We start from the raw sequence: 72,089 nt of genomic DNA on the forward strand, positions 1-72,089 counted from the left end.
TGTGGCATCTGAGGCCTTGTCTACACTACAAGACTATTTCGAATCAACTTAGTTCGAATTTGTGGATTCGACCTTATGAAGTCGAATTTGTGTATCCACACTAAATACACTAATTCGAATTTCTGAGTCCACATTCACGGGGCCAGCGTCGACTTTGGAAGCGGTGCACTGTGGGAAGCTATCCCACAGTTCCCGCAGTCCCCGCTGCCCATTGGAATGCTGGGTAGAGCTCACAATGCCTGCTGGGGGAAAAATGTGTCGAGGGTGGTTTTGGGTAACTGTCATCATTCAACCGTCACTCACAAACGCCCTCCCTCCCTGAAAGCGCCGGCGGGAAATCTGTTCGCGCACTTTTCTGGTCAGTGACAGCGCGGACGCCACAGCACTGCGAGCATGGAGCCCGCTGCGATCATCGCTGCACTTATGGCCGTTGTCAACTCCTCGCACCTTATCGTCCACCTCTGCAACAGTCAGCTGCTGAGAAATCGGGCGAGGAGGCTCCGGCAGCGCGGTGAGGAGAGTGGCGCAGACCTCTCAGAAAGCAGGGTACGCCGGGCAGTGGAGATCATGGTGGCAATGGGTCACGTTCATGGTGTGGAACGGAGATTCTGGGCCCAGGAAACAAGCACGGACTGGTGGGACCGCATAGTGCTGCAGGTCTGGGATGACACAGAGTGGCTGCGAAACTTCAGGATGCGTAAGGGCACTTTCCTTGAACTGTGTGACTTGCTGTCCCCTGCCCTGAAGCGCCAGGACACCCGGATGCGAGCAGCCCTGAGTGTGCAGAAGCGAGTGGCCATAGCCCTCTGGAAACTTGCCACGTCAGACAGCTACCGGTCAGTAGCGAACCACTTTGGCGTGGGCAAATCTACCGTGGGGGTTGCTGTGATGCAAGTAGCCCACGCAATCGTTGAGCAACTGCTCTCAAAGGTGGTGACCCTGGGAAACGTCCAGGTTGTCATAGACGGCTTCGCCGCGATGGGATTCCCAAACTGCGGTGGGGCTATAGATGGGACTCACATCCCTATCCTGGCACCGGCCCACCAGGCCAGCCATTACATTAACCGAAAGGGCTACTTTTCCATGGTGCTGCAAGGACTGGTGGACCATAGGGGACGTTTTACCAACATCAACGTCGGGTGGGCGGGCAAGGTTCATGACGCGCGTGTGTTCAGGAGCTCTGGTCTCTTTAGACTCCTCCAGGCAGGTACTTTCTTCCCGGACCACAAAATAACGGTTGGGGATGTGCAGATGCCTACAGTGATCCTCGGGGACCCAGCCTACCCGCTAATGCCCTGGCTCATGAAGCCCTATACAGGCGCCCTGGACAGAGAGAAGGAACTCTTCAACTACCGGCTGAGCAAGTGCAGAATGGTGGTGGAGTGTGCTTTCGGACGTCTCAAGGGGAGATGGCGGAGCTTACTCACTCGCTCGGACATCAGCGAAAAGAATATCCCCATAGTTATTGCTGCATGCTGTGTGCTGCACAATCTGTGTGAGAGCAAGGGCGAGGCCTTTTTGTCCGGATGGGAGGTTGAGGCAAATCGCCTGGCTGCAGTTTACGCTCAGCCAGACACCCGTGCCGAGAGAATATCCCAGCGGGAAGCGCTCTGTATCCGGGAGGCTTTGAAAGCAAGTTTCCTCGGAGATCAGGGTAACCTATGACTCTCCACTTGCTTTCAAGAGAAACTGACCCTGGGCCTGTGTCAGTTTGTGTCGATTTGGATCTGCGGCTACATGCCACGTTCTCCAAGTTTCCCCCACTTCCAAAGCACATTTTTAAGCAAATTAATTGTTACACTCATTATTAATAAATCTTTCTTTTACTTTGCATTTCTGTTCTGGTGTTGAGACATGGACGCATACTGTGCTGGGCACGGTGTGCACTGACGTACAGACCGCTTCCTCCATAGAGGACTGACATCCTCCTGCTCCTACATAGGTCCCAGGGGTGGGGGACGGATGACAGTGGTTCTGCATGAAGGGGAGGGTTTGCAGGAAGGGGCGAGTGGTGCCTTCTTTGCATAGGGGTTTGGATGACGGCAGTGGGCTGCGGGTTTCTGCGTGGGAAGGGGTGATGGGTGTGGGAGAAGGGTGACTATCTGTCCGTGGATGAGGGCTCTTGTTGGGGCTCAGGGCAGCGGATAGGCTCGTGGATCCGTTGCAAGTGCATCGTAAGGGCAGCCTGCCTTCACAGTAATGGCGTGGCAGGCGCTAGGACCCTGGACAAGCATACACATTACGAAATGATCAGGGGCAGCATACACAACACAGAATGACCCTGGTGCCTACTGACTGCAGTGTGTGTGTGCCCCGCAGTTGATCCTTTCCCCAAGTCTGTACCCTGGTACTGTAGGCTATACCGTGCAAGTATGAAACCCCTGTCCAACCCATACACCGAAAAATCCTCTGACAGGAAAGACATGACGGAAACAGTGATTAACAGCAAACATCTTTTATTAATCTAATAAACAGTGGGGGGATGAACCTTGGATTTGGGACTGGCTGAGCCTATAAGGGAAGCACTTCTACAAATTTCTAACGTGAGAAGTGCGGGGTACACGGCCGCTCTGCTCTGGTTCAGTGACAGTTCTCACGGCCTCTACCACCCCTCCGTCTTGTACTTTTGGGTGAGGGGGGGCCAGGACTTCTTGGCTGGGGAGGGCGATTGCAGAGACACTGCAGGGGGGCCCTGTCCTCCAGCCTGCGGTCCTGCAGGACATCAACAAGGCGACGAAGCGTGTCCGTTTGTTCCTTCATGAGACCAAGCAGCGTTTGGGTGGTCTGCTGGTCTTCCTGCCGCCACCTATCCTCACGTTCCATGAGTGTGCGATGCTGCTCACATAGGGTCTCCCTCCAGTGTTTCTGCTCTGCAGCCTCTGCTCGGGAGCAGGCCATCAGTTCAGCGAACATGTCGTCCCTAGTCTTCTTCTTTCGCCGTCTAATCATTGCCAGTCTCTGCGGGGGATGCCGGGGCAGTCCGGGAAGGAGCCGAAGCTGTGTGATGGGGAAAGTTAGTGATTTCCTTGTACAGATACATTCTGGCGAACAGTGAACACCGTCTAGTCAATTTCTATGAAGAAGACCGTACCGGACAACAAGTGTCACGTGGTCTCCAGAGAAGCACAACATTTTGGCCTACGCTCTGATTGGCTGCGCCATTGAACAGGAGAGCGGAGAAGTCGGGAGAGATAGCAGAATCCCTCTAGCAGAGAGTCCTGGTAAGCCTTACAGTACATTATGCTTATCAGTTAACGGATAGCTGTGCCGTCGTGCTAAAGGCAATCTGGAAATCAGATACTATGACCCTTTTGCAGCCACTCCCGACACTGCAGGGGAAAGATCAATGTATGCTTTTCCTGTGTGGCCTACAGCACGTGGCTGCTAAGCGCGGGGCTTTGTTATGCAAAGTATAAGTAAACCATTAAGAACAGTAACTATTCGCTAATTGCCCTAATTAGATGCAGCACTTCAGTAACGAGATTACCCTGAGGCGTGTCTCTCGAGTGCAGAAAGAAAGGATGTTAAGGGAAGCACTTCACCGACCGGGACCCTACGCGGCCATGCTGGTAGAGGCGATGGTTCCCCTGTATCTGAGGATGTCGTGGCGTGGAAGAGTGAGCTTCACCGGAGGACCAAATAAGGCACCTCTTCCTCGAAACCTCCTGCGGAGGGTATTTGAGGAACTGTTTGAAGCATTTGTGGAATTGTCCATGGAGGACTATTGTTCCATCCCAATCTGTGTAGACCTACTGTTCGTTTAGTTTCCCTTTAAAAACTTTTAGATATAGTATTTATAGATAGAATTTATATTTTTGGTATACATGTTTTCGAGCAAATAAATATTTTCTTGTTTATACGACTTACCGCCTGATCCTTCCCCTGACTCTGAGTCCGGGTTCACGGCCGGTGAGGGTTGGTAGGGGATCTCTGTGAGGGTGATGAAGAGATCCTGGCTGTCAGGGAAAGCGGCATTGTGTTCGCTGTTGCCTGCGCCTTCCTCCACGGACCCTTCGTCGTCTTGCCCATCGGCGAACATCGAGTAGGAACTGTCCTGGCTCACTATGCCATCCACTGAGTCCACGGTCACTGGTGGGACAGTGGTGGCAGACCCACCGAGAATGGCATGCAGTGCCTCGTAGAAGCGGCATGTCTGGGGCTGTGCTCCGGAGCGTCCGTTTGCCGCTCTGACTTTTTGATAGCCTTGCCTCAGGTCCTTGACTTTCACGCGGCACTGCATCGCATCCCGGCTGTATCCTTTCTGTGTCATGGCTTGGGAGACCTTCTCGAAGGTCTTTGCAGTACGCTTGTTGGAGCGCAGCTCCGACAGCACAGACTCCTCGCCCCACACAGCGATCAGATCCTGGACTTCCCGGTCTGTCCATGCTGGGGATCTCTTTCTATTCTTGCATTGGGCTGACTCCTCTGCTGGAGAACTCTGCATCGTTGCAGGTGCCGCGGAGCTCGCCCCGATGTCAAAGCAAGAAATGAGATTCTAACTGTCCAGACAGGAAAAGGATTTCAAATTTTCCCGGGTCATTTCCTGTGTGGCTGCTCAGAACATCCAAGCTCGGACTGCTGTCCAGAGCGTCAACAGAGTGGTGCAGTGTGGGATAGCTCCCGGAGCTACTAAGTTCGATTTGCATCCACACCTAGCCTAATTCGAGCTAGCAAGTGCGAATTTAGCGTTACTCCACCTGTCGGGGTGGAGTACCAAATTCGAACTAAGGAGCCCCCTAGTTCGAATTAAATGGCTTCCTGGTGTGGACGGTTGAGCGATTAGTTCGAATTAACGCTGCTAAATTCGATTTAAGATCCTAGTGTAGACCAGGCCTTATAGACTAACAGACGTATTGGACATGCATCTGACGAAAGCTCATGCGCCAATACATCTGTTAGTCTATAAAGGTGCCACAGGACCCTTTGCCGCTTTTACAGATAGGAAAAGTTACTCAGAGAAGATTGGGGGGGCGGGGAAAGCAGTCTTGGCCATTGCGGACTTCTTCTAGATATTGTGGCAAATTGCCGGCACTATTATATTATCCTTTCTGCTCTACTCCCACACTGTCTGATTGAAGCAGGGGTTTTTATCATGTGACTGACTGCAGGTGCTCTAATTGGCTTCAGGTGCTCTAATTAATCTATAGCAAACTTTCTTCCCCTTACAGGGAATAAGGCTCCCTTCTAACCCTCTCCTGCTGCCCTCTGGCCATGCTGTATCACAATAGTCAGATAGCAAGGATCCAAGAGGGCTCCTAGATTGCAAACATTACTATCCAAAAGCAGCCATGTACCCTCAATTGAAGAGGTAGATATCAAATTCACAATTTCCTCTAGCTGCTTCTAACATCAGTCAGAATTTCTTCAGTCTTATCAGAAATTAGTTGTAAGCAGATGGCAGTCATCTAAACTATAATTTCAGGTAAACTGGAAATGACTGAACTGTAGTACCCGAGTCGGAGAAAAGAGAAAAAAAAACAACACACTGTCCTGTTTCCCTTTATGACCTCATATACATATTAGACAGGGCAGGTGGCAGAATGGATTCTTCCAGAACACAGATTTTCTGTCATGAGACCTGTCACCCAGTGCTACCTTCCAGATCTTTTCCAAGGAAAAGATAACCAAGTATAGAGTTTTACTTGGTTAACATTAACAGGTCAACAATACCTCATGGTTGACAGATATAAAGAGGATTAACAGATCTAAGAGGATTAGTGTGGACACATCACCTTTATCCATCACTAAAATGAGACAATAGACCATTACAATCAGCCATACCATACCCATACTCCTTGGCCTACCCAGGTCTAAAACCAGAATGAGAACGGTCAGAGAAATCAGGACTTTGCCAGAACTGCCACAAAACTTTCCTAAAAATTTTAACCATAAAAATAAAGATAATTGGTGAGCTTGTCCATATCAGAATATGGTTTGCATAGCACAAACCTAACAGTCATTAATTTAAGAGATGCTGACCCTGTTTTTCTGAAGGAAAGCATCAATCTCCCTGGAAGTTCCAGTGTTCTTTGGTTTGTAAAATGTAGATAGGAGGCATGGTTCCAAGTCACAGGTCACAACCAAAAGCTACTGGATTATTTTCAGACATTGTACAATTAACAGAACTTGAACCAACAACTCACTACTGAGAATTAGGAAGAAGTAGGTTATACAAATGCAGAAACAATTAAGAACCCTTTCACCAAAACCCATGGTGAAAATCTGTCTCCTTTGACTTGTCATGACTTCCAGTAGCCAAGATGTCACCCAGTTTCTAGAATTTAGATTAGTGAGATGTAAAATGAACATCTTGGTTATTTGGGAGACCACCTGATTATATACATTACACACACACACACACACCTCTCGTTCAGGAATTCCTCCTGCAGCCTTTTGGAGACAGAAATGTTTTGATCTGAGGGAAGTTGGTTTATGACTCAGTCCAATCCACACTGAAGTCAATAGGCCCCGAAATAAGATATTCTGAATTTACTCTTAAAGATATGTTGGTGATCCAGAGCCAAACTTCAAAGCTGGCCACTCTCTTTGCAGCTTAGGTCTATCTCAACTCTTATTAGAGCAATGACTGAGCTCTTGAGTTATGCAGGTTGTGAATAATTGCACTATTGTACCAAGCTATTAAGACTCCTTATACCCTATTTTCTGTCTGCATCACAGCCCACATACTCATCATACTTTTACTCTGTGCATATAATATAGATCCCAGGCTGATACCCCAGTGGAACAAATGTGTCTTTAAAGCTGTCCTAAAGCAGCAGCTGGAGATTCCCCCAGCATTGGGATTCCCCTAATGGTCTAGGGGGTCAACAAGCATGTTGACAAGGGGGAATCCAGTGGATATGGTGTACTTGGATTTTCAGAAAGTCTTTGACAAGGTCCCTCACCAAAGGCTCTTAAACAAAGTAAGCTGTCATGGAATAAGAGGGAAGGTCCTCTCATGGACTGGTAACTGGTTAAGAGATAGGAAACAAAGGGTAGGAATAAATGGTCAGTTTTCAAAATGGAGAGAGGTAACTAGTGGTGTCCCCCAGGGGTCTGTACTGGGACCAGTCCTATTCAACATATTCATAAATTATCTGGAAAAAGGTGGCAAAATGTGCAGATGATACAACACTACTCAAGATAGTTAAGTTCCAGGCAGACTGCGAAAAGCTACAAAAGGATCTCAGAACTTGGTGACTGGGCAACAAAATGTCAGATTAAATTAAATGTTGATAAATGCAAGTACTGCACTTTGGAAAACAATCCCGACTTTACATATAAAATGATGGGGTCTAAATTGGCAGTTACCACTCAAGATAGATCCTGGAGTCATTGTGTATAGTTCTCTGAAAACATCCACTCAATGCGCAGGAGCAGTCAAAAAAGCAACCAGAATGTTGTGAATCATTAAGAAAGGGATAGATAAGAAGACAGAAAATATATTGCTTCTATATAAATCTGTGGTACACCCACATCTTGAATACTGCATGCAGATGTCGTTGCCCCATCTCAGAAAAAATATTAGAATTGGGAAAGGTTCAGAAAAGGGCAACAAAAATGATTAGGGGTATGGAACAGCTTCCATATGAGGAGAGATTGAAAAGTCTGAGTCTTATTAGCTTAGAAAAGAGACAGCTAAGGAGAGATATGATAGAGGTCTATAAAATCATGACTGGTGTAGAGATCTTAAATATCACTTCCTTATTTACTCCTTCTCATAACACAAGAACTAGGGGACACCAAATGCAATTAATAGGCAGCAGGTTTAAACAAACAAACAAAAGGAAGTATTTTTTCCACACAACGCACAGTTTGTGGAACTCTTTACCAGAGGATGTGGCAAAGGCCAGGACTATAACACGTTCAAAAAAAGAACTAGATAAGTTCATGGAGGATAGGTCCATCAATGGCTATTAGCCAGGATGCACAGGGATGGTGTCCCTAGCCTCTGTTTGCCAGAAGCTGGGAATGGGAGAGAGGAGACGGATCACTTGATGATTACCTGTTCTGTTCCTGCCCTCTGAGGCACCTGGCATTGGCCACCGTTGGAAGACAGGATACTGGGCTAGATGGACCTTGGCTCTGACTCAGTATGGCTGTTCTTATGTTGCTTCCTGATTCCTCCTCTCCACAATGTTCAAATGTTTACATACATCTGAAAATAAGTCTGTGTAAAAAATGGGAGAGTTTACATTTGTTGTGGTTTGCCTTATGGAGAAGGATTAGGGTTGTTTGACAGCCTGCATGCTTGGCTGCTCAGCAAAGAAATTTAAATTAACAGGGAGTCATATCCTCTCATTGATAAAACAAACAATATGGAGCAACATCTTTCCAAGACACTGATCTTCCTCCAATCATGGAGATTGTCAAGATGTAATATAACTCATGACAGCAACATTTTATGATGGTAGGGATGTTATTATATAAACCAATTCATGTCTTCATAATCTCATTTATTAGGATACAGAATCTAGAGAAGAATTGCCTTCAGTTTATTTCCTGAAGACTATTAGTCAGCTATTGATCATTTTCATAAAGCACATGTATTTTGAGTTTAAAAATTGTTTTTCAAAATTTCACTAATATGGCAAATAGACCCTTAAAGCTTCTGTTGACATGGGATGTGATGGGAGTGACATTTGTCTTTTCTGAGCCTTATCAAGACATCAGAGAGAAGCCATCTTGGGCAAAGTACAGAGAGAAGCCTTATCAAGACATCAGAGAGAAATACTGTACACACGTGATTCTATGTGCTTATAAAAAGATGGACAATTCAATAACACCTCTTTCCGTGGCAAACTCACTTGTGCGCTAGTGGATTGTTTCACAGGTGTAAACTGTGTGAGCAGATTAACTTCCTTTGCACCATATCATTGAGAGAGACTATAAACAATGCAGCTTTGCGATACAAAGTGCTACAAATGGGAAATGAACACATAAGGGAGGAAAGTTTCATTTTACAAACATTTCTTCCAACCTGAAGCTATAATAGATGTGAAGTATCAGAGGGGTAGCCGTGTTAGTCTGGATCTGTAAAAGCAGCAAAGAATCCTGTGGCACCTTATAGACTAACAGACGTTTTGGAGCATGAGCTTTCGTGGGTGAATACCCACTTCGTCGGATGCAAGTTAAATAAATGTGAAGGTTATGTGACTGTGTATGAGGTTTTTAATCTACACATCATATTTTAGTATTGGTTTGTGACAGAAATACACCAACATTGATGGAGTGATGATGTGGCAGTAATTATGAGCAGGGTTACCACAAAGGTTTCATAATAAATGATGAAATAAAGGTTAAGAATACTTTTGTATAGCACCCCCACTTCTTCCCTGCCAAAATGCTAGGGCTAGCTGCTGTGCAGCAGAATAAAAACAGGTCTCATAATAAAAAACACAATGAAGTATCATATTAGGGTTATAAATAACTTGTCTGTATAAAAAGGAATGTCTTTAATTTTAGACAGTCTTTCTTCCAATTTTGTTCCATCTTGGGCAAAGTACAGTTTTATTGGAACAACCTTGTGCAGCAAACACACCTTTGCTCTGCTGTTTTACTGAAGCATTTATGATTCGTTTGCATTGGAGGGGGCAGGGAAAAGGTAAGAGCCATTTAGTCTTTAGATTACACTGCTCAAAAGATAAATCTTGAAGTCACGTCAATAAAATAATTCTATGAATTATTGTCAGAAGAGCCGCTAAATAAAAATCAACTGAAGGTGATGGAGGGAGAAAGGGTGTCCTCACACTTCCCACTGCAAGGGCCAGGCACTTGGATTTTGAGACCCACAAAGCACAGTGGCTGCAAACAATACATTATTTAATTCTTTAAATTAAAACGTGAATTCTGCCATTTCCCACCCCAAAATTCATCCTGATCCTAAAGAAAGTTAAAATCCAATACATTATTTTTGTTCCTCTTTATGCTGTACAGGTCAGTCCACCTGCTTTGTATGTCCACAGAGGATTCCACTCCTCCTCTATCATCACTCCTCCCTAAACAAACACTTCAGAGACCTGAAGAGGAGCTTTGTGTAGCTTAAAAGCATCTCTTGCACCAACAGAAGTTGGTCCAATAAAAGATTACCTCACCCACCTTGTGAGTAATATTCTGGGACCAACTGTGGCTACAACACAGAGTCACTTTTGAAATACATGCATGTAATTTTCTTCTGCTTTTCTTATAGTCAGCCATGCACAAGCAGTGCTTCTCTGGGGAGAAGGGCTAGGTGTCTGGCTGATCAAAACAAGAACCCATGCAGACAAACACCTAGTCTATCTTTATACATACTCCTGGTGTCCATTTCCTTAAGTACCTCAGAACAGCAAAACAAGAAATGGACTTCAGTTGGCTCTATCACAGGCCAAAACCCAGTGCTACAAGCATCGGGCACAATAGAGATTATTCATTCCCAGTGCAGATTTCTCTCATCATCCTCTCAGTGCAGTCTCCTCCCCGTCACAATTACCACTGGCCAGTCTGTCCCTACTGCTGTATTAGCTTTACTGGGATTGCTTGTGTGATCACCATGTGAATACAGCTTTGCAGGATCAGGTCCATAAATTGGAACCTGATAATAAAATGAGGAAAAACTAAACATAGGCTTTTGTACCTTGGAACGACGCCCATCTTAAACACTTGCTGAGCTGTACCATTTTCAGACTGAACCTTTCACCTTCACTGTGTTAAATAAACCAATATGGCATCTGTTGGGCAGTGTTGAGATACCAAAAGGAAAAGTAGCTGTGCAGCTTGTATGCGGATATGATGTGGAATGATATGAAGCATATTTGTAGGATACTTAGTTTATAAGGCATTAGGATCACAGAAGCTAATGATGGAACAGACCAACCAGATCACTGAGTCCATTCCCTCACAAGCGCAGGATATCATCATGATCCTCTTAAAACAGGGAAAAAAATGAAATCTGAGCCTTTTACTCCCTTCATATTTGTGTTGCATTCAGTTTCCAGCAATAAATCCCTCAAGGTCAGCTGCGTTATTTCATAACCCCTTATTATGGAGATTGGAACTAGCCAAAGGCGAAGGTAAGGAATCTCAACAGCACTAAGGCAAGAAAGACAAGCATGCTGGACACTAGAATGATCACAGAAAAATATTTTTGTTAACGAAAAGCAAAATGTTTAGCTTTACAGTGGGGCAGGCTAACCATGGGATGGTCAGGCCATTGCCTAGAGCCCCCAGAATGTGCTGAAACTGTACTCTGCCTAATATTGCCACACAGAGTAATAGCCCATCAAAGGTCAGATATTATGCCATGACAAATAAAGGCTCCTGAACCTCTGGGAAACCAGGGCCTTCTATTTCTTCAATTTCAAAATACATTTTTCCTATTAAATTATTGTGCTGATTTCGAGTGCCTTGGCGGAGGATGGAGCATCATTTATAGTTAAAGCTCCTCAGCTGGTCTCAACTCAGGTATCTGAATTTAAGTCACATTACCCCAGCTGAGAATTTTGCACTGCCTCCCCCTCCAACCTTCCCCCCCGCCCCCCCCAAAAAAACAAACAACAACCCACACACAATTTAATGTTGGAGGCTAACTCACATTTGATCCCATCACCACCATGGGCACTTTGAAAGGAGGCAAATGCAGAAGTATTTAGAGTTGGGAAAGGCCCGCTAGATCACAGAGACCCCATTATCCTACAAGTAGATCAGTGTTTCCCAAGCTTGGGACACCGCTTGTGTAGGGAAAGCCCCCGGCGGGCCGGGCCGGTTTGTTTACCTGCCGCGTCCGCAGGTTCTGCCGATCGTAGCTCCCACTGGCCAGGGTTTGCTGCTCCAGGCCAATGGAAGCTGCTGGAAGCGGCGGCCAGCATGTCCCTTGGCCCACACCACTTCCAGCAGCTCCCATTGGCCTGGAGCAGCGAACCGTGGCCAGTGGGAGCTACGATCGGCTGAACCTGCAGAGGGGGCAGGTAAACAAAGTGGCCCGGCCCGCCGGGGGCTTTTCCTGAACAAGCGGTGTCCCAAGTTTGGGAAACATGGAAGTAAAGGATACAGTCCCCTGATACAGGACATAGCAGATATCAAATTGATGCTACGTTTAGGGCTATATCCGATTTGCCTCTGAAAGAACTGACTCTTGCTGAAGTCAAGGGGAGTTTTGCCTAAGTGAAGAGTGCAGGAGTTAGCCCCTGATTTTAGCCAGAAGGCTAATCAGGACAAAAGCTGCCAAACTGATTTAAAAGCAGTGGTAAAAGCCTGTGTAGTGGAAACAGTGGGCTGCTTTTCAAAGGAAAATCAGGTGTATTTGTTTTACTGAAATACATGGGTTTGCACCAATCAAAAACAGACGTTTGTTAAAAAGATAATGCAGTGGCTAGGATTCTCAAGGGCAGAAGACACAAGGAGGCAAAATATTCAGGTGCTTGCACCTGAATCAATCTAACCCCCTTTAATCTGCTCTAAACAACCCCTTCCATTTGTTTTCTTTAGCTATTACACCCCCACCCCCAAAGTTGCAGCTCCCTCCTGCTCACAAAGCAAGAGCATTAACAATTTTTCAGCTATGTAGCATATTCATATTTCAAGATACTTTTCCTTGATCTGCTATTAACTTGATATGGGCCCAGGCCATGAAATTTAGATCCAAAACCAGGCTTACTTTTATAGCCTGCAGATGTGCAGATCCAAGATACTGGCATGGCTTTTCAGAGGGCTGGCTGTGGATTTGAACTTCAAAGTTTATGGGTGCTCAGACAGTAGGTATTGCCATGGGGCGGTCTCTGGCATAACTAGTTATGTGTACAATCTTATTGGTCAAAACTCCACAATGAGAAGCAGCATTGAGGTGATGCTGCTTCAAACAGGGTTGCCCTATACTAATGTAGCAACTGTCAGCAGAATTAGTACAAGGTCAGGGTCTATTCCTTTCAGGAAAGGACTCTTCCTACACACCCATATGCAAAACAAACACTCTTAAATACATATAGTCCAGTGTATTGCCATTTGCTGGCGTCATGAAGACTGGCAAAAATTGCCATGGCAGCAAGTGTAAGCGTGAACTGAGAGACCAAGTCAAACTCCTAGTACGAGGACAACTTCAAGATTACCTCTCAGCCTGCTAGGTCTCCCTTCCCATGCGGGGTAGGGAAATCGGAACAATTTTGGAAGAATTTCTGAAAATGCAAGAGGGCAGCAGAACTAACTGCAATAATCAGCACCACAGAATTATTTTTGTTACTTAACAAGCTTATATACAATCTCTATTTTTGTGCAAATGAGACTTGTTTCAGAAACCAAAAGTGGTCCATGTGGTAGAACCCTCATTGTAATGCTTTATTTAATTATATATAGAATCATAGAAATGCAAAACAATGACACCTGAAATTAACTTTCCTTTTTCTAATTATTTCCATCTCAAATTTTAACATTCATTACATTTGGGATGAAAGATAAACTTCATTAAAAACACGAAACATTGGCCATATCCAGCAACTACTACTAGAGAGATAAGGACAAATCCTGGTTCTTTTGTGTGCATGCAAGACCCAAAGCAACAGGAAATCCTGAATGTCCACTGTACTGAGTGGGAGAATAAAGGTGGCTGAGGGGAGTCTCTAGAGAAGGATTTCACAAATGCTGATGTGCCAACAAGAGCTGCTCCATGAGGACTCACTATTCTAGAGCACAGAAGGTCAGGAAAAGGTGGGGAAAGGGCCAGCGTATCTACATCCAGCACAGATCCACTACACGGGGCTGTGGTTAAGGCTTCTACAGATAAGGGTCTAGTAGCCAGCTGGGTCTGGGGACTTGAATTGTATCTTCAAGTTAAGAGGGAGGATTCTGTCACCCCAACATCTGCTTGATTTCCTCATGCAAAGTCCCACTAACACCAGTACTTAGCAGCACAAATCCAAAGTTTTCTAATCTCACTGTACTGTGCAAAGCAGTGAGGGATTTTTTTATTCCCCAGGCTCAACATTCAGAGCAAGCTTGCTGCTGTGATCTTTAGCAAATATGGTTTTGCTTGCACAGTAATTCTATTCAAAAATCACATATTTCCCTTCAAACACATGTACTAAGGAGTTACAGCTCAGGCATATCTCATTTGTGCTGACACTAGCACTGGCAGAGTACAATGTGCATTCATGCAAAACGCCCAGATTTTAATATCAGGCCTGTCTTATTCATCCAAAGTTTATATATGTTCCCCTTTCATTTCTTTACTGACTACATGGGAAACATGCCATAGTCTCCCCTTCCCCCCCAGGTGGTTCAGGGAACAAAATAACACTCACAACAGACTCCAGGTCAGCCAAAGCAACATCAGATGTTAGTCCAAGAGCACAGCACCTAGCAAGTGAAGAGGCAGACACCCATAGCACTGCACAGACCCTAACAAGGCCTCACTGAGTTCTTATATAGCTAGCATGGGTAGTCTCATGAGGGTAAGCTATATTCATTCAGCTAAAAGCACTGCACAGGCTGCATGAGTTCCTTACAGTCTAGGGGCTAGGGCACTAGACTAGGACTTGGGAAGCCAGGATTCAGTTCTCTGCTCTACCACAGACTTTCTATGTGATCTTGGGCAAGTCACTTAACCTATCTGCATTGCAGACCCCATCTGTAAAACAAGACAATTGCCCTTCCCTACCACACCTTAAAGATAGTGAGGTGCTTAGATACTACAATGACGGGGTTTGTATAAGTACCATAGACAAACACACTGGCTTTAATCCATTTAAATTGAATGAGAATTTGATTTCATTGGTCTACTTGCATAAATAAGGTGAACTGGGCTTGGATCCAAAATAGAATAATAGACCATGTATAATGCTTTAAATTATGAAGACAAAAACAAGTTACCTGTATTGGAAATGGCCACATTTAAAAAATACAGGAACATTCTATACAATTTGTGCCTGATCCTGTTCTGAAGTTCCTATCTGACACTTTGTTCCTATTTGCACAAATCTTTCTCTCTTCCCTTGCCGTTTTTATTAATGAAGTGATGACCAGCCATTCTATTTTTATGTTTGATTTATTATTCTTATCTTAAATGATACCCACTACCTGGACTCCAATAAAAAGAAGCTGCCATTTCCTTCTATTGAGGAACCTGACAGATGGAAGGGCAGAATGTCAGGAAATGGCTTTCCTCAGTGCTGTGGATTTACAGATTTACATGACCCTTTAATCTTCAAGAAATTCATGAAAGAAAGTATCCCACACTTGGGAAAAAAACAAAACAAAAAACAAAACAAAACAAAACACATTTGGATAAGAAAGAAAGAAAGAAAGAAAAGATTTAAATTCTACAACAAATGCTCTTCCATTTTCTCAGAAGCATACACAGGTCAGTACAGCATTTTGAAGGCTCTATCTTGTGAGGTGCTCAGCACTCTCAATTCCCCCTGTACTTTAGTAGTTGAGGGACCACAACACTTTGCAGGATTAATGTGTATATGTGCTTTCAATCCATTACTTAAAAAAAATTAGCTACCAGTCATCCATGGTAGCTGGCCCTCCCCATATACATACGTTCAGAGATTCCACAAATCTACTTATTAGAATCCTCTGACTTCAAAACAAAAGGCTATATACCATATGACCGGGGATTGTAGATAACATTAAAGGATATACTGGGAGAGGGAAGCAGGTTGGTGACCAGACATTCACAGCCAGATTTTTTAAAAACCCACAACCAGGGCCAGATTTTCAGTTAGACTATTTTGGTGCAGGTTTTCCATAGAGTGTCCTCTGGGTAACGAGTCTGATTGAAATGCCCACACTTAGTGGCTTCGCTTTCAGTAAATTTGATATTAGTCCTCTACTTCACTTTATAACTGCATGAATGACTCTCACATGCCATATGACCCATGAACACGGGAAACAATAAAGATTATGGACCAGATCCTCAGCTGCTATAGATTGGCAACGCTACCCTGAAGTCAATAGATCTATACACCAAAATATCTAGCTTTCCACATGGAAGAGTTAACAGGAAAGACTGTTAAAAAATAATATTCCATGACGTCAGTTATGTTTATGACATGCCCTTTAGTTACCCCTACCAGTATCATTGTGTGCACTTTAGTACAACAAAATAGTGCACACATCAAAGCAAATAATGACTTCATTAATTAGCCAATAAATGTGCTATCAGAGAACTTAAGCAGCTTTTTCTCTTACAGTTCACCTTACATAAAAAAAAATACTGTGTGCTGTCTCAGTTCTTCTGGTGAATTTTTGGAACAATACATATTCTTCCACCTACATTCTTTTAATCATCTGTTAACTATTTATTAAGAGAAACATGTTGTCCTTTCCCTCAGTCGTTGTATTAATTAAGAGAAACAGACTATACATGTATAGAACTATAAATCCAAACATATCACTGCTCAGCCAATGAATCCCTCCCCACGTTTGTTTCATAAGGAGGATTGAGGAGGACTTCTCTACTTCTTTCTTGAGAAACTCCAAGACCATCAAGAAGCAATTTAAATGTTCATACAACAGTTGCTATTCAGGAGAAGGAGAGGGCACCGAGGAAGAAAAGAGATCTTGAGAGACGCCAGCCCAGATTCTCCCCAATGCTGTAGCTACCTGGTGCCAAGCTGCCTGCTGATACTGGACTTACATTTGGTATAGTTGGCCACAGAAGGATCACCCCAGTGTAATACATACATACATACATACACACATACATAATAATAACTAGCTCTTATGTAGTACTTTTCAGAATGTAGGAGGATCCTGTGGCACTGAAGAAGATAGCTGCTCCTACACACCTTCTCACTGAGGGAGTGTGAAACAGAGGAAAGGTGGCATGGCCAGGGATTTTGTGTACTCTGGCAATCCATGGCTCCATGTTAGCCTTTTGGGGCTTTGAAAGGCAGCACAAGTTAAAGCAGACCTCAGGCTGCCCTAACTTATGCTGGGGACTGATGTTGCACAGCATCAGCTCAGGACTGGGGAAGCACAAAGGTGTCTTTAAAGGCTTTGCTTTATTCTCAGCTATCGCTGAGAAGCTGGGCCTCAGTGGCTGCAATTATGACGTACTTTTGGACTGATGCTGCTATCAGTTACACCACAGGCATCTCCACTGAGGTCCTTGGAGTTACACCTATACAGACCTGGGGCAATCAGATCAGAATTAGGCCCATTACATCTTTCTTGGATTTTTTAAAAAGTACACGATTGAGCTTCCCGAATTCTGTAGTTCATTGTTCATCCTGAGCTAGACTGTGCCTGTTAGCCACAGCCCAGCACTGGGGACAGGGCTCTTGGCGGGGTAGTATTGCCAACCCCACACATTCAAATATCATGAGTCAAACCCTCCCCGCCCCCCCCCCCAGTCACGAGATCAATTTAAAACATTTTTTTAACAATAAATGCTGGGGGGTTGTTCTACTGAAAGCCTCCTTTCTGACATGGCCAAAAGGTCCTCTTCCCAGCCCCATCTTAGGATGTAGCTATGCTCAGCTGCTCAGAAGTTGTTGGTCACATGCCTGTCTGAGTGGGCCAATCCATCCCAGGCAACAAGCACCCTCTTGGGATAGACTAGGATGGAGGGAGAACAATAAGGGGAGAGAGGAGAAGAGGCATGGGGAGGACTTTTTTTTTAAAACAAACCTTTTCAACTATAGATAATGTTGGAGGGAAACTAGATGAAGGAGGCCCTCTTACCAGCTCCATCTAGAAAAGAGGGAAAGAACAAAAGATCAAGGCCCAAAGGAGGCTGTAAAGACAGCATAACTGATTACCTAGGGATTTCCCACACACAGGGAAATCCCAGAGTAGCATAGAGTTGGCATACCCAGTCCTCTACTACCCCCAATCAGAACCTCAGTATAGGGGTTTAGGGCAAAGAGGGTGTGGCCAGAATGCCTCTGCACTCCAGGGAGCCATGGCTGCCAGAAAAAGCAGGGCACAACTTAGAGCAGTGTCAGGGGAGGGGACATAAAGTGTAGCTCATTCAAACCCTTAGATCTGGCCCCAAATGTCTTTTCACCTTGCTTTTGCCTAGTTTTTTCCTTACTTTTACAAATTCTGTAAGGTGTTCAGCCAACGGAAAGAGAGAGAGAGAGAGAGAGAGAGAGAGATGCTATTTTAAAACACATAGAAGACAACCAGATGGTAGCAAAGAACCGTACTTATGCATGTCTTTAAAGTTAGGCACATGCTTAAGTACTTTGCGGAACTGGAGTCTGATAGAGGTACATAGTACAGTGGGTTTATATATACACAAGGACATCAGTTTTATCTATAATCCAAAAGGCATAATTTCTATCTCTTCCCAAAGGTTCAGTGCTAACTCAGATAAAAGAGTGCCACCTACTGAATCACCATAACTATTTCCTTAAGTACATAGGGTTTCCTTTTTTTCCCATCCAACTGCTGACAAGGCTAAAAGATACTTAACTCATGAGATCTGATGAACTCATAGGCCAAAGTGGCATTGCTACATTCCACATATTCCTTTACCTTATCTTCCCACAAAATGAAAATCCCTCAGCTGTATACAACTAATTTGCTGAAGAGATACATTTTAAATAAATAATAATTCTTTGCATTTCTGTACCCTCTTTCATCTGTGGGTCTCAAAGCATTTCACAATTAAGGGCTCAATTTTGTCTTTTTAGGCACAATCTGTGTTGGGGGCAACATGGAGCCATAATTTTCACAGGGGCGTAAAATGTACCGGGATGTAGACAGAATGCTCTATAAGTGCCGCAACAATAAAGCGACCAGGTAACTATATTTTCCATGGTGGCAAAACTCTCTTTTCTTTAGAGCTGGTTGAATTTTTTTCAGTCAATATGTATTTGATGAAAAATGACTCTTTTCTGGAAACGAACGTTTCTGTTTCTTTCCAAAATGTCTGGGGTGGGGGGTTTCAGCAAAAAACACAAATTGAAAACTAGGAAATTTCCACCGCTTATTTATTTATTTTGTCATTTTTTCATGGCCGACACTTACTTGTCTGACAATAAGACATTTTCTGACCAGCTCTACTTTCCTTTCCTGCTGCTTCATTGAGCTGCTTTAGGTCATCACAATACAGATATACCCATTTTTTCCATTCTGTTAGTCCAATAATGTATTCTGTTGTTTGAACGCCATCCTCCCCTGTTCTTCCTTCACGCTAGGAAGAAGCAGGATTAGCATCCTCAGGAGGTGCTGAGTATATACGGTACGTTTCCTTTTCCAGTAGAACTATGTTGGTTCTCCTTTAAGTTGGCCGTTTTTGCTGAAGAATGGCCAAACTTCCTCTGTGCATTTCACGAGGCTTATCCCAATGAGTATGGTTTGGTCTAGGCAGCTACTTGAGGTGATATCAATTCCAAAGGTGTCAAACATATTAACTCCTTGCTCTTGTAGCTAGTGCAGTCTTTAAATTGACCCATCTTATTTCTTCTGGTGACTTATTGAGCACTACCCTAGCCTACCATCATTTAGGGCTAGGGTTCATCTCCTTAAAAGTCTCTATATAAATCAGACTTCACTTCTTCTGCTAACTCACCAGGAGTTTTGCTCTTGGCTGCAGTGGGAGCAGCAGCGGTCCCAATATAATCTGGATAATGAAAGACCCTGTTGTAAAATTGCATGAATGGAAAAGGCAATGTAAAAATTTCTCTGAATTTCCTGAACTTTGTCTGATTAAAATCACCAGACTTAACCTTGTGTCAGCATAGCTTTCCCTGCCAATAACAAGTAATAAATGATTAGTGCACAATGCTCAGTCCATCATTTTAGTTGCTTTGAATAGGAAAAGCATTTCCCAAATAAATGTTCTACTGCATTGTTTTGCACACAATGGGGCAAAATATGAATATCTTCCAGCTTCAGTTTTAAAATGTTTACATTGGTTTGTCCCAAAAATGCTAATCCTTTGTTTATATCGTGTGTGGGTTCTTAATATGTTTGACCCTGTCATGCAGCCTTACGCTAGCAATCTTCTCTCGTGTGTGTTTCCACTGAAGTCAATGCAACTACCTGCATGAGAAAGAACTACTCGCAGGAGTAGGGACTGAAGGATCAGGACTATTTTATATTACCACAGTGGTCATATCAGCTACAGTACAGCAGATGTGAGCATCCATGGACTTCCTCGTTGCCTTAATCAGCTACAGAGAAATAATAATATGGCCGTGTCTTGTTTACAGTGTGAGATGGGTGGGAGCTGCACTCTAAGTTTCTTCCCTTTTGGCGAAAACTGATCACTAAGGGCTTAGAGAAAGACAAGATGTTTTTCCTGAATTTCCTGCTTTTACAAAGCTTTCATTTAGTCCTGTGAATTTCTTGTGATGATTAATTTGAAACCATTAGTGCCTATCACCATTCTGAGGAGAGCCCAGGGTTGAGTAATAGGGCTGAAGCTATAATTTTAAAGACACCACTGGCCTGATTCCATCTAACACTCGGTTATGCTTAACATTCCTTTGAAAGAAGCCACATTTTAAAGTTTTTAAGAAGTTATCAAAAGTACAATTTGTCCAAACCGTTCTGTCTGTAGGTGGAGTGTGATCTGAAAACTTGTTGGAATCAATGAATAATCAACGTGAAGTAAGTGATACTTTAAAGCTTCAAGGAGACAAAAGAGTAAACTTTATTTCCAGAACTCCATGGTTGAAGTCCTCAACTTGACCCGAAAAAACACAACTTTAGCAAATCAAAGCATATGGAAATTATAGGATGGCATTTCATTTATAAGATGTAAAAATGGCTCTCTAGGGGGCTGCATATCAGGCTACATGAAATGTTTCCTTATTCTACCTGTTAAAAACAAAAAATGAATTGTAAAATATTTCACTTATTCAGTAAGTAAAACAAAGCATAACTGTTTTCGTCCACAGTCTACGGAAGATGCTAAGGTCAGTTCTAGCCACCTTCTGGTCTTGGTATATATTCCTACAACCCTTCTTGACATGAATAATCCTTACTCAAGGCTCATTGATTTCAATAGTATTACTCACCTGTAAAGGGTTACAGAAATAGACCCTTGCTTTATAATTCTACTGTTTACTGTACATAAACCCTTATTTTATATAAAGTCACAAATTGGCAAGGTGGCAGCTGCATTTACCAGCTTAACCAAGATTTGGTCATTGAAAATCTACACCTTAAAGACCAAACTACAAAGCTTCAACTCAAATGTTATCTCCATCTTAACATATCTGTATGAAAATGGAAATCTACCAATGGTACAGACATATGACTAAATGCCTTTGAAACCAAATACCTCAGAACACTAGATATTAAATTGAATGAATGTATAACAAATGCCAAGATATGCCAGTGAGTTCAACAACTTCTTATCTCTAACCTTTTACAGAAAAGAAGCTGGAAACATCTGGGATGTGTGTTAAGAATGAAGCCAGAGCAGGCATGCCATTGGGTAGCTGGAGGAACACGCAAAAGAGGCTGACCAAAAATTCCCTCCATCAAACACTACTCAGAGAGGGACTTAATACAGAGGACATGCAAAAAGTGGCCGAGGGCAGACAGAGATGGTGGAGCCTTGTTTGAATCCTAAACAAGGTTGGTGGAGTAGAAAAGATTCAGATTCAGAAACCTTTCTTAAAGGAATTAATCATGCTCCCCTTTAAGTAAAATGGGACAAATACAGACACTGTGAGAAAGGAACAGAGAAGAGGAAGAGCAGAAAAGTGTAATTAAAACTCTCTCTCTCTCTCTCTCGCTCTGGGACAGATTCTCCATCCTGATCGTGTGGGGCCAGCGGACACAGAGAGCCACTTTCAGCTCCCTGACCCTCAGCCACCAGCCCCAGTTCAAGAGAAAGCTGCACTGGAGCAGCTTTAATTTACACCACTGGCATATGGTCAGGCAAGGCTGAGGTGTAGCAGAGCTTTATGCTGCCAAACCCCTTCCTTCCCTGCCCCCACCATGTCTCCGGAACACTCCCAGCACACCTCTTCCCAACCCTAATGCCAAGGCTAGTGCAGGGCACTGGTGCAAGAGGTAACAGAGCCTCCTCTGCCAGATTTGTGCCAATGGAGAGGTCCCCTACACAGTGGGAATTCTCTGCTGGTTCTCTCTGGCTGGTGTAAGGCCATTTTGTATTGCTTATGGACTAGAGCCTACAGCACCCTCTCCCATTGACGTCAGTGCTGTAGGACTGGGCCCTAAGTAAACAGGCAAGCAGGGGTCAAATTTTGCTTGCTTTTGTGGGGCATACCATTGACTATAACAAGATTACTCCTGTGAACAAAGCAAGTAGGATGTGGCCCTGCCTCTGGATTTTGACACCCTAGCACAGCCTACCCGTTCTGAAGATTTTTGTTTTCAGAATGATAGAATATCAGGGTTGGAAGAGACCTCAGGAGGTCATCTAGTCCAACCCCCTCCTCAAAGCAGGACCAAATCCCCAGAGAGATTTATGTCCGAGATCCCTAAATGGCCCCCTCAAAGATTGAACTGACAACCCTGGGTTTAGCAGGACAGTGCTCAAATCACCAGAGCTCCCAGTTGCTCCATATCCCTCCGGGCATTTTTCACAGCTTGCTCTTATATGGCACCTTTCATCCAGTAACATCCACATGCCTAACGGGCACTAATTAAGCCTCACAGCAGTGCCCTGGAGCAGGTGAGGGATACAGATGTATTTGTTCACCCACCACTGAAATACATGCAACACATGACCTGTTTAACAGTACACAGCAACAGTTCACACCCATTTTGGAGAGGATGCAGGACATTTTAGGTAGGCAAACCCTGAAGTTCAGCCAGGACACTAGGCCAACCAGTATTTTTTATAAAATCACCAGAATTCAGGACCTCAGTTTTAGGTCCCATCTGAGAGATTCATAGAGTTTAAGGCCACAAGAGACCATTAGCTCTAGTCTGACCTACAGTATATCACAGCCATTAGATTTCACCTAGTTACCCATGGATTGAGCCTAATAACTGGTGTTTGACTGAAGCATGGTTTTGTTTGGCTAAAGCAGATCTTCCAGAAAGGCATCCAGTTTTGATCTGAAGACATCAAAAGAGGGAGAATCCATGACTCCCCTTTGTAGTTTGTTCCAATGATTAATTGCCCTCATTAATTTGTGCCTTATTTCTAATTTCAATTTGTCTGGCTTCAGCTTCCAGCCATTTGTTCTTATTAATCCTTTCTCCACTAGATTAAGCAGCCCTTTAATACCCAGTATTTTCTCCCTGTGAAGGTGCTTACACGCTATAATCAAGTCACCGTTCAGTTTTCTTCTTGCTAAAGAGATTGAGCGCTCTTCTCACTATATGGCATTTTCCAGCCCTCAAATAATTTTTGTAGTTCTATTCCCTATCCAATTTTTCAGCTGCCTTTTTCAAACATGAACACCAGAACTGGATTCCAGTATCTGTCTCACCAATGTTGTATACAGAGGTAAACCCACCTTCTGTGTTTATACAGTCAAGGATTGCATTAGCCCTTTTCGCCACAGCATCATACTTGCAGTTCATCCTCAGTTGCTTGCCCACTATGATTCCTAGACCCTTTTCAGAGTTGCTGCTTTCCAGGATTCAGTCCCCCACTCTCCATATTACCACACACTTAATGCGTTTCAGTTGTCACTATGTGTCTTTAAGGAAGGTCAATCAGCCATACTATGATAATTTACATTTATATTGTACCTTTAACCTTCATGGATTACAAAGCACTTTATAAATATATACGTGGGAGGGGTTGCAACTGCTTTGGAGGATAAAATTAAAATTCAAAATCAACTGGACAAACTAGAGAAATGGTCTGAAATAAATAGGATGAAATTTAATAAGGACAAATGCAAAGTACTCTAATTAGGAAGAAGCAATCAGTTGCACACATACAAATAGGAAATGACTGCCTAGGAAGGAGTCCTATAGAGAGGGGTCTGGGGGGTCATAGTGGATCACAGGCTGAATATGAGTCAGCAGTGTAATACCGTCGCAAACATCATTTCTAGGATGTAATAGCAGGAGTGTTGTAAGTAAGACACGAGAAGTAATTCTGTTGCTCTACTCCACGCTGATTAGGCCTCAACTGGAGTATTGTGTCCAGTTCTGGGTGCCACATTTCAGGAAAGATGTGGATAAATTGGAGAAAGTCCAGAGAAGAGCATCAAAAATGATTAAAGGTTTAGAAAATATGACCTCTGAGGAAAGATTGAAAAAACTGGTTTGTTTAGTCTTGAGAAGAGACTGAGAGGGGACATGTTAACAGTTTGCAGATACATAAAAGATTGTTCTGCTGGCCATCTTCTTCCCTTAGTTACACCAGTGCCAACACCTAGCCGATAACAGAGAGGTGCAGGTGCAACTGAGGGAAGAATTTGGCCCCCAGTTTGTTATCCATTCTGTTGCTGATGTGCGAGCCAGAATAAATAGCTTTTAATACCAGCTCTCATTCCTATAGTTGTGCTGACTCTGCAGTACCAACAGGGGTAAAAGTAGTAAACATTTATTTTGTCACAAGACGGTTGGGCTGACAAGGCATACACGCAGGGCGTGGCTCTAGGGTATCAGGACGTGCCATTTTACACAGTCACTTTTCTGAATAAAACCATACTATTGTGTTAATACAAAACCTGGTTTGTATTGTCTCACCCTAAAGACAGACAGACACACACACACACACACACACACACGAGTAAACTACATGGTACTCTGTTCTATCTACCTATCTCGGAAGGAGAAAGGGATGAGTTCATGCAACTGTTGCTCCAGGGAATCAAAATGTTTCATAAATGATGCTTTTTCCACTGAGGAATAAAGGGAGACATACCCATTTATGATGTTGTGACAGCATTTCAACCAATAAAGAGTTCACGTTAAAAACCCTCTTCTCCATATGCAATTCCCTTTGCTTTCTCAATCCTGAATCCTACGAGACAGCCCTTTCTGCTTACTTAGAACTTGTATAGTGCTTTCACTATCAACTCATTGTACCAATGTTAACTGAGCCCTGGTCTACACTAAGGTCGGGGGTCGAACTAGGGTACGCGAATTCAGCTACGTGAATAACGTAGCTGAATTCGAACTACCCTAGTTCGACTTACTTACCCGTCCAGACGCCGCGGAAGCGAACTCCGCGGCTCCAAGGTCGACTCCGGCAACTCCTCCTGCCGCGGTGGAGTACCGGAGTTCGAACTAGCGCTTCCGGGGTTCGAACTATCGCGTCTAGATCAGACGCGATAGTTCGAACTACGAGCAGTCGAACTCGCCGCGTCGACCCAGCAGGTAAGTGTAAACGTGGCCTAATTCATTCATCAATCCTCACAGCATCCCTGTGAGCTAGGAAGAGAAACTTTATTAACCCCATTTTATGTGCCATGGAAAAACAGAGGTGCAGATTTTCAGCTGGTGCAAACTAGCATAGCTTCATTGATGTCAGTGGAGTTATGCCAATTCAGGCCAAATGAAAATCTGGGCCAGCGGCTGAGACTTATCTAAGATTGTACAGCGTATTGATAGCATAGCTACGACTACCATTCAGGAGCTTCTGCTTCCCTGTCCCACACTACTGCTAATATTACAGGAAGTCATATGAAATATTAGCTCTTTCTTTCATCAGCAATTTTTGGGCCCAATCCTATAGTCTTCATACTCCTGAAACTCCAGGTGACGTCACTAGGATTTTTAGGTGTGCAAGGGAGAATCAGACCACTTATGGAAAGAATGTCATCACTATCTTGAGATGTGATATAAGCAACAGAGTAATATTAAAAACTTGAGGAGGGGGGCAGGTGTTCAATCTTACACATTTTTCATCAGGTATATGTCCCTGTTTTTATATGCTACTAGGTAATACGGTGATAGGAGCTATAGAAAATTTATATATTATATACATAAGATACATAGACAGAACGATTAGACAGCTAGATTAAACAGCTAAATATGAAGACATCATTGTGTTCTTCAAACACTGCAGCTGTGTCATACACATTTCTATAACTTTAAATACCGCTAAATATTTTGTAATATACCAGAGTGATACAAAGGAGAAGTCTCATTGTACAGAAAAAAAACAATACCCTTTTATTTGTAAAGCACTGATGAAAGAACAACTTTCCAAATGACATCCCATTTAAAAAACAATGTAAACCAACCTAACTACGGGTCAGTCACACTATACAGATTGCATCCTACATCTTAAAGATGCCTCAATATCTTATGGAGTATTTACATATGTATCAGTTAGGTAGTAACGTTTCATTGCAATTTGTATCTTTCCAGCACATACTTATTCAATGGCAAAACACTGGGGAGGCGTTTGCTTTTCTGCACAAAACTTAAGAGCAAATGGATAAGGGTGTTTTTCCTGAGAGAAGGTTTGTTCTCGAAAACTGTGTTTTAACCACTGGAAATACAGAAAGTGGGATGTTTTTGCTGCAATAAAAAAAAAAGCATAAGGATGCCTAGTTAACTTTTTTCTTTTAAATTATTTACGTACCATTAAGTTAAAATGTTTACATTCATTCATTCATATAAAAACTGTTGTTAAATCTTATGCAAATGATTTAACACTGATTGCTGCAACGCAAATTGCACTTCTTTTTTTAAAAAAATTATTTTATATATGGAAGAAAAATATCTGATTGCTACCCTGTTTACAAATTCTGACTGACTATATAGAGTACAGTCACAAAATATGAACTTTCATAAACCTCAGTCACAGTGTACATTAAAAGTTATAATGCAGTCTTGCAAAGTGAGTAAATATTTTAAAACAAAAGATCTCATTAACCGACTCGACCTTGAGAGACTTGTACCAAACATTGTGATTTCCTCCATGGGTGTACTTGAACTCTGATGCAGAAAAATGACAGAGTAATGCAGGCATACTGGATACAGACAGTGCTAACAAGAGAACTGACCTGTAAGAGGGCATCAAAGGTTTAGTTCAAGATGTGTGCATTGGCACAAGCAATACGCACATTAGCGCTTTCTTAAATTTATCTCACTATCCCTTATCATCAAATGCTTCCCTTATCTCCCTCCCAAAAGATGACTACACCAATCAAATTCTTTGGAGAGGTGAGAGAGTGAAAACAAACATACAATCAAAAAGGCAGCATTGCTGGATTTCTTGAAGATGTATTTCTGGAACCTAACAAAAGCTCTAGGGTGCTCTTTTTGGCTGTATTCGTTTTACCCTGGGAGAGATTCACTTTCCCTTGTTTTTCTTGCATAGATGAGGAGCTGGATGCTAAGGCAGAACCTCTTTGGAAAAAACACCTCTATCATTAAGGCACAAAAACAACATCAGAGGAATGTTCTAGCCAGCGCTCTCCCTGCTGCTCAGACTGCCTGATAAAACAGAACAAAACAAAAACAAGTGTGGACGTCTAAAGGCTGCAGCCCAGTGCAGGTATCCAGCTTCATCTTCTCTGAATCATGCTAAAGCTAGGGCACACCAGGAATCCTGTCTCACCGATGCTGTAACTTCAGCTGTGGAGGTCAGGCTGACTCCTGTATACAGCCCTTCTTGACCTGAATACTTGAGTGTGCTGCCTTCAGGGCTGGTGCTCTCTCCTTGGCCAGACATCACTGAAGAACCCGCCTGGAGAACAGGAAATAAAACGTAAGTGTGCTTTAACTCAGACCTATCAATTAAACAAATCGGGAGTCTGGAGAGCTGAAAAGAATTTGCCTTTGTGAAAAACGGAGCCAAAGCTCCATGAAAGCCACTAGAAGTAAGTGTTCTGTGTGCAATGCTTCTAAAGCCAAGAATGCTGCAGAAATGTTGTTGTCCACTGGGTGCGCCAGACTCCAAGCAGAGCCAGTTTGCGTGGGCCTTGTATGAAGGATCAGGATTTGACCCCATTCTGCCACTCTTGTACCTCAAACCCTCTGATTGAAAAAAAAACCCATCTGGACAGCCAGCACATTCTCCCCAGTATATAATGGACCATTCTGTTGGCATCATCCCGCCTCAAAAGCTATCAGTATTTGGGAATATTACATGATTATCTTTCAAAAGATGGAAATAATCTACCAGAAAAAGGGAGAGCTGGACAAGCCGAAAGAAATGGAAATTAGTATGATTAGATTGTAATGTGCTAGTGCGTGGGTGTGCGTGTACCAGTGCCCCCTACTGGATGGAATCACGGGTCAAGATTTTCAAAAGTGGCTAGTGATTTTGGGTGCCTACATTTTTGGGTACCTAGCTTCAGACAACTTAAGTGGCCTGACTTTCACAAAGTGGGTTTTCAGAACTTTCTGAAAATCAGACTCATTTTAGATGCCTCAGAAAGTGAGCACCCAAAAATAGATGTAGCCAAAATAATTAGTCACGTCTCACAGTCTTGGCCAGAACCACTCAAATGTATGACGTCATCCCCATACTGCTGACAGCTAACACAGATTCACTTTTATCTCAAGTGGCAGAGGTCTATGCTTTCGAACCAAGAGGGTCTTAGCTCCATCCTTGCTGTTACCATAAAGTTTGGATTGGTTATGGTGAGCTTGAATCATGAAGTTGTCAGTGGGTATGGATTTGTTACATCTACTGCAACCTACAAAGACCTAAATCAGTGAGACAAACCACAGGGAAGGTTTGGTGGATGTGACTCTGAAATCTAATAATAGTTAGTCCATTTATTTTAACAGAGAAATGGAGAGTTGCAAAGATAAAAACAATCCACTTTTTCCATGCGGCCTAGGAGATCTGCTGAAAAGGAAAACTTCAGTGCCAGACAGAAAGAGGCAACATTTCACCTAATAAAGGAAATGTTTAAGAGCTGAGTTCATGAGAAATTAACTCTTGGATAAATTGACTTTAAAATCTTAATTTACTTGTAAATGGATACTTGTTGGACCAAATTCCTATAAAAGGGAATATCTGACAGTGTGACTGCGGAAATAGCCTGCCCATTATTTAAGTGGAAAGTACACATATTTAATCCAATCATTTCACACAAAAGGAAAACCTTCCTCAGGCCCATCTCTCCGATCTTCACCTGGAGCGGCGCCAAACCAGCAGTTCTCATATATAAAAAGCAGAGACTAGCCTAAATGTTTATAGAAATCTGCACTTTTGTTCAAGTGCAGCTTCCCAAAATGCTTTGTGGGTCTTCATGGTGATAGATGGCAAGATCCACCAGTAGAGACAAATTTGTCCCAGGTTAAATTTATTTTTCCATTGAAAGAGGTATTTGTGGTCAGCTGATATTTTCTGCCTGTGGTAAACTGGGGTCCAGTTTCCCCCTCAGCTGAGCTCATGAAAGTTAGTGAGGGTCCATCGGTATAACCTGAAGAAGAATTGTCTCTGGAAGTACTTCAGAAGGTATCCATTAATAAAAAATAATTCAGAATATCTGACTTTGACCACCAACCAGTTATATAGGTAACACAAGAAAGTATGCTTATTTCTCCTGCCATCTTTATGTTTTATTTATTACATATTATACTGCTATTCAGTAAAACAAAATTATATGACTGTTATAAATATTTATAGGGTGATATAAATGTTATCTGATCAAAAACAGTGCACTTTACGATGCAGCTTTATTGCTACTCCTGAAATTGAGTTCATTCTTAAAAGGTCCATTTACCCTGCATCATTCAAACGTTTCACAATGTTTTATTTACAACAGAATCCCGTGCCCCTCTGAAAAGACATTTTACGGATAATTTGCAGAGCTGATCAGACACCCAAAATTCTGTTCAGTGGAAAATTCCAACATTTCAAAATCAAAACAAAAAACTGCAAATTTTGAAATTTTCTGTGAACTGAAATTTTTTTTAAAGTCATTTCAGGTCAATCAAAATATTTCATTTTGATTAAATCAAAATGTTTCATTTTCTTTAAAAAACTGTAATATATGATAATTTTTTAAGCAAAACATCATTTCAAACCATAAAGCTTCCATTTCAGATGTTAAAACTAAATGTTTGGACATTATTAACATGTTTCCTCACAATTCTTTTTCTAACCAAAACGTCATTGAAATTGACACATTCCCTCGAAAAGTTTCAACCTCAAAGAAACGCCATTTTCCGATGGAAAAAATGTTTTGTATGAAAATTTTCCATCAGCTCTAATAATTTGTTTGAATGCTGTACTTCCTTTTCACATAATAATAATAATACCACATTGCAAATCCCACTGATTTCAATAGGACTTTTAGGTGTGCAAGGAATTAATGATAGCAACCATGGCTGCTCCTATCCTTACTTCAATTGTTGTTGCAGTGTTGGGGTAGCCATGTTGCTCCCAGGATATTAGAGAGACAAGGTGACTGAGGGAAATAACCTTTTATTGGATCAAAATCTGTTGGTGAAAGAGACTAGCTTTTAAGCTTACACACTACTTACCTGAAGAAAAGTTCTATGAAAGCTTGTCTCTCTCACCAACAGAAGTTGGTCCAATAAAAGATATTACCTCACCCACCTGGTCATTCTTACTTCAAGTCTCTTGTGGTAGCAGATAGCTTATGTTATTGGTTATGGGATATAACTAATTTGACTGAACCCAGTCAAAATCCGTATTGTAATCTTTGCGAGTTTTGCTTAAATAAAAAACTGAGTAAGTCTGGCAAGATTTGGATCACAGAGTGTCAAGGGGGAAGCTCAGTGGTTTGAGCATTAGCCTGCTAAACTCAGGGTTGTGAGTTCAATCTTTGAGGGGGCCACTTAGGGATCTGGGGCAAAATCAGTACTTGGTCCTGCTAGTGAAGGCAGGGGGCTGGACTCAATGACCTTTCAAGGTCCCTTCCAGTTCTAGGAGATTGGTATATCTCCACTTATTAACTTTCACCTGTAGGTTGGTAATTCAAATCCAGTTCTGTCATTAGTGATCAAAGTTTACTAACTGATGCCTGGTCAGTGGTCCATCTGAAAAGAGTTTGATGCTCTCATTCCAATTTGAAGTCAACATCACAAAAAGCAACCAGTCTAACTGGCCTCTTTACTTGTACTCTCAACAGAATGTTAAATGGCCTGGAGACTTAGCTAGCACAGGGTGGAAGCCCACTGCCCAGACAAATAAGTTCAATATATAAAATTTAAAAGACAGATAATGTTTTCCTTTGGTGGTGTGCTGTCACATCCATGGGTGTCTCCTCTCCTTCCCCAGGACTTTCCATTTATTTGTCCTGCTCTAATGGTCTTAGAGCAGCCTACCTTTTGGGAAGAGGCTTTTATATCTGTAATATATAACATGGGTTCCTCTTTAACCAGAAAGACATTTTTAAAAATACATTGACCCTCCCTGGGAGGAAAGAGTTTAAACTACAGAAAAACAATATTTTCAAATTTGAACAAGTTTTGCAAAGACTGTGTACACTAGAAATTAGTGTGAAAGGTTCCCATTCACCTATCCCTGCTGCTATTATTCCTTCGGGTAAACAGCTCACCTGCTTTTTCCTTGTCTGGAAAAAGTAATTCACTCTTTCCCTGATTCAATTCTACAAGGGTGGAGCAGAGAGATCTGTTTTGTGTTCCCATTTGTGGCTTATCTGTTAACGCTCCCTCAGATACCGAGAATGCGGAGGCACTTCCGGCTTGAAGGCTGCATATCAGTGCCTGGCCCAGACTGGGTCCAGCTCCTAAAATGAGCCAGCACAAAGTGAGGGAGGAGAAAAGATGTGTGAGGAGGGGGATGGGCAGGGCAGTTTAGTTTAAAACCACTCCTAGTTAATGGAATGACAAAATCAACTGGGGAGTTCCCAAAATGAGACATGGAAAATAATCTTTAGCCGGTGAAATGGCCATGGCTGAATCATTAGGTTACACAGGTCTGCTCATGATTAAACATCTCTGCTATTAGTCCCCTAACTTCTACAAAGAAAATGTATTATTGTGAATTATTTGAACCCATTTCTTTGCTGGTATAGATGGGCATAGTAGTGCAATTGAAATCAATGGTGCTATTCCAATTCACACCAACTGAGGAGCTGGCCCCTATTAATAAAATGTTAACAGCTTAAACTTGCATTGCTGTAGTCTGATGATAATATTGATAATCAACTGAACTGCAACTTCTTGAAGAAAATTGAATGAGGTTTGTTAGGAAGAACTGGGAAGCTTTCAAAAGCATAGTCCTGCCTTACAAATAGAAAATGACAACCAGATTGGAATCTCCAGGGATGTTTGAAGTGCCCAATCCTTTTCCCATTCACATTGATGGGAGTTTGCCATTGACTTCAAAGGAACCAGGATCAGGCCCCAAAACATGTTCTCTGGATCCGGGCCTGAGTTTCTGAGGATTCCATAATCAGAGAGAAGCCACAGGTAGGATTCACAAGGGGGACTAAGGCACCTAGCTAAATCCAAGATTTAGATTCTCAAAACCCATGTCAGCTGCTACCTAACCCTGTTGGTGCCTAAATTCCCCCAGCTGCCTACATTTCCACTGGTAACGTTCCCTAGGGTCTAACTTTCTGCAGGTGGGCATGCACAGAGCCACCTTGTTCCTGACCACACCGAGCGGCTCAGCTCAGTGCCTAACTCACACCTACGCTCCAGCAGCTGTCTACTTATCTCACTGCAGGGCTCGATCTGGTAGAGATGCTCAGAGGCCATTTTAGAGCTCATGTACCAGATTGGACCCCACAGACAACACACATGGGGGTGCCACCACACTTATACTGAAGGATCCAGTGTCAGAGGCAGTGGCGGCTCCAGGCACCAGCATGCCAAGCACGTGCTTGGGGCGGCAAGCCACGGGGGGCACTCTGCCGGTCACCACGAGGGCGGCAGGCAGGTTGCCTTCGGCGGCATGCCTGTGGAGGGTCCGCTGGTCCCGCGGCTTCAGCGGACCTCCCACAGACATGCCGCTGAATCCACAGGACCGGGGACCTCCCGCAGGCAAGCCGCCGAAGGCAGCCTGCCTGCCGTGCTTGGGGAGGCAAAATACCTAGAACCGCCCCTGGTCAGAGGACTCACCCAGAATGTGGGAGACCTGGTTCAAATGCCCCCACTGCCTGATGTAGACCAGGGATTTGAAACCAGGTCTTTCATCTCCTATATGAATGCCCTAACCATTGGGCTATGAGGTATTCCATTGAAGCTGTTTCCCTGTGTATAAAATAACTAAGTATTCTTTGGGCTAGCAGGAGAAAGATTGACTCCATAAACCATAGGTTTTCAAACTGTGGGGTGTGCCCCCCCGGGGGGAGCATGATGAGTTTATCAGGAGGATGAGAGTGTCCTTGGCTTGGGGGGAGGTGGGTAAAAGGGTGGTTCCCAGATTCCAGCATCTTCCTGTGGATTGGGCTTTCTGTGGATTGCTCCCCCATCCTCCAGGGCATTCTGGGCGGCCTCATGTCTGACACTGTGCGCAGCACAGCTGTGAGTGTGGGGGAGGGCTCTGCTGGGAAAGCAGGGGTCAGGGCATGAGGATATGGGGTCTCTATTAGGGAGTGACAGGACAGCCAGGGAGGAACAGGGCCTAGGTAGGGAGGTGGTAGCACTGCCAGGTGGAGATGGGAGACCAGGGAGTTCTGCTGCTGCCATGGAGAGCGGGGCTAGGCCGGGCTGGTGCCTGAGGTTGGATCTGCTGCCCACTGAAGGACCAGGCACTAGAATCCCCTCACACCCAGTGGCTCTGGCCTCCCCCACACCCTATGGGGCTTAGAAGCCACTTCTAGGCTAAGTAGCCCTTGCCCAGAATTGACCCCAGGGGATCCATCCTTTCCCCACAGGCCCCTCCCCTTGGCCCTAGCAGGGGAGGCACCCTGGAGGTCACTAGTCACATGGGGATTTCCCCCTCTCCCGGACCTCCTGGGTGTCTCTGCACTCAGCACTATCCAAGTTCCCCCCTTTGGGCCATTCCCCTGTACTGAGGTAAGTGTGCATGGGGCATGAATCTCCAAAGGTAGATGCAGCAAAAAAGTATGGGAACTTTGCCATAGATCAAGGAGGTAAGAGGCCTGAGGTCAAATCCCTGCTTCACATCAGGCAGGGATCTGAAACCAGGTCTTCCACATCCTGACCATGTGCTCTAACTACTGGAGACAGAGTTGACCTGGCTTAGGTGTTTGACTCCAGGAGAGGATCCAAAGTGTGACTCCTAAGTGGAGGGAGACACTTCACTCGCTCGGAGGGGTGGTGCTTAGGTGACTCCCTGTCCTTGGCGTTTCCTACTGGCTAGCTTACACAGCTCTCTACCCAGCGAGCTGGCTTTTATGAATCCCTTTTTTAGGCACCTAACTCTCCCCATGTCTTGTATAGGAAGCCTGGGCACCTAAGTCAGGGTAGAGATTCCACTTGGCAGCAGGACACCTAAACGTTGGGCACTGCAACGCTCAGTCTAAGTTACCCATGTGAATTCCACCCCATGTGTCTGTCTTTGGGGACAAATTCAGAGCAGCCATGGCACAGAGCGAGAGAGAGACTCTGTCCAAGAGGCAGAAACTGAAGAGAGGCTGGAAGAGTTGGAGAAGGAAAATCAAGGAATTTGAAGTGGCAGGGTGGGATCCCAAAGTTGTAGTGAATCCTCTGCCTAACTGGCATTGTGCTTACCGTTCTCACCCACAATATAAGCCACAGACAGACACCACTGAGTATATTTTTTACACTAAAGCCTAAAAATCTGCTGCCAATTTTATCTTGTGAGAGGTAACCTTGCCTGCTAAGAGAGGCAGAATTCCTTCCCTGCTCCCACTTGTTCCAGAGGGAAGTAACCTCTGTAACTATTAATACTGGCCCTGAAACCCATAGTGGATTACTAACCACATGCACAGACTCAGCTGTGAGGGCCAAAATATCAGGGGACAGAGTCAAGCTTCCACCCACTCCCTGCCTCTTTCAATCCACTTCCTACCAATCTGCATTGTGGTGATGGAGAGAATACTCGACATGCAGCCTATTAGCTCCCCCAATGATGGCAGTGGAGATGCAAAGAGGCTATGGAGGAGATTTGGGGAGGGGGAGCAGGAATTAACTAAGAGCCATGAGCTGCCCCTTAGTTACTATGGTGCTTTAAAGATTCAAAGTGCTATATCAATTCTAGGTGTTACTGGTTTATGGCTGGAGATATAATAAGCCAGTCGGTACTGATAAATGATGTGCATCCTGTTGTGTTACCGGGGCTTTGCTCAGCTTCAGTGATAACCGTTATTTATTCAAAGCACGCTTACAAAAGTTCTTTGTTACACAAAACCTGATTTGGTAAAGATTGGGGGTTCCCTTAATTTTCTAATCTCAGTGTCCTGCCTGTGAGCCCGCCTATCCACAGCACTTCCTCTGAATAGTCTTCTTCTGAATACTATTGTTTCCTTTCCTGCTGTAATCTTGTCTTAATAATGATTGACTTAAAAATAAGTATGAATATAACAACAATGGAATTCTGTTGATTCATTGACATTACCACTATGTAAAATTATATTTTTAATGCTGATGTAATTAATCCTTTTGCTTATACTACAAATGTGTAAGTTTACATTTATTCTAATCTCTCCTTTATATTATACCAACATAAATCTATGGTTAATGTGTCATTAATTTCCAAAAGAGAGCCAATATTTCAGCCTGGCAAGACTGCTGTCCATGCTATTGTCACTCTAAGGATCCAATCCTGAAGTCCTTCTAAAACCAAAATTCCAAGTGAAATCAATGGGAGTTTTTCCTTCACAAGGACTGCAGGACAAGGCCCTACATTAGACTATCACAATATTTATTTTTACGGCCCTTCTGAGAAAACTTTGTTCATTTCCACTCATTAATAAACAAAATCAACCAAACAAAAATGTCCCTAAGATTTTAAATTGCACAGTGTTGTGTACAGTTTTTGCTTCACAGGATCATAAAATTGCACTGTTTTCAGAGTAGCAGCCGTGTTAGTCTGTATCCACAAAAAGAACAGAAGTACTTGTGGCACCTTAGAGACTAACAAATGTATCATATCTATATAAAAACACACCCACTCAGTTACAAGATAAATAGGAATGATTTCTTCAGTTCCAGTATATTGCTTGGGCTGTATGGGTGTAAGTGAGCACAATAACTGAACGGCTATGCTTAAAATTTATCATAACCAGGATAACAATAGGCAAAGGACTGGGTCAGTCTCTGTCCACCCATGATGCGGGCTGAACTTCAAAAGAGTGGAAGTGCTGTCCAGGAGCATAAGCTGCAACAAAATGTAGAGCACCGTCATGGTCCCCGTGAAAGCAAGCCCAGTTGCTCCTCATGGACACTGGACGCACAAAGTACTAGCATGCTGCAGAAAGGTGATCATATCTGTTCCACAAGGGAGCACACGTAGGCAGAAGAAGCTACCCTGCATGGTCTCTACTGGCCCAAAGTAAAAAAACAGATGTAAAGGACAGCACTTCTAGACACGTTCCAGGCTGCTTTACAAGGTACCATTTGTGGTGCACATTGGCTCCCACTGGGACATCAAGATTCCTGGTCATTGCACAGGTGGCAGAGGGAGAAGTGGGGCCCTGCCTGCTGTGCTCTGATTTGTATTTACATCATCCAGACAACTTGCTATATGAGTGTGCCATATGTCATGCCCAAGACACAATGGCCATAGCAATCCCAACGCCAGGTGAAAATAAGGGGTTGGGCAGCAGTGCTGTAGTGGCTCCTCTTGCCACAGAGTTCAGGGCCTCTTTCCGCTCTTATATGGGCCCAATGCTTTTCTGAAGGGAGAATTCATTGTTGCTATGTCCTCACTGACATCAGCTCTGGCTCATGGAGACTCCATCTATTGCCATAAAGAGCAGACTTTGTAACAGTTCCTTACACTGTGTTTTGTCCTAATGGGGTAATGGAGTACTGCTGGCAACCATGTCTACTGCAGCCTCTGCACATCTACAGAAGGGTGTGGACTGGGGCGCTCTGCCTTTTATATTCGTTTATTTCAGCATATTGTTGTGTGCAGTTTTCTCCTCTGTGCACTTAAGGGGTGGAATGAGTGGGATGACGTGTCTCAAGATATAGAGGCAGTCTGCTTTGAAAGTTTAAAATATTCTTTTATGAGGATATAAAGCAATTTCATATAACCTGTAAATGGTTCTGTTCCATATTAACACTGGAGAAAACCCAGTACTTATTCACCTCAGAAAGACAGAAATGGGCCCAAACTAAAATCCCTAGATCCAGATGTGAATTTTGCAAAGAGCCCCCATCTTTATAACGGATAATCCCAAAAGCTCAGATGCAAACACTTCCAAACATTGGGATGTTCTAAGTCTGGAGCTGGATCCAAATATTATAATTCATGCCCATTACTATTAATCAATCATATCTTTTAATTTTTTTAACTTCTTCAACTAAGGGCATAAAATCAACGTTTAAGCCATTATCTTTCCTCAAGGCTGGCAGCCAGTAAAATTCCCTGTATGAAATGTGCAGTTTCAAAGCTGCTCAGTTGAGTAACTGCCTTACCCCCACCCCCGCCCCAGCCCCATTATTTTACTTTTAAAGGAAATGGAAAAGGTAGGGCTGCAAATGAATGTTGCTGACACAAATTCTGCTGAATTTCATTTCCATTAGATTTCCACATTGCTAGGAACTCTTTTGGCAGCCTCGCAAAAGCATAACAAATGACTTTTATACCAGCAAAGGAATTCATTTTCTCTAAATGATTCATTTAGCAATAACATTTCTATGAATTTCAGGCAATAGTTTCTAAAACTTCATCTATTTTTCCTAATGTACTTTGGTTCTTTTTTTGTCAATTTAGCATTTTTCTACTCCTCAAAGAATAAGAATTAGGGCCGTCAAAAAAGTGTCAGTACAGTGAGCTACATGGAATGAGTTTGTTAGAATATATAGTTCATTATAATTCCCAGTGAACAAGCGTCCACAGGACAAAAACACCAAAAGCACAGTTGGCCCTAAATGCAGTGCCAGGTTTACAATGGCTCCAGTGGCTCCATGGAGCCGGGCCCATGCTGAGAAGGGGCCCTGGCCTGCTCCGCTTGCACTGCGCCCCGAGACCCCGCTGGCTCCCCCTGCCCATCACTTGCTCCTCTCGGCCTGCCTGCTAGCTGGCCAAGGGCTCCTCTCCACACCCCCTGGCCCCACCCCCTGCTCCTCTCAGCCCCCTGGCTGGATCCCAGTGCACCTCTGGCTCTGGGCAGTCTCTGCTTCCTACTACCTGTGGAGCCCCACCTGTCTCCGCGGAGCTGAGCCGCCTGGGACTGGTGCAGAAGCCTGGCCAGTCTCAGGCAGGTATGGGGCAGAGACAGTGTGGAGGGCTTGGCTGAGCCTGGCTGATCGCGCCACTCCCAAGGAGCCAGAGCGATTCCCGGCCCTGAGACCGGCTCTGGCTGCGCTACCGGCTCAGCCCAGCAGACACAGTCGCCTCCCAGCAGGGCTGGTGAGAGTGGCCAGGAGGCAAGGTGTGGGGGAGTGGGTCTGTGGGAAGTGTGGGGGGTGCTGGGCTGTGAGGGGGCAGGGAAGATCTGTGTGTGTTGGGGCACTAGGGAGTGGGGGTTCTGTTTAAGGGGTGCTGGGCAGTTGTGGTGGGTCTCTGGGCAGGGTGCTGTGCATTTGTGAGTGGCTCTGGGGTGGGGCACTGAGAATAGTGGGTCCGGGGGCCTCTGGCCATAGGGAGTCGGGGCGTGTCAGGCGGGTGTGTGTGTGTTTGTGTGGTGTGGCATGGAACTGTCCTCGAAGGGAAGGAGCATGCTGGCAGCACAGAGCCGGGCAGGCTAGTGTGCATCTGGCACCTGCCAGTTTGTAAATAGTGCCCTCGCACTGAATGGAGCAAGGCTGCCCCTGCCATGTCATGCCCCCTGGCTGGCCCCTTGCTCCGGGGACTGATCTCCCTGTGCCATGCTTCATTGCCTCCATGGGGGCCCAAAAATATGTTTGGCTCCAGGACCACAAAAGGTTAATCCGGCCCTGCCTAAATGACAACATTTTTGCTAGAAAAGCCAAGGACTAAATAGGCATGGAGTCATCCCTATGAGCAGTTCCTCCAGCTGATGCACATAGATCAGCAGGGGGAAGCTTGCACTGCTAATGTCTAGGCTGTACCTGTCTGATAATAAACAGAGAATGGCCATCAATCCATCAGCTCTAAATTCTCATGAAAAAAAATATCAGAATAGGTAGAGAGGAGAAAGAGGTTTGGCATTAATATAAAATGTTTTTACATTTGACCAGATTTAGGTTCTATTGCTCTGCGATGCTGAATGCCCTTAATTCCCATTGCCTTCAACGGGTCCTGAGCATGCTCAGCAACTCCCCTGATTCAGTCCCAGAGACTGAGCTTACTTCCATTAAAGTCAATAGTGAAGCTCCCCATGACTTCAATGACAGCAGGATCAAGCCTTAAAGACCATGACCTTCTGCTTGCACTTTCTTGCCTCTCCTGTTCCTTTCACATATTAATTATTGACTGCCTATAGCAAACAAGATTATAAGATCAAATGAGTGGACATGGGTATAATACTACAGGCCATTATTCCAACTACTTCACAGATACAATTCTTATAATGTGCATTCATGGTTCAAAATAGACAAGTGGGAGATTACTGGTTTAGGTCTCATCCAATGCCCACTGAAGTTAGTGGTGAATTTAGAACTAAGTGTTTTTTCTTATCAAATGTTTGGGAGGGGAAGGGCAGAGAGGGAGCGTGAAACCCAATCATTTTCCATTTTAGACCAATGTTTTACTTTCAAATTTCCCTTCCTTGAATGTATTTTATTTATTGTTTGAACTCTCTGAATTCTTTCATGTCAAATACTGCCTTTTAATAATATTGCTTGATGGCATCAGATACAAAAGTCCAGCATCTCTGAGCAGTATTGTTGTAAATAAGTCCACAAACAACAAAACTTGAATTTTGTTTTGTTTTGTTTTGTTTACAGTGAAACTGCATATTTCAGGAAAGAAACCACGGAAAGGAATTTGGATTGGGAAACATACCAAAAAATAATTATGATAAACAAGTTTCTTTTCACTAATAAAGGAACAGTGAAAGCCATGCTAAGGGTATCTTTTAAAGTAAATGATATAGTAAATGAAGAATATAAAAGACAGGTTATAAATTAAACTACTTTGCAACTTTACTATAGTATGTATTATCCCAAATGCTGATCTGAGGGGTGGTAAGAAGGTGTGGTGTGTAGATGAAAATAAGAGTTTGAAATAAACAAGATATTGTTCAGTGGACCTCCTGGGGCTCAGTCCTGTGAAGTACTGAACAGCCTCCACTCCCACTGGGAATCTTTCCATTGATTTCCATGGGCTTTGGATCAGGCCCTATGTGCACATTTCAATTCATCCTGTCTGCATACAGACCGCAAGACTGAGTTTTGTTGCTTTTAGTGGGAGTTTAAAATTATGCTTGGAGGAGGGAGCTCTGTGTGCGTAATGCATGCACAGGTTTTTAAATAACTTTTGAAAAAGATGAGATGGGTGGTGCCTTGAATTATACACGCACGCTGGCCAGCACTCAAGGAATTTGTGTTATGTGCACTAATGTTATTGATGTTGTCACTATGCCGTGCATTGCTATTATGTCTAAAAAAAAATGGTTTTAAGATAAAACAATTTAAACTCTTCAAAACAAAATGTTTTTGTTTAAGCTTTGGTTGATTTAATCATAAAATTTATATAGATCTTAATTAAGAGGTCTGTAAAGTACTTCAGCTTGTCGTTTTGTTTACATTTATATGTAATTTCCTCAGAAATTCTTGCTCCTGTATCAGCTAACAAAACTGAAAAGTTTGTTTAGATTATTGTACTGCTAGATAAGATAAAAGCTGAGATAACATACTGTACAGTGATCAGCTTGCTTACAAATAAAGATACTATTTTATCACTTACCCCCGAGGCTGTAGTTTGTGTGCTAGGGGAAGCATTTTTACTACAATCATCTGAGTTAGTAGAAGACGTGGATGTTGGAGTCATAGGAACTGCGTTATTATTGTTACCTGCAACAGAAGTAACTGTGATTAGAAACAAATATTTTCCAGTATGACAAAATGCTTACATCCAAATATCCTATCTTACAATATTTACCAGAACACGTCTTTGACTTATTTATGTTCTTTGGTTTTCGCTTTCTAGTTTGAATTCCTTCTTTTTTCATGGCAAGAGGCCGAGGAACCTGGGGGTGGAAATCAGCACGGATCATAAAGATTTGCATGTACAGCGCTCAGCAGAAATTTTACCATAAGATCAAATGGTGCTACCAACTAAATTAATTGAAATCAACTATTTTAAAGCATTTTTATGATTATACAGACTCTACTCTCCAAAAAATAACTATTTTTTCCAGTGTTCTAGCCAGGATTCCAAAAAGCCTGAAGTTTTTACTTAGGCAAATCTCTCATTTACTTCAGCCGGAGATTTTCCTAAGTAAGGACAACAGGACTGGATCCTACGGATTTAGAGGCTGATCCTGGAAAACAGATATACATAAAGGGCCCGATCCTGTTCCTATTGACTCCAATTGTGCATGAACAGGCCTTGACCTAAGTGCTTGTAGGATGGGTCTTTAAAACGTAATATATATTCTTTTAAAGTATTTATCCATGTGAACTAATGCAGCATATTCAAGCTTATCTTTATACCAAGAAAATGCGTAAATAGCTGCTTTGAAGTCTGGGTCATTAAAAGCACAATTAACATACCTTTTAAACAGAAAATATGTATTCAAAATTAATATCACTTACCTAATTAAAAAAAGCTTTGGAAAATATAATCAATTCATGTAAGTGATGTGATTATAATGTTTTATAACCATCACTTAATTTCTTTTTTTTTAATGCTGGACAAAGTATTGATACATTCTAAAACCCCAATCCTTCAAACACTTATACCTGTGTATAACTTTACTCATAAGATTTCCCAGAGTCTAGCGCTAAATGGATTCCATTATATTCACAGTACAGTTATTTTCTTACATTATTTTTCTACATTTGCTGAAAAAGTATAACCAACAATTTACTAACAAATGACATTCTGAAACAATTTTATCTTATTCTTCAATTTAACAAACATTTACAGAATTTTTACGATCGCCTCATTTAGGCTCTGATCCTGCAACATTAAAGTCGAAGGGAGTTTTGCCAGTGACTTCAACAAGCGTAGACTCAAGTCCGTGGAGCCTGCTCCTGTTAGTCAATTGATGTTCCATATGAGGATTGGGCTCTTATTAAACAGGAATCAAACGTGGACTGAAATAGCTGCCTACCCCGTGAAGTTTCATATAAAGGCCACAGGCATTGCATACTGGCTCGCCCTCTGCATTCCTACGCCACAGGGTTGTGGTTGTGGTGTGACAGTTGGCACAAGACAAACCAAGCCGTCTCGATGAAGGCTAGAGGGAAGCACAAGTAAACAAAAAAAATAAACAAACAAATACAAACAAATGTACTTTGCCACTTAACAGCTGGAGAGGAATATACTGGTAACTGGTTTACCAAAGCTATGTGTAATACAAAGTCAATATAATAACATTTAGCTTCTGTAAGCTGCTTCACAACCTAATCTAATTAAGCCCTCCACCCACCCCAAAAATGTGGGTATGATTATCCTCATTTTACAAACAAGGAAACTTATGTAAAGAGGTAATGTGATTTTCCCAATTCTGGAGAGGCAAAATTAGAACTCAGGAGTTTCTGATCACCAATTGTGTGTTCAGACCACGGGATCTCATCACATCCTCTGATAAGTTGGATATAAAAGGCAGCTGCAAAGTTTTTCAACAGATTTCCATCAAAACGAAAACTGAGCAGTGCACATAAGTCTCTTCCGTGGAGCTCTCAAGAGCACTCTCCCTTTTCATAATGTGCTACTGTAAAGTAATGATTTTGACACAGCACTTTGTGTTGCCTTAAATTGCCTACTTTTTAAGCATTGCCTTAAATTGGTTTGAGAAACATCAGCTTCTTTTAATGACCTTCCTACATCAGCAGTGAAAAATGAACATTCCAGTATGGCAGGGATTCTGTTTAAAGCAAAAAGACAGCTCAATTTTCACAGGCTGAACTTTACCTGAAGGGCTGACAGCTGCAAACTTTTGTTTTGACATGGAAAAGGAATATGGAACAGATATCAAAGGGACTTAATATGTACAACAAACAGTGTCATTTTTGTAAAAACATATTTATCACCAAATGAAAAACAACATACTTCAGGAACATGCTTTACAGAACAGTGTTCACTCTCTGTGTGTGAATGTTCTAGGAAGTCAGTAAATTGGTGTGTGACAGCAAGGTCCATATTATAAACAAGCCATTTATGACACTCTTCAGTGGAGTTTGGAGCCAAGATGAAGCAACCTTATATCAGAAATAACCATATAACAAAGAGCTTTATGACTGCAGACTATATATCATAAGTGAAGCCAGTCCTCATAAACATGTGAAATGAAGGTGAATGGGTTATAAACGTTCCTGTAACAAGCGCTCTCTTTCACATTCATCACAAGCAAGGAATTCAAGCTACATCATAAATCTGTTATTTTACAAAGTATTGCAATGTCAAAAAATCAGGGACTAGCTATGTTTGCAGGCTGAAAAGATTTGCATAGAACAGTCAGTTTCAATGCACTGCATTCAGCCCATCATGACCATAAAGAGTCCACAACAAGAACTAATTTATTGGGCATACGCCCTTTCCATTTGTATCATTTACTGTTCGTTTGCTCAAAATATCTGGAGACCTTTGATACCGCACCTGCCACACAGAAAACAAAAAATAATGTTTTCAGAATGATAAGTATTTTTCAGGTCTCTTGAATTCTATCCAGTTGTGTCACTAAGTAGTGAGATGTAACTTTACATCACAGTTGTAAAGAGAATTATAAATTAAATATAATTGCTTTGACTGTAAAGTTTGAATCTAAAAGTCATTACTGGTTGCATACTGAAGATAATCAACAAGCTCTGGTTTCAGTCTGTACCAATTTAAGGCAACACTGAAAATACTGTAGCAAATAATTAGTACTGAAACAGAATTGGTCATATTAATTAATAAAAGAAAATGAAAGACACACACTGCTTCCAAATTCTGCTTACCTTCCTAAAGCAAAATTACTATTGAAATCAACAGAGTTTTGTGTGTGTGTGTGTAACATGAACAGAATTTGGCCCCAATGTATATGCTGCATTTTCTAAAATTTACATAGTTGGCTCTTATTACAATTTTTTTGTTTTTCTTTTATTTTTGTTTGCATGAAAATTGGCATAAGGCTCAATATATTTTATATTCTCTGGTTTCTATCATTTTCTGCATCACTGTTGTAGTAAAATCTAATTTATCTAAAAAACTATTTAACTTTCAAAAAGTTTTGGCACTAAAATGAATAAAATCTTGGCTTTCCTGCGGCAGGAGTTTTACCACTGACTTCAGTAACAGTAGGACAAGGGCCAAAACATGCTTATCATCTTTCAAACCATTTTTTGTTATATACTTCCAGATATATTAATATACAATCATATATATTCATTTGGGTGTCTTTATTTGGAACAGATTATGACTATATTTTTCATCGAACACTGTAAAACGTTTGTTTCATTGAGGTGTCAGATTGAAATCGCTGCAATTTACTGTTTTCTATACGCACACACGAAAACCAGGAACACCATGGACCAGATCCTCAGCTCGGGTATATCTGGTTCCATGGCCTTAAAGTTAGGAAAGCTATGATTGTTTACAGCAGCTGAGGATCTGACCTCATGTTCTGCATTTGTTCCTGCTAATTAGCCTTACTTAATGAAATTTGCTAAATAACCAGTTAAGAAATTGAGCATCCAACAGTAATTAACTTTTGGCTTTAATGAATTCTTTGGCTCAAGGGCACTTCACCAGATGAATGTTGACATGATGAAGAAAATGTGGCTTTTAAAAGCTCGTCAAATGTTTTTTTTTTCCCCAGTTACAGAAAATGTTGTAGAGGATGGTGATAGAATTGTTGTTTAACAAAGAATGGCATTTCTTTTTATATAGTAGAAATATGAAGGAACTGCAACAGCTGGGGTGATTGAAGGGGTCTTGAACCTTGATCAGTTTATCCCACACCAAAGACACCCGGGTCCAAGCACCAGTTTGGATTGGGTTAACATCACTCATTGTAACTATCCCACTAATGGCAATTATCAAAAGGAGAATTCTCTTTCTTTACCCTCCTCAACCCAGATTTATTAAAAACAGTCTGCAGTGCCCTCTTGTTCCATTTTCTCCTTCCCTCTTCAGTACCAGTGCCGAATTATAAACTGGGGTTCTGGTCTGTAGTGTTTGTTTCTCTAGGGTTTTCAATGTGCATTTTTGACAAATAATGGTTCATTTTTAGCAGTAAAACAAAAAAACAAAGGTTTTTATCTTGTTTAAGCAATTGGTTTTCCTTTAATTATATAAACAAAAATCCCCCAGATCCAGAGAAATTAGCTTTTCACAGACAAGGTACATCTTTAGGAATTTCTAGCTCCCTGGACAAACAATTTTCAACATTGCAAAAAACTGAAACGTCTGATATTTTCAGTGTGTATTTTTTTAAATCTGTGTTGCTTCTCTGAGGGGCGTTTATCAATTTAAAAAAAACACCTAAAGGGTGAACTCTTATTTCCCCAGTTTATGCTCCAACATAATTATGACCTAAAGATGAGCCAGGCAGCAATGCTGGACTGAAGCACCAGAAGGACAGCAAGAAGGCTGCATAGGGGGAACCTAGGTTACAGCACAACCGGCTAAGGCTAACACATCTTTTCACAGGTTAGCCTGCATCTTCACCCACGTTAAAGGGGCTTTTCCACTGTGTTGAACTAATTTTCTGCCCCTCAGGACAGGGTCACCCTGAGACTGAGCCTACAAGGTGCTGAAGCACAGGGGGCTCCCACTGGCTCCAGTGAAAGCTGTGGGCTCTGAAGGCCTGTCCCTGCATAGTTAGGTCTCAATGGGAGTTTTACTATGGACTTCAGTGGGAACAGGCCTGAGCCCTAGGTTCCTGGCAGGATCAGGGACTGTGTGAGTGGGCAGAGGGAGCTAAAGGGCAAATTGTGGCAGCTAGGACTGCAGGCTCAAGCCCTAGGAACAGGGGTCGGTATTTGAAGGCCTATGATGTCAGCAGCCGTTCACACTCAAAAGGTGTGACTCCGGTTTTGGGGGAGGGGGGGTTGGAATGTGGAACGAGGCTGGCTCCCAGCCGTCTGTGCCTGGCGCTCGCTCACTCACTCACTCACCACTCTCTTCTGGGGTTTGATGAGGGGCCTGCTTAGGCCGTTCATTTTGGTGTACAGCCCGCAGGCGTTGCACAGATAGTTGCCGGTGCCGTCCCTTCTCCACAGAGGGGTCTGAATGGAGCCGCAGTTCACACATTCCCGGCTCTCGGACAGATCTTCCAGCAGGTCTAGGAGGGGACACAGTCAAAGGAAGGCGAGTTAACAATGCAACCATCCCCCGCTGTGCTGTCAGACGGGGGGAGCGGGCTTAGGAGCCGCAGAAATCCGCGGGCAGAGGTTGCTCGCTCTGCGGGCCGGGCTCGGGGCATTGCGCAACAGGACGGCGGCAGGAAACTTGCGCCCAGCCCCAGCGGGCTTTGCCCTCCGCTTCCTCCCTTTGACTCATCCTCATCAGAGCCATTTTAAAGTGAAGTCGTGCAAAGCCCTGAGATACCCCACCCCAACCTGCTTCGTCATTTGCTCTTGGGAGCCTAGCACAGGCTCAGGTCACGGCTCTCCTGGCGCAGCAAAATGCGCCTTTGGCAGACGAACTAAAGTGACCCATTTACCATCTGTCCCCGGGGGCTTGCTCGCGATCTGAAAGCCCCAGGCCAGGCTGAACCCCCCCAGTTTCCAGCCCTTAGCTCCTCCGGTCACAACAGCGCAGGGACCCTACTCTGAATCTCTCACCATTTCGGTCAGCGCTGTCCGCTGCAGCTGTTTAAAGCATCGCCTGATGATGTTTTTAATGAACAGGGGCCTTGATACAAATGTTCCTCTCGTGAGAGAGCGTGACAAAAACTCTACACGGAGAGAGAGACCGAAGAACAACGTTTTAATTCCTAGTTAAAAGAATAGTGTTAAACCACAAGGTGGGATTTTTTTTCCCCTACGGCCCGATCCTTCTCACGTTGATCACAACGAGAATTTTGCCGTGGTGAAAACCGCAGGACAGGACTGCTGGGTCAGTTAAAGATCCAATCGCGTACATTTGAAACTGAAAATCACACAGTGCGATATTTACCAATTTTCGTTTAGTTTGGCAGACTTATTTGGATTTCAGAATTTTAGTAACTTTTTGTATGCCTATATTGAACAGAGTCTATTTTCAATCAGAATTGCTCGCGGTATTTATGTCAATTATTTATTTATAGTATAGAAAGAAGCAATAAATTAAAAGGCATTTACACCGGGCAGAGATATCTTTACTCAGAATAAACATGGAGCGGGTGTTCAAAACTATTATGTTCGTTGCCAAAATATCCACCTTTGAAAGTCCACTTGGGAGTCTAAGTGTAATCATAGTAAATTAGAAGTGAAGTTATTTTTGTCAAATAATTCTCAGTCAGGACTGAGCAAAAGTGTTTGATCGTTTTAGATTCTTACTGGGAAAAAATGCTTTGCGACTTATTAAAACTTCAATACAAAAAGTCTTTGCTAACTGGATTTTACTAAATCTGTAGTTGAGACAAAAATCTGACCTTAGTGTGGGGGGGGGGGAGAAACTAAATCTAATTATTAATAAATATACTAAGTGGAAAAATACCTAACATTTTATCACAGGGCTCTATTAACTACTAAATAGTTAATAAAGATATACATGTTAGGCAAAGAATAAATAAATCCCAACTATAACAACCAAACATTTCCTCGTCTGGAAACCTTTCTTTTATCTGATTCATCTCTTCATATTTTAAAGATAAAGATCAATTAAATATGTGTGTAAGTATGTATGTACATACATATATTGTACAGAGATCATTTAAAATGTTTTACCTCTGCATCACTTTCTTAGTTTAAGAGAGGAGGAAGCCATTGTTGCAGAAGTCACAATTGATTCTCGCCCCTTTTAATGCCCTGTTCTACCTGACTTTGTTCGTCATGAGGTTACTCTTTTATGTTTCACATATTAGCTTTGTGTTCCCTAAAGTGAAAGAGATCTTGTAAATGTCAAATAAGCGTTGATATAACTGTTTGATTATACTAAATGTACTTCGCCTAGAAAGAAATTGTATTTCCGCCTCCCGTGTCCCCCCCCCAAATTTTTCTCCTCCCTTCATTTACAAAAATTACAAGTTAAAATGAAATCAGAACATGGCAGAGTCCAGAGACCACAGTTCAAATTACACTGTCAGCTTGTAACTCTTAACACATCACTAAGATTTATTAATCTTTGCACTAAAAGCCGCCATTGAATACTGTAATCAGTGAAATGCTTCAGGCTTCAAGGACACTGGAGTTAAACAGTTATTTTTTCCAATTGTTTACTTTAAAAAGTTACCTTCATACCTATGAAAAGAAATTCTATGGAGGTAATATGTCTCTAGCCTTTAGAATAGTTTTTCCTTAATCCATGCTAGATATATTTATAACTATAATACAAGAATATAGCTTTAATTGTTCAGTAAAAGCTTAGAAACTCTTACAAGTTATGAGAATTCTGTCATTGCATTATTTATGAGAATTCTGATTCCATTAAGTTATGAGAATTCCACAATACTCTTGCCTTACATTTTAAAAAAGAGCTTGATTGCACACACTGCATGTGTTCTGAGTGCTGATCTTTTTATTTGATAAAACGTTTATGGTTGGATCCATTTTAAATGCGGGAGTCTAACTTGCAGAAACAGAAAACTATTTTTATCATTAGTCAGAAGTGATGTGATGGAATCGGTTATGGGGTTTAAGTTTTATTTTTTAACTTTGTGCAAATCTCCCTTATTATTTTCCTCTACAACAGACGGATTTCTTTCCTTTGAGTTCCTACCCGGGAATAAAAGCGTTCATGGAAATATTAGGAGACCTACACAAATCTATAATAGATATTGTAAATGGCGTTTGTGCTATCGGTATATATTGATTGTATTACAGCAAGCGCCCAGAACATTAAACGTCATAATTATTATAATATATTACAGGCCCAAGTCAATGGGGATGTTTCCTGAGCTAAAGCTGCGGGAGGGAGCTCTAAGAATGCTTTACAGAGAACTCTTAATAAATGAACATTTGTACTAAAGGGATAGCATAAGAGAACCTCAATCTGTGGATCACTCTAATCCGTTGATTCGCTTCTATTTTAATGTGTTATATCAAGCATATACTAGACCTTGACATCTTCTTAAATAAACTAATTGAAGGGGAAACCATACAGAAGGCCTTTGTGCTGCGATAATATTTCTCACGCCAATACATGCAGTGTAGTTGGAACCGTGTTGGTCCCAGGATATTAGAGAGACAAGGTGGGTGAGGTTATATCTTGTATTGGGCCAGGTCAGTTGGTGAGAGAGACACGCTTTGGAGCTTACACAGAGTTTTCATCCTTACCTAGACCTGAAGGACATCTCTGTGTAAGCGGGAAAGTGTGTCTCTCTCGCCAACAGAAGTGGTCCAATAAAAGATATCACCTCATTCACAACCATTAGAAACAGATTGCATTCACACGCTACTCTGAATTTAGTCTAAACCTGAATGGGGAGAAGGGGAGAAGAAAGAGATTTTGAGGTTTGGTGACTGCCAGGACACCTGCACTTTGTGGTTCGGATACACACACACACTTTGGTTGTTCCTATTCTGGATCTTGCCTAGAGTCTTATTTCCTTTACAGTAAGACCTTACCCCTGTTTTGAAGGCTCTGTATCTCCAGCAGCCAATGCCCCCCCTCCCCACCTTGCACATGCCCACACAAGGTCACAAATTCATCTTCGGGAAAGTTTATGGGGGAACAGTTAGAAACATTAAATTATACCCAGTGAAATTAGCGGAACTACTTTCCCGGCCGTTTTAAGGCAGGGATTAAACATATTACACTTCATGTAATATTATCACCGCTTTTCCAAAGACAGGGTTGTAGGGACCAGGGTGGGATATACCACCGACTTAATCGTTTTGACACTGTGTGTAAACGAACCAAAAATCAAATCGGTGTCTTGCAGAATACATAAGGAAAGTACATCGGGTATTTGCGAAGGAGAATCAGTGATCCGGAAACAGAAAAGTGTCCGCTCGCCCTTCCTTGCAGAATGATCTATTCTAACCCTTCTTCCTTAACCTCTTTCTGTTTAGGATTACCCATTCCTTCCTTCCTCTTCAAACCTATCCAGGAGCCTTTTTCCCTCCGCCCTCACTTGTCTATGAGAATTTCCATTCCCATAGCCCTCTCCTTAGGCAGATGATATGGTTGCTTCCTTGCGGATTTCATCCAGGCCGGTTATCTCCGTGTTTTCCACTTTAACTTTTAAAGTCCTGACACTCAACGTTTGTGTTGCACGAGAGGAGGGTTTTCTGCTTTGTTTTGCTCTTTCGCTGCTATCTCTAAAAAAATTAATCATCTTCATTCTCTGTGTCATGTTAGTAAACACGAGAGTGGGACTTAAAATGCCTAAATCAAATATGTTGCATTGGGGGCCTGGAGAAGGATTGTTTATGGAACGATGAAAAGATTTTTAGGTGGCACCGTCTGTTGTTTAGAAGGAAAATGATACTGAATCCATGTGCATAAAATATTTACTAGTCGTACTGTGATAGGCAAAAGCAAGCGCAAAATTATATTCTGACTGAAAGAAGTTGAAGAGATTGCAATTACCAAAAATCATCGCAAAGTAACTCAATCTTCAATCCTACAGTTAATTTAATGACACATATAATTTATTTTGCTAAAAAGACGCTGACATCAGTAAATTCCGCCACTGGGAGCCTGACTGTGCCAGCGGTTTTAAAACAGAAATTCCCATTGATTTTAATTTAAAAATTGCTAACACTAACTGGCTTTGGATTTGCCTTTGGAAATCACAAACATCCATTGAACAAGTCTCTGTAATGTGCCTGAATCGTTTATTCCGAATAGAAGATGTAATTTACACTGCATTTTTCACTATTTCTTAATCGAATTATGTTAATACGGGGAAGCACGAATATACAATAAAGAGACCTCAGGAAGTGACTTACATTAACCAACTCTTTTCTTTCAAAAAAAGACCAGGCTTAAAACGCCGATTAAAATACTCCCAATTGATGCCATTTAAAAAAAATACAAAAAGGCAGTAACGTTTATTCCTCCCCCCCCCAAAAAAAACCAACAAGGAGTCCGGTGGCACCTTAAGGACTAACAGCTTTATTTGGGCATAAACTTTGGTGAGTAAAAAATACTCACTTCAGATGCATTTTATTCCAAACGATACGTTTGTATTACCGGCCCCCTGCCTGCTATTAGCACCAAAGCCACACCATTCAAAAACACCAAAAGAATAGGGGTCTCAAAATACTTCCACTGATCCCTTCCAAACCACTGTCCCTGCACACAATTCAGGAGAGAAAACTTATTCCAAAAGACACCTGAAGGTTAGCGGCCTTTTAGGATTCCTATTTACCAAACTTTATGCATCTTCATTCGAAGAATGTGTTTATGTTAATGAAACGGCTTCTACTGGCACCTTTATCCTCCCCTTAAAAAACAACAACAACAAACCCCACACTCCAGGATCTTAAATTTTTCTCCAAAAGACACCGACCTCTTCCAATCCACCTCCTCAAAGGATACACAAATCGGGACTAATAATTCTACTTCGGTGCCATCTGCTTCCCTGTCACTTCCTCCCCTCTGCACAACCACAGCTCCAGCCTGGCAGCAGAAAACACAGGCTGGCCACGCACGGAAAATGCCGCCCCAGCTCCCCTCCCCTTGCAGGGAAGCCCCCCCCCCCTCTGGGGTCATTTCGTTCCTGCTGTATCCCTCCAGAGCCCGGCCGGCCCCTCACACAGACCCAAGCCCGTGGCGGGGCCTGGGAGCTCTTACCTGCGCTGGGAGCCCGCACCGGGATCGGGGTGGCTCGGCTTTGCAGGCAGTGCAGCATGGAGTTCTCAAAAGGTCCCGTGGGCCAGGCCGGGGTGAGCTGGGGTCCCACATAGGAGGGGTAGTGGCCGGGGTAAGATCCGTTCAGAGGCCTGCCCAGCGGGCTGTACTGGTCCCTGGCATTGAGGCTGTTGCTGTAGCCGCCCCCCGGCTCTCGGGAGGCGCCGTTGGCCATGGGCGGGCTGGGGGAGTAAGGGAAGCGGCCCGAGGGGTGCGAGCCGCTGCCGTTGCTGTACGAGGGGCTCTCCGAGGCCGGCTGGGGCCACACCGAGTGGCTGCTGCCCGGGTGGCTGGGCTGGGCGGCCCCGCTGCCCTGGAGGTAGGGGAGGCTGGGCAGCATGGAGCCCACGCGGGTGGTGGGCACGTACACCGGGGAGCTGGCCGTGGAGTGCATGAAGCTGCCGGCAGATCCATCGTAAGGGGCCGGCGGCCCTTGGCTGGCCGAGATCGCCAGGGTCTGGTACATCTCCTCGGGCTGCTCGGCGCCGAAGGGGCTCAGCTTGGAGCCGCGGCTGGACCAGAGCAGCTTGTTGGTCTGGTCTAAATCCGTGAAGAGCAGGATGTCCTCCCAGCTGGGCAGGCTGGGCGCGTGGGGGGCTCCGAAGTGCACGTAGGGGGCGAGCAGGGACCTGCCCTCGGCGGCGGCGGGAGGAGGAGGCCGGGTCCCTTCGGGCTGGTGCTGCGGAGTCTTGGAGGAGCCGCGCTCGCCCGGGGAGCAGCAGGAGGAAGACGCCGGCGAAGGAGGAGAGGGGCCCGGCTCCCTGGCGGGGAAGGGGCAGGAGGAGTCGCCAGCGTCCGCGCCGCACCGCTTCACCACGCACCAGCCGCCGTCAGTCAGGGCCATCCAGGTCCCCGTCTAGCCTCTGGGGGGTGGGGGTGGGGGGGAATAGGGAGGGGAAGGCGCGGGCGGGGGCACAAAAGAGAAGAAAAATCCAGTTAGCAAACAGCCCCCAGCGTCTCCCTCTTTGTGAGACCCGCTGGGGGGGGGAGGGGGGAGCTGGGAGCCGAGGAGACCCTCTAATCGCTCCTGTCGCCTTGCGGCGTTGTCTGGCTCCCGGGCAGAATAAGGATCAGCCAGCAAAGGTCATTAACACCCCCCAGCCTCCCGTCCCACCCCCCACCCTCGCAGCCTCCTAGCAGGGCGCGCTAGCGGCCCGAGCTCAGCTGCCCCCAGCAGTAGGTAGAGTAGGCAGGGAGCAGGGCACCAGGCTGAGCTCTCCCACCTTATCTTGGGTTGCAGATCGAAAACGAGAGGGGAAGGGGATGGGGCGAGCGCTGTTTATTGTGGGCTACCCACGCGCCCCTTCCTTATTTTCCGATGCATGAGTCATCTGAATTCCTCCCACGAGGAAAGCAATTAGCACTGGCACGGGTCAGGTTCTCTCTAGCTCTTGGGAAACAGACACGGGGCGTTGCATCAATCCGTGTCTTTCCCTCCGTTTTGTTTGTTTCAGACAAAAGGTCGCAAAAGGGACCGGGGGGGGGGATGTGCAAAGCCCACCCAGGAGAGGCGATCTGCTAAGGGCGAGGGGCATGTACCTTTTGGAGGAAGCTGGTGCCAGCCTGCGCCACTTACTCGGAGCCTCTGGAGTTGCAAGTCCAACCCCACAATAGCACACCTTGGAAATGGCACCAATCCACAATCAACAAACGCAAACTGCGGCACGTCAGACAACCTGGGGCCCCCGGCGGAGATCACACCGCGAGCGGGAGCAGCCAGTATTAAACAGGCCACACACACCCCCAGCCCAGCCCGGTGCCAAGTCCTTGGAGGAAAGGTGTAGAAAGCGAAAGAGAGAGTTTGGAGAAGGGGGAAGTGTCAGTCGCTCAAGCAACAAAAGTGGACGCGCAAGTTTCCTTCTCTGAGCTTCCCAAACCACCTCGGGGCTCTTAACATAACCACATGAATAGCAATCCCAACACACAAACCCCCCTGGCAGACAGGCACAAAATACGTCTCTCCCTTTGCAAGATAACTAGGAGATAAGGGGCGGGTAGATAAGGCTTCCAGGCAAAGCGAGCAGAAGTCTGTCCAGAGCAACTCCTCGGGCACCAGCAGAACCCTCAGTGAGCCCGGATCGTGTTTGAAATCAAGACAAGAGCAAGAAGAAACAAAACCAGTAAGCAAACCTCTCGTGATTGCTTCGCATTGGCTTCCTTGCTTTGGTCTCAGCAGGCGTTAATCCAGTGAGCGAGGGGAGAGGAGAGCGGCAAACTCGAGTCCAGCGGCTACTGCGAGCGGCTCATGTTATAAAAAGGAGAGAGGAGGCGCCTCTCACAGCCCTGCCGGAAAACTGCAGCCAGCAAGTCCTGATTGGATTCAGTGAGCCCTAAACAAACACTGCGCTCCGGAGGGGTGCCAGTCCCGGCGCTAGTCACAGGACAGACGCACCGCTGCTCCCAGCGCTGGCGTGAGAGGCAGACCAGGCACAATGTGATGCGCGCCGAATGAGGGGGGAGATAGAGATCAGAAACCACTTTCCAGAGATATCAGTGTTAGGCAAATGCTTACAAAAGGGGATCAATGACTAATCCAAAAGTTGCATGCTGATAGAATGCAAGCTGGGGCACCATCGAGCCCCTTTGCCCAATTATATCCCCCCCCCGCCCCCCAAGATTATTCTGTCCAGCTAAGTATCTGTCCATCGCTCTCTTCTCTCTGAACAGAAATAGAGGTGTCGGAGGCTGTTAGTCTGTATCAGCAAAAACAAGAGTCTTTGGGGCAGCTTGGAGACTAACAAATTTATTTGGACATAAGCTTTTGTGGGCTAAAACCCACTTCATCGGAGGCGTGGAGTGGAACATACAGTAGGGAGGTATAAATATACAGAAAATATGGGAGTTGTCTTACCAAGTGTGTGTGTGGGGGGGTGTCAGGCTTTGTTTTCACTAAAAGCCCATTTCACCGATGAATTTCCCGTCCCATCATTTTTTTCCGCAGGTTGCGGAAAATGACTTTTAAAGAGTCAAGGGCCATGATGTTATTTCTTTCTATAGGCTGAACTTCACCTAGGTTCAGCCCGTGTATCTTTTTGTATGAGCCACACGTTGTTTGCCTTCATATTCAGAAATCAGGTGAATCGCCATCGAAAGGTCCCCGGGGTTTTTCTGGCAAAAATCAAAGCTATCCTCGATTTGTTGTAGGACTCAGGTAAAGTCAAAGGCAGGCTATGAGAACCCGCTCCGTCCCCTCCAGCCGTTATGGCTACGTTTTTAGTCTTTCTTTCTTATTCTTTCTCTTATCTCAGCTGTGTACAAACTGATACGGTACTTAGCAGGAAAGTGACTGGAAATTAAAATAACTTCGATCCCCAGAGGTTATCAGCTGGATATCTGTCATCATCAGTTTGTACAGAAAGAGAGTCATCTGTAGCAGGGGGCTAGATGAAGCATGTTTCCCTCCCTGTAGCCATCAGAAACTATTCGTTCCGACAGACGCAATTTAAAAACCTGCTGATAGAGAGTGTTTATCTTGGGTGGGGGGGTTCCGGGCAAGGTGAGTGGGAAGCGAACAGTTTGCGTGATTGGGGATAAAATATTGGGTGTAATAGTTTGCTGGGAGCGCGCGTTCAGTGCTTTGAGTTTCACTGCGTTGCTTTATTTTGTTGTGTATTTGGAAGGAGGATTTATTGTGGAGAAAAAGAGTCGGTTTTCGGAGAAACAATTTATCTGCTGAATTGCAGGAGATTCCTTTCCGCTCATGTTTGCCTGACTAATGTACAAGTGTCAGATTTAAATGATTAGGGGTTTCCCCCCTAATCTGAGCTGCAAGTTAATCAATTTAGTAGGCAGAGAGGTCTGGAAACCGGTCCATTTTCTTGAATGCAATTGCGGGTCTTCCAATTGACTTTATTCCAGTAACCCATAATACTTCTCAGTAATGTTTAGATTTGCTAAAGTGAGAGACCCAAGCAGACTATCATAAGGTTTAATGATATGTAACAAAGGTAATTTCGTTCCGTGATGGTTATTAGCAGGAAATGTTTCTGCTAAAGTGCGTGAAACCAATCGGTTTTAGACATTACTTTTCGTTCATATTCTCCAGCAGATCCTAAGTAAACCAGAAAGTATTACATCGGTTTATGGAGAGGCATCCAGGTTGATATAATGTGACGATACTGGATTTTCACTGAGGGGAAATTTCGACGAATGCGTCACGGATCTATCCCTCACCAATTTTATAACAAGTTTCTTGTTTAAATGGGTGTTGTGCCCGCTAAATAATAGCGCTAGTCTATATCCTCACGCCACTCGTGAGGAAAGAAATAGTCGAAGGCAAGAAAATGTCTTCCTCAGCACGCAAGAGTCACTAAGGGGTTGTAATGTTGCGTGTTTCTCCATGATTTCTCTCCTACTCCGGCTGGAGAGAAGAGGGGAGGTAGGGGCAGAGACACTCTAGCCTGGCAGAGATCTGGCTCAGAGGTGACCTGCAATTTACCCTCCAGACTTCAAAACTTTTTCATCACTGATTAGCTCTCTGTTTACTTTACAGCCAGGCTACAAATTTCATTTTATTTTCTCCATTAGACTCCGATAAGAAACTCCTGTGCACTGTGTCAGAGGCAACGTGGAAATTATCCCACACCTCCCCCCTCCCCTTTTTCGTTTCAGTTTTGTTCCAAAACCACTAACCGCAGGTTGGTTTAAATTGCTCATTTCTAATTGCCACTCCCCTCCCCCGCACCCCACTTCTGACGGACTTTCACCCAGCAGCGAAAATAGCAAGTTTTCTCCCGGGCTTTAAACCGTTCCTAGCTGTGTTCAGCTCTGGTTCTCTTCTGCATCTTTTACCTCCATCTGACGGAACGAATAACTGGATTGAAATGAGGCTGGGCGGGGAGCAGCCCCTGCTAATAATCTCGGGATGGCTGAGAAGCGGAAGAGTTGCAGAAATAATAGACATATAGAATAGCCATCACTGTTTAGCCAGTCCAATATATCGGCCATTAGATTGTTCCGGTTTATTTCGATCAGTCAAATCATAATGCTCAAGAAAGGCTCTGTGGCCGATGAAGCCTGGATGAAGGAAAGACTCCCTCGTTGTGTGGGTTTCTTTAACACAACACTGCAGGCGGAGGCTGGCTTCTCTCTTCTGCAGCGCTCTCTGTGGAAGCGCGTGGTTTATTTTGGCTGGATTACATCCATCTCAATTTTAATTCACTCATTAACTACAGTTAATTTAGGGAGAGGGAGAGAGATTGTTTTCTTAAATTATGATTCGCTTCAGTTTGTGGGTTGTGAAAGCTCCGGTGGAAAAGAGGATTAGTGAACAATAATACACAAGTTCAAACCCTCTGTAGTCTCTTTTGACAAAGCTGTGGGTTACACAAGTGGCTTTAAAAATAAAAGCAAAAAAAGAAGAGCGAGAGTACTAAAATACAGCTCTGAAGAGTATAACAAATATATTAGTGTGTGAGAAATGTATGCCCTCTTCCTTGACTGCAGCTCCCTTTAACTTATGCAGCTATCCTTTGCAGAGCTCCACAAGCTTGTTTTCATAGCCAATTGTTAACCTTTATTGCCAACTTTCGACTTATTTCTCGCAAACACTGGATTTAGTGTTATAAATGTCGGCTCTTCTGTTCAGCACAGATCATCTGTAACGCTTTAGAAATTTTCCTTGATACTAAATATCCCCAGTCACCGGAAATGTGTTCTGAACGTTCTCCCATGTAGCATTTATGGCTAAGCAGAGGGATTCCTTTGCCATTTGTTTTATGAAATAAGCAGACATAGCCAAGTTACTGTACTGCCCATTAACACAAAGCCCATGTTTAAAGCGAGCAAGCACAGGTTCTCCCAATGTTGTTGAGTGTCGGAATGTGCATTAATTAAATCGGGCTCTAGGTGAGATACAGTAAAGGTCACTTTGGTCGCTATCAAAGGATGAAATGCATTCTTTTCCGTGCCATGTTTATGTAACTTAATGTACTTTAAAACTTGCTGGTAAATTTAGGCCTGGCTGATAAGCAGAGGAGTTATTAAAGGCTACCTGCTGTGCAATTCCCCCACTATGTCTCTTATCCAAGCTCCTTTAAAATATGTTATCAAGGCCAGCCAATGATAGGAAGTATTTCCACTCTCAAACAACTGTGACATTACACCAGACCGATTGATTGGGGGCGACACGAAAACGCAGTGGATTTTCAGCCTATTTGGTATACTCCTTCGAGTTCTCCTTCCCTTTAAAAATCCTTCTATTTAATACGTAGAGTTAAAACCTAATCTAGTCTAAACTCTAAGCTAGGCAGACACACACACACAACATGCCGCGAGAAGGTAAAAATCCTTAAAAAAACAAAAAACTATCGATGTTGTTCTTCCTACAGTGCAACATTTAACTCGGTTACAGTCAGTTAGACCGAATAAGCTACTAGAAACCAAGTTTTGCTCGGCTGGACTTCAGAGGAGCAGGTGCTAAGTAGGATTTGACCCTGGTCGCCTTCTCTTCTTATGAGTCCTACCTCCCCTCATGAGTACCTGGAAAGACAAACGTTTCTCAGTCTATAGCCCAAGGGTTGACCCCATTGGGTGACACTTTTAGGAGTGGGAGTCCTCCCCCCGCTTTTATTTTCCAATAGGTGCCGCGAGTTGCTGCAGGGGTGCGGAGGCTGGGCGTCAGAGCTCAGGAATGGACGTAAGGGCTTTGGGGATATTTACTGCAGAGGGTGAGAAACCCGCGGGTGTGTCACCACCACCTTGAGCGAGGGGAACATGGTCTCCTGACCCTCACCCGGACCGGGGGTGGGGAAGCCCCTTGGATAACTAGCCACGCTTCAGGGCGAGGTTTGAAAGGAGAGAGGGTTTGGTTGCAAGCTGGGCTCCGCTCTTTCGGTGCCTGGGGCTGTTTCTGGACGTTTTGGCTCCAGCCATGAAATCCAGATCAAACGCTGACCTTAAGCGAGCTGCTCAGCGGGTTCCTATTGTGCTCGTCGGCGAGTCACACCGGACAGGAGCAGGAGGTGGTTCCCCACAGCAGCCGGTGGCCTGGCTCTGCCCGGGGACTCGCCGGGGCTGTGCTTTTGGGTGATTTCCACGGAAACTTTTCAGCCCGAGCTACACAAACAATCCATCGGTTTACAGAAACCAATCGGCTGTGTTAGGCCAGCGAGATGTTTCTCTCCATGGAAATTCCTGGCTCACTTGTCTTTTAAAGGCTGGAGGTGTTTCGATGGGAAAGAGAATTATGGAGGTGGTGGTTGTTGTTTTAATAAGATTTTTTTTCAATAATAAATGTTGGGTTCTTTTTCTTTGCCTTCTGGTTTCTGAGCCTCTCCGCTGCCTGCCGGTCACTTTTCAAGCTTTTCTCCATAACTATGAGGGCAAGAAACTCTTTTTTTTTAAAGTTGAGATTCTCATATTATCACCTGGCTCCAGGAGCTGGGACTTCAAATAAAACAGTCCATTAAAATGGTGAGAGTTGCATCTAGATGTTATTTCTAGCAACTCTCACACAGCCACCAATCACACTGAAATCAAGGGACTTTTGCTAAATCAGGAGTGTGTTAGAAGTGCTGAATCAAGCCCAAGGAATGCAAGGCCAGCCCTTGATTGATCCAACAATGATTGCAGCACAGTCACACAGCTTTAAAAATCATTGTCTTAGTTTGGTAGTTTTCCTCCCCAGTTTTTCCTCTTCTGGGCACAACTTTTTAAAAGTTATTATGATGTTAGCATTCCTACGTAAGCATTGCCCTATTTCAAAATCTCCTGTCAAAATGATTGACTATGTCAGTTTCCAAAGCAGTGGGTTTTTTTATTTTATGACACAGAGTTTATTTTTTACACAATCAAGATAGAAACTACAATCCAGTCTTGTTTTCTCAAATCAGTTGTATGAAATATTGGTACAGCTTTGCCTTTGTGGGGGATAAAGTTGCAACAAAAGCATAAACTCTCCACATTTTGTAAGGGACTAGTCCTTCCCCCATGGCAGTCAATGCAAATAAAGGGGTTATGTTCAGTTTGCCTGCTGCTTTCATTCCTCCAGCACTTAGAAACCATAGTCATAGGTGCCTTATGAAATGTGAGACCTGATTCTGGCATCCTTGTACTTTACTCCGCAGGCTGTCATATTGATCTCAATAAGACTGTAACAGGGTCTCCCCCAAATCTGGCATGAGACCCTGCCTCTGCCTAAGCTTCCCCTTAATGCCAGTTATTCACCAGCTCCCAACCCTGACAAGTCTCTGCAGTGACTTAGCCCTCCAGCTAAGTCCCAAAGTCCACCACTTCCGGAGTTCAACTCAAAGTCCAATGTAAACCTAAAACCAAATCTTCCACCCAGACTCTTCCACTAGATACAGCCCTCCCTATGAAGAGCTGCCCTTTTCACCTTGTCTTCAGCCTTTCCCCCTACTTTAATCCAGCCCTTCCATACTTCCTCATGGGGTGGCAGGACAGGAGGAACACACCCACCCTCTACTATGGGCTCCCAGCCTGAGAAACCCTAAATTTCCCTGTCTTCCTGTCCCACAGCCTCTTCTTATACACTCCCAGCCTGGTCTCTTCACTGGCTCTCTCTTGGCTGACCCTCCTGCTCACGACAGAGCACTCACTTGCAGATCTGCTTTCCCTGGCGTCTCCTTCAGCGTTGTCCTCCCTTTGACCATAGATTTCTCTTATATTCCAGTAGGCTTATTTTGTAAGCCTTTATTTTTATATGGTTAGCTCCCTTGAGATCCTGAATCCTGAATTTCTTCTATCTAAGGCACATGTTCCCAACCCCTTGCACATTCCACTTGGGGAGCCCATACTACACTCATCACACAGCAACAAAAACATCTTTGCTCATTACAGAGCAACACTTTAGGGATGCGCATAGGCCCGGATTTAGCAAAGCACTGAAGCATGTGCAGATGAATAGATCCACTGAAGTGACGAGACACCTGTTTAAAGTTTAAGATGTGCTTAAAGTACTTTCCTGATTCAGGGCCATAATGCATAGGAAATGATGAGCCCTAACATACAAATCTAATTTACAGGGAAGTGTGGGTAAATCTTCCCAAAGACCCTGGTGAGAGCCTCAGCCTCATGGCCACAGGCACTCCACTGCTCTGCAGAGTGATATACACCTAAATATAATCTTTCAGCCCCTTGGAGCCAGCAGGGATTAGCAAGGTTCAAGTCAAGTCTCAGCAGTACACCTCTCCCTGAATGCAACATGCTCAGCCATGGCTTCCTGATCCCTCATTCCAAAACCTTCCGAACACAAATTTTCTCCCCTTATTGGGATGAAGATAAAATGGGACTCTTTTGCTCGCTGCGATAGTGCTGAGAAAGCAAAAGCCTTTTTCCAATGGCAATTTCAGTTACAAAAGGGGACTAATGCAAATTAGCTAAGGCTAGTGCTAATGCAAAATGATAATGCCAGATCCTACTAGCACTGAAGTCAATTAGAATTTTGCCATTGACTTAAATAGTGTTAAGAGCAGGCTCTAATGGAGGGAGGGGACTAATGTCCTGATCTTTATGTTTCTGCAGAGACATGGCTTATTGTATCATCAACTCAGAGAGAAATATCTCCCAAGGTAGGGGGGGATTAAGGCTACACAACCATTGGAGACCTGTACAGACACAGCTCATTCCCCTCCCCTGCCTTTTATGATTTTCATCCCACTCCCATATGGTCCAGTTGTGCCATTGGTGACTTCAGTGACTTCTGCATAAATATTAATACTGATAGTCTGATATACCCCTTGGTTATCTGCAGTGCTAGAAGCAGCTTCTGAAATGTAGGTTTTCAGAGATGAGGAACAGAGCACTGTATGTGGTAGAAGTGGAATGACCATTGCAGAACAGATCTAAATGTTTGAAAGACCCTTAAATTAACTTTTCATTCTTCTGTGATTTTAAATTTAGCATCATTTCATTTTTGCATGATATTTTCTTGTTCAAGTGAAAAAGTAAGATAGTTTATCTTGCTTCCTGGGACTATGTATTATTCTTCATTGAGTAATAGCAGCATACCTTGAAACTAGAAAGTCTATTGTCCTGTGATCTCTATTAATAATGTGTAGTGGGTTGTTATTACTTCTGGTTTTGTCTCTGTGAATAGTTAACACACACTATTTTGTTGGTATTTTGGTGGTGGGAGCTTTGGGTTTTTTTTAAATTTCATATTTACCTCTTTGTGTTTATGGACTTTCTACTTGCATCTATCTGCTACCTTCCACAAATTTTATATGTAGAAGGGAAAAATTCTGGCACTCTGCTCTTGGTGGGGTAAAAATATGCTTAGCTCCTTCAAGGTCTAATTCTGAATTTCTTCAATCTAAGGCACCCATTTGGTAATTAGTATTTGGGTACCTCATGATCTTTAATGTATTTATTCTCACAATGCCCTGAGGAGATAGCACTTCCCTATAATCCCCAGTTTTAAATGGGGAACTGAAGCACAGAGACTCAAGTGATTTGCCCAAGTTTACACAGGAAGTCTGTGACAGACAGAGCAGGAAATTGTATGTTGGTCTCCCCAGCCAAAGGCTATCACTCTACCCACTGGACAATCCTTTCTTTCATTCTTCCTTGAGCATCCAAAACTTCCATTGATTCCAGGTCATTGGAACACTGGCCAGTAGTTCACTTTGGTACAGTCCAGTGGTGTGTTTCTCTTTGTAAAACAGAGAAGAACCATCTCATAGGGCCCAATCCTACACCCACAGAAGTCAATGGCAAAACTCCCATTGACTCCAATGCTGCTGGATCAGCCCCATAGTGACCTTAAATATAATGAAACTCCATTAGCAATGAAGTAGAATGAATATCCCAAACCGGTTCACTGCATTGCAATGTACAAACCACTAATCTAGTTACAATGAACTTCAAATTAGAGAAAAAGTCTTCTATGAAATAAATGACCTCACAATTAGACAGTTCCACAGTAGTATTATTGTCAATTAAAACAGAAAATGATGACTTGCCCTCACCATCTGATTTATCCCACAGGGATTTTATTTCTTTTAGTTCCCCATACAACTTGTTTATTAATTATTAGTGGAGAAGATTTTAATTCAGTCTTAATCGCATTACTAGATAAGAGCCCCAGTAGTGATATCGAAGACACATAAAATACTAAAGCTATTACAGCCCGTTGCAATCCTTATCAAAATGATCAGCTTATAAAGTGTGTTACATCCAGTAAAGTGAGATTATATTCTCCCCCCATTCTCACAAATCATTCTCTAAAACAGGTTCTTTACACCTCTGATTATTATTCTTGTAATAGAAGCAGATACCAAATATACAGTAAATGCCAATCAGACCTTAATTATCCTTATTGCCAAACTAACAATTTTCTCCAAGCAAAAAGGTCATGCAGACATCATTCCTTCCCCCCTCCCCCTTTTTAAAAAAAAAAACAACACTTCTAATAAGGAATATTTTCAGGACAAGTGGAAACAATTTACTGTAATTATTGCACCTCACTAAGAAAAAATAGTTTCTGTGTAGAAACTGCTAAAGAATTATTGCAGGAGCTTTTATTTCCTATTTCCCTGCTAGGAAAAAATCATAAATTAGTATAGCAGGTTGAACATTTTCCAGTGTAATGTTTTTTTCCATTGGAAAACGCCAATTTGTCAAAATCTAAAGATCCAGCAGGGACATAACCATTTCCACAAATTATGCTTTTGTGGCAGGGGAAGCCCAAAATGAAGCATTTTGAAGCTGAAACATTATTTCAACATTTTCAGAATAAAACACTTCATTTCAAAACAACTTATCAATTATAAATGTATTTTATATTATCAAATATACTATACAAGTAAAAAGTCAAAATCAAAAATAAATGTTTAGATTTTTATTAAAACAAAACATTTTAATTGAACAGAAACAAAAAATAGTGCAAATTTTGTTTGGCAGGAAATTGGGACATTTTGACTTTTTGTTCCAATTTAGGATGACATGAAATTTAAAAATATGGGAATTTCCTACACAATGGAAATTCTGAGTTTTGACCAGGTCTGTAAGTGAAAGACATTTTGAGTCTGGCATGGAAAATCAAAATACTCAAATCACATATTAGAGACTCCAGATTTAACGGTTCAGAATAAATTATACGGACCTCTTAATAACTCTTACCTCTCATTGCCATGAAAAGAGTAACTCTTATATGTAAAAAAATCCAGATATTATGCACAGGCAACCATGGCTGGGAATCTGTTGGGCAGACTAATTAATATCTCACAACAAAGTTCTAATTACATGCCTATAATTTCTGTGAATAATATATTCAATGCATATGCTTCAACTACTGTTATATATTAAATATATTAAGAAGATTAAGTCAAGCCTTTATGACATGAATATGGGCTGAGAAAAAAAATCCCTACAAAGGCTGCAATTTAAATTGTATATACACTGGTTTGACTTCCTGGACATTAGACTATGAAAAATGTGGCTCATCTCACCGGATTGGCTTCAATTTTAAAACAAATTCAGCTGTATCCTTCTTGAATTGGGTAGTGAAACTTTCTTCTCTTTCCTTCCCTACAGTACAAGTTCATCATTAATAAAATACTTCTGTGTTCCTGGAAATTAGCCCAGGAAATACTGAATGTGCCATCTTGTTACCCTATTTTATGAGCCCAACTCAGGGAAATCCAGATTTAATTTGCATCACTGATTTAAACTGTAATACTGGAAAAACATTGGGATTTTGTGTTTAACTGATGTACTAGGTCCAGTTAACATATTTCACTTGTTTTAGCAACACAGTTACAAAAATCTTCCTCATTTGTAGCAATAGTCAAATACAATAATGGCAGGAGAGAGATCACTTACAATGATATAGAAATGTTTGTGAATAAGAGAGCTGAGTTCAGATCACTATGATTCTGATAGTGCAAACGCTTTATGGCACAGACTGTGGTTTCCTATGTTTTTGTACAACACCCAGAGCGGGGCCTTGATTCTGATTGGGGTGTGTGGGTATTTCTGTAATACACACAAGTAAATAAAAATAAAATCAAGTGGGCAATATTATTATTTATTCATGGGTATTTGTACAACTGCTGGGTATTCATCAAAATGTTTGCAAATCTTGAACCTGATTAACTGAATCATAAATTAATACCAGAAGTGTGTTATTTGTTGTACACTATCCTCCTGTTCCAGTCATCCATTCAGAGAGCAAAAACAATACCGTGTGACTTCGGTGAGCCACCCAGCCACATGAGTTAGTAGCAGTTTTCTAACTACTATGGACTGAAAACAATTCACCCAGACTATTCACTAAACACGTATGAGTAATGAATACATTTGAGGAAAATCAGGATTGATTCACTAATGATTCACTAACAAAACAAGGGACTCAATTTGTAATGAATAATTATTCATAGCAAACAGTTTGCCCAGCTCTATTTATTTGCATGCATACACAGTTAAAATTTAATTAAAGATTATATAAAAATTAACACAATTTAGTTGATTCCCCATCAATTTGATATATTTCTAGTGGAACCTCTCTATTTGATCTTGATAAAATTCTTATATTGCCACTATCCCTGAATGGGAAAAGGTTAAGACCAACTGGGAGCAGGACACTGGTAAAGAAATATACATAGAAAACTGTAATCAGTGGAGTCTCAGGGGTTTCCAGTAGTTGAGTATCTGGGCACCAAGTGATTAAAATCTTGGGACCTGAGTCACAACTTTGTTACACCAGTTATTGTGCTGGCATGATGCCACTGAATTGGCATACACCTGATAGAGTGGAGTGGCAAATCAAGTCTATATTCTTTTATTTTTTCCCAACTCCAGAAATACAGGCCATTTAGCAAGTTGCAGGAATCTGAGTAGCAACAAAAAGGGTGCAGAGAGGCTGCTTTCTAGGAGGCACAGGATCCTGAGAGAGATTAAAAATAAGTCTCACGCCTTTGCTTTGTAAACTGTGCTTTTGCCTGAGTCTGTTTTTCTCCTGCTTTTGACAGCACTGATTTTCTTTTGGTTTGATTTACTGAGTGCTGTCGTTTTTCTGCTCTTTACTTTCACAATCACACATTCAAACCTGATAAAGTTCAAGACCCCAAATGCTTCTGCTCTCCTAGATTTACAGGGTCTCAGCCTCACTGCAGCCCAAGCAGCAACAAGTCTGATTGAATCCTCCTGGACTCTGCAAGGAAGAGTTAGCAGAGATAAATGCAAAGCCCTGAGAGAGTCTGAAAAGGTAGTTTCCATCCAAGCAATTAACCTCCACATCAAGACAGTTATTCACAGATAAGATCTCACAGCCCAATCACCTCTTTTCTGAATCACCTCAGAAAGCAACTGTTAACTTCCTCTCAGTGTTAATGGTTTCATTTACATAGCTTTGTACTGTAGTTAAGTAGTACATATGTTTGTGTGCATGCAAACATATGTATTATAGGCCGATTCGTACATGAATACAGTAATGTCCATTTAATTAATTTAATCAGTGCCAATTTTTATCATTTTAATTTAATCAAGCTGCAAGCACCAAACAGTTTGTAATACAAATAGTTTCCATCCTTTATATTGATCTCTTGGCAGGTGTTATTATGCTGCTCTATCACTAGTAATAATGAATTGCCTTTTTATTAGTAAGGAACCCCAGCATTTTGAATAATAAGAAGAAAAGAATCTATGGCAGGGCTTGAAGATAAAAGATGGTTACAATTAACAGCATATTATTCCAATGTTACTAACATGTTAAGAGCTGTCATATACAGTTGAATATCTGGGATAATAATTATTTCAATTAAAATGATATAGACTAGACTGAAATAGAAGACACTGCTATATTCAGATTTATCAGAATATGTTGAATTTTTATCTTTAAGCACTTCTTATTCTGGCAAAACTCCCATTAACCTTAATAGGCATTATGCCAGCATATAAATATCAGGATCTAACCTATAAATAGCAAGGGAGATGAAAATAACTTCAACATATATTATTTTTAGTATTGTTCGTATAAATAGATTTATGCAACACTTTTCTCTGCACTAGGTTTTTAAACAAACAGATGGGTAAGCCAGACTTCAGGCAGACATGTTCAAGGACAATTATTTCCAGAAAGAATGATGCTGATAAACCAGCCAATTGTACATATGCTGTGAATACAAGAAACCAGGAGTTTTGCAGATATTTTAAAATAATGATCAAGAAACTATATGCTAGTCTAATTTCAGAAAATTGCCTCTATACTCCATGAATATCCAAGGATGACATCTTGTACATATTTTTCTTACTGATTTAATACATTAAATATTAATTTAACTAAATTAAACTCAGGTTAAAACTACATTTAGTTAATCCTCTCATGTAGCCACATACACACTGGTTTAACGAAGTTAATCTTGCACTGGTATATTTAATTAGATTGGTATAAAAACTCTGTAGATCAGCCGTTGAGGGAAAGTAATGGATCTATGCTAATGTAACTCCACTGATTTCAGTGGAATCAGTCCTGACTTACACCTAGATGAGTGAGAAGAATTAGGCCCTCTGACTATAATGGAAAATACCTATAAGAATGATAAGTCTTGATAGTGAAGCAGTTGTGACGTTGGTAGTGAGAAGAAGTCATTATGTCTCAGATCCACACAGGTATTTAGACTCCTAAATGCCCGATTTAGGTGCCTAAGGGCTTATCTACACTTACTACGCTGTGGTGATCGATGCATCAGTGGTCGATTTAGCGCGTCTAGTGAAGACCCGCTAAACCAACTGCTAATCACTCTCCTGTCGACTCCTCCACCTGATCGAGAAGAGTCACGTAGTGTGGATCCCGTGGTAAGTAGATCTAAACTACGTCAATTTGAGTTACACTACTCACGTAAGTCAAATTACATAGCTTAGATCGACTTTTTCTTTTAGTGTAGACAAGGCTGAGGTTTAGGTGCCTAAGTCCAAGTTTTAGATTCCACTGTGATCCATAAAACTCCTGAAGTGTAGTGACCTAAACTCTCTCAGAGCCTAAGTTTTCAGGTTAGAAGTTCCCTAAGTTTCTGGCTCTGGGCACATGCACTGCTGCCTCAATCTAGGCATCTGGAGATTTATCTTCTGCCTAATCCCCAGGGTGATCCAAGAACTGGGGGAAGACAGGTGGGTAAATGTCTATCTGGAGGGGAGAGGGATGCTGATTTGGTAGGTGTGCTCAGAGGCCACTTAAGAGATTAGGCCCCATTCCTGGCTAGCAGAGGAGCAGAGAGTGTTCACTTTATTGCTTTTAGTCCAGTGGTTAGAGCACTCAGCTGAGATATGGGAGCCTCAGGTTCAATTCCCTGCTCTGCTTGAGGGGAGGAAAAAGATTTCTGGAGGAGTCACTCACCTTTGAGAAGAGTGCTCTAACCATGGAGCTATGGGATAATCTGTTGTGGGGGTCCTTCAGTCTCTCTGCTGAAGCTATGCCACTTTGGATAAGTACTCAAAGAATCACTGGACCACAGGGAGAGAGCGCAAAACGGAATGACTGTAGCTTGGTGGTGAGGGCATCCACATTGGCGACCCAGTATCCAGTCCCCCTGCTCCAATGACTCTTTCATTATTTACACATCGAACAGCTTCCACAAGCGAGATTGAGGGAGCTGCACATCATCTCATAGCTCAGTGGTCAGAGCACTCTCCTGAGAAGTGTGAGAGGCCCCTTTTCATAATCCTTTCTCCCCACCAGGCAGAAAGGGGAATTAGACCAGGGTCTCCCACATCCTAGGCAAGCACTCTAACCATTATACTAAAAGTTACAAGGTGGGCTCTGCTTCCTACTCCTCCTGCTGTTTGTGAAATGAGGCAGGCACACTACTCATTCTCACAAGAAACAATTTAGGGTCTTAAGCTGCCTAACTCCAGGAGATGGGCTACCAGTTATAGAATACAAAGATAGAGAGGCACCACCCAGCAACCTGGACTTAGATGCCCATCTCCAAGACAGGGCTGGGAGTTAGAACACATCTCTCTCATCATTTCCATTTGGCTGACTTAGGAAACTCGCCGCCCAGTGTGCTGGCTTCTATGGATGGGATTCTAAGCACCTCTCTCCCCATTCATTGTATAGGGAACCTAAGTGCCTAACTCAGGCTTTGTGGATAGCAGCTTTGTTCCTGTGATTTTCTAGGTAGCTAAAAGTTAGGTGTTGTAATGCTCAGCATCACAGCACCTAAGACTCTTTGTGGGTCTGGGCCTGAGTGCATTAGGAACTGAAAATTCAGCTATACTCAGCTTGGTCTGATGGTGCTCTCGAGCAGAAAACCTGAAATCCCAATGATTCAGCAGATGTATCCATGGTGCATCCTCAGTCAGAACACTGAGTCCCTCACCTTCTTAACACTGAATCCAGCCAACTTCCCTGATTGGACATTTTCCTTTCTGACATACAGTGCCGCACCAAGGATGAGACTGAACAGGGAAGAAAAGAAAATCTGCAAACAGTTATATTCTCTCTCTCCTATGTATGTGTGTCTAAAGAGAGTATACATGATTGTGCGATGTGCTATGAAGGTTTTATTGTCAGGCCTTTCCAATGACTGTATTCTCACAGGGGATGAAGTACAGTAAATGATGCCAGTTATCTCAACAACAGAGGCAGATTAAGGTTTCCTGGGGCCCTGGGCCAGACAAAGTGGGGGTCCCCACCCCAGCCCTTCCGTCTGTGGTCCTGCTCCCATTCTGCCCCTTCCACCCAGGGCCGGCTCCAGAGCCCAGCGGGGCAAGCACCCACCTGGGGCGGCCCTTTCCCAGGGGGGCGGCAGGCTGGGCCGGCGGACCTGCCGCAGTCATGCCTGCGGGAGGTCCACCGGAGCCCCGGGAGCAGCGGACCTGCCGCAGGCATGACTGCGGAGGGGGCGCTCGTCCCGCAGCTCCAGTGGACCTCCTGCAGGCATGACTGCGGACGGTTCGCTGGTTCCGTGGCTCGGCTGGACCTCCCGCAGGCATGCCTGCGGCAGCTCAACCAGAGCCGCCGGACCTGCGAACCGTCCACAGCTGCGGGAGGTCCAGCCGAGCCGCGCGACCAGCGGACCCTCCGCAGTCATGCCCGCGGGAGGTCCGCTGCTCTCGCGGCTCCGGGGCGCCTCCCGGGCATGACTGCTTGGGGCGGCCAAAAAGGTAGAGCCGCCCCTGCTTCCACCTGCGGTCCCGCCCACAGCCCCGCCCTTTTCTGGCCCTTCCCTGGCCCTGGCCCTGTTCCATCCAGGGTCTCCCCCATTCCACCCGCCCCCCAAGACTGGGGAAGCTCTGTCACCACACCATGGCCCCCAGGCCACAGCAGAGAGTGAGAGCTCCTCCAGTTCCAGAGCTACAGTGGGGGTTCAGGTGCTGGGGCTTCTCCTGCCACCCTCAGTGTTTCTGCAGGGGACCAGAGTCAGGGTGCTGGGGCTTCTTCTGTCCTGCCCACCTGGTGCTTCTGCTGGAGAGTAGGGTTGGGTGCAGGGACTTCCCCTGCCATCCCATGGCCTCTGCCAGGGATGGGGCGGGGGGGGTTGCTGGGGGGCTTCCCCCACCCCACAGCATTTGCCTGGGATGGCATTGGGGTCACTGGGAGAGCTTCCCCCACCCCACTCACTGGGAAGCGGAAGCCAGGGCCCCCCCAGTTGACTGGGGCCCCGGGGCATGAGCCCCATGGGCCCAGTGCCTAATCTACCACTGCTCAACAAAGTGTCAACAAAAGCTTTATTCCACCTGCATCACGGCTCATACAATTTCTCACCCAGTGTCCACCTGAGCATTCTCATTTTGGCGGTGTCAAGTAATTGTTCGCTCTTTCTCCAAGGTGAGCATTCTAACCCGTACATCATAGCTGGCCTAATCATGGGCATATACACTTTTCTATTTAGTTTCCTTGGCATATTCTTATAGCAGAGAATTCCCATCAACTCCCTTCATTTGCACCTAGTGCACTTCATGCAGCTCCTAACATCCACATCCACATTCCCATCATAGCTCAGTGTTGAACTCAGGTATTTGTCTTGTTGCACAGACTTTAACTCTATACTGTCTAGTTTTACTGGCATCTCATTGTCCCCCTCTATGAAGCATTATATGTAGGCTGTTTCATAAACCATTTTCTTCTAAGGCAGCCCTCCAACGTTCTAGATCCCTTTCCAGTTTGTATTTATCTGTGCACCACAGCATCATGTCAGCAGTGAAAAGCATGCTTCTATGGAGCCTCTCCCTTAATTGCTTGTGTCCAGGTGTCCATTACAAACACAAATAGGAATGAGTTTTAACTGATCCTTAGCATGGACCAGTGGTTCTCAACCTGTTTATCATTGTGCAGCGCACAATGTGTTACATGGGCTGCAGGTTGAAAACCACAGTGCCCCCCAAATTGCCCACGGTCCCCTATGCCCAGCGCCCCCACCCAGGGCGGGGCCAGGAGCGGAGCCCTGGGCACAGGCCAGACAGCAGGCGGCCGGTCCGCACTGTGGGACCCTGCTGTGCAGGGACGGGCAGAAGGCGGACCTGGACCCTGCTGTGCACGGCAGGGCAGCAGCAGGATCCAGACTCCTCCACGCGGGGCTGGGCAGCCAGGACCTGAGTGCCACAGCACATGGATGGGCAGCCAGACCCCCGGCACCAGGCCAAAAGTGGAGCACCCTGTGCGGGCCAGCAGCCAGGACCTGAGGCATGGGGCCAGGAGTGGAGCCCCACTTAAAACCTGGGGGTGCTGCAGCACCCTGGCAAACAACTAGTTCCCAGCGCCCCTCACCGCCCAGAGCCCACCCCCCACAAACCTATCCACAGACCCACCCTTCTGCCCCCTGCAGTACTCACCAGCCCCCTGCTGGTGGGAGCGCTAGTGCAAGACGCTGTCTCCCTCTCAGCCAGCCCTGACCCCTGCCAGAGCAGAGCGGCACATTTTGAATTTTTTTTTCCGCACACAGCTGGGCTGCAGCTGTGTGCTAATTGGGCCACATGCAGCCCACAGGCTGCTGGTTGAGAACCTCTGGTCTAGACCTACCTTCACAGTAAATGACTCACTGTAGCTGCAGTAGTTTCTCACTACTGTTGTGATGCCCTCCTGCATGTCTGATAGTCTGAACATGTGTCTCTGGCAGATTTCACAACCATAAATACACCATATTATTTCTCTAGGAACTCTGTCATAAGCCGTCTCTAAATCTACAAACAATAATGCAGTTCCTCGTGCTTTCCCCTATACTACTTCTGCAATATTTAGGCTGCAATCACTGCATTATTTGTTGGCCTTGCAGTCAGAAACCGGAACTAGTTGTCACTTAGTTTA

General features: G+C 43.6%; 1 protein-coding gene across 3 annotated transcripts; it reads right to left on the reverse strand.

Moving 5' to 3' along the window:
* Nucleotides 1-25,972: 25,972 nt before the first annotated feature.
* On the reverse strand, nucleotides 25,973-54,125 carry GATA6 (GATA binding protein 6). Of its 3 annotated transcripts, none has more exons than XM_045004967.1 (7): nucleotides 54,014-54,125; nucleotides 51,827-52,746; nucleotides 46,057-46,223; nucleotides 42,069-42,194; nucleotides 40,892-40,979; nucleotides 40,697-40,803; nucleotides 25,973-27,520 (listed from the first exon to the last, which is right to left on the reverse strand). In XM_045004967.1, the coding sequence occupies exons 2-7, from the start codon at nucleotides 52,725-52,727 to the stop codon at nucleotides 27,353-27,355; spliced, it is 1,557 nt and encodes a 518-aa protein (XP_044860902.1). In that variant the 5' UTR covers nucleotides 52,728-52,746; nucleotides 54,014-54,125; the 3' UTR covers nucleotides 25,973-27,352. The 3 variants fall into 3 exon arrangements, with proteins under 3 accessions (XP_044860902.1, XP_044860901.1, XP_044860903.1); XM_045004966.1 differs by lacking the exon at nucleotides 54,014-54,125 and adding an exon at nucleotides 53,423-53,906; XM_045004968.1 differs by lacking the exon at nucleotides 54,014-54,125 and adding an exon at nucleotides 53,107-53,168.
* Between the last annotated feature and the right edge of the window lie 17,964 nt (nucleotides 54,126-72,089).

The sequence above is a fragment of the Mauremys mutica genome, chromosome 2 (assembly GCF_020497125.1).
Source record: "Mauremys mutica isolate MM-2020 ecotype Southern chromosome 2, ASM2049712v1, whole genome shotgun sequence".
Lineage (NCBI taxonomy): Eukaryota > Metazoa > Chordata > Testudines > Geoemydidae > Mauremys > Mauremys mutica.

Bases quoted from the DNA above. Each gene is read 5' to 3' on its own strand.
- GATA6 (XM_045004967.1), bottom strand. From the start codon at position 52,727: ATGGCCCTGACTGACGGCGGCTGGTGCGTGGTGAAGCGGTGCGGCGCG. The intron at 42,195-46,056 runs GTGAGTGAGTGA...GCTTCCCTCTAG, and splicing joins TCAAACCCCAGAAGAGAGTG to CCTTCATCGAGACGGCTTGG. The intron at 27,521-40,696 runs GTAAGTGATAAA...CCTGTTCTCCAG, and splicing joins CACAAACTACAGCCTCGGGG to GCGGGTTCTTCAGTGATGTC.